The sequence below is a fragment of the Lycorma delicatula genome, chromosome 7 (assembly GCF_047948215.1).
Source record: "Lycorma delicatula isolate Av1 chromosome 7, ASM4794821v1, whole genome shotgun sequence".
NCBI lineage: Eukaryota > Metazoa > Arthropoda > Insecta > Hemiptera > Fulgoridae > Lycorma > Lycorma delicatula.
In genome coordinates, this window is record NC_134461.1 from 51,847,602 (window position 1) to 51,908,549 (window position 60,948).

Below are 60,948 nucleotides of genomic sequence, written 5' to 3' on the forward strand. Positions count from 1 at the left end.
ACCTCCGAAGATAAATTTTATTAATTATACACAAATAAGAAAGAACCAAAAAAAAAATAATAATAATTGAAACATTCCCATTTTATTCCCAGGATTATTTATGTTGTGCCAATAATCCACCCACATCATACTGTAAAGCAATGCAACTGATTGGTCAATAATGTTTACAAAAAGCAACGGTTTTTTTTAATAATTTCTCTAAATATACTAACTAGAAGAGTGGTTTATATCTATGGGCAGTATTTTCATTTTTAATTTTGCCTTTTTTTTTTGTACTTATACCTGTCAACCACTTAGCTCAAATTGCATCTTTTTGATGAGATTAATTTTTAAATTATTAAACTTTTTTATTTTTACTGACAATAAATTCTTTTCTTCATGTCATCATTCTATGGCTATTAGTTGTACAATAACATGCAATTATTCTCTTCTATCCAGTTAAATATCTTAGTTCCTTACAGATTATCTAAAATGTTTAAAGAAATTTATTTTTTTCATCTTCGTTGAATCTTCTAGCATTGTTTTAATCAATCAGTTTTCTCACATGGTATATATATATATATATATATATATATATGTTTACATACAGAATTTTTCCTGAAAGTAACTGAACTGAGATTGGCAAACTCAGTTTATTGAAAATATAGGCAAATACATTTAATAATCTTCAAAATAGGCTCCTTGTGCAGCCACACAACGCTTCCAGCAATGTTTCCATTGTTGGTAAGCATTCATGAACTCCTGTTGCGGGATGTTGTGGAGCATCCTCGCTGCGGCCTCTTGAATAACTTCAACGGTCGTGAATTGGTCCTTTCATGTCTCTTTTCAACCGGGGAACAAAAATAAGTTTCAGAAAGACAGATCGGGATTGTTGAGCGGCTGTGGTAGCGTTGGCACTTTCTTGTTAGTCAGAAACTCCCTCGTTGTCAACGCAGTGTTGATCGACAGTTATGGTGGAAGATCCAGCTGTCGGAGATCTTAGAATGAACGCGGAGCCAAATGCGGTAAGTTGGGATGTTTTACTAAGACACTTTACTACAAGATATTACCCTACTACAAGTTTTTCCATCCACCGCGCCAGTGCAATCCGGTTACTTTCAGGACAAACTCTGTGTGTGTGTGTATATACATATATATATATATATATCGTAGCCAGTTAGGTATCATGTTCTGAATTTTTCTGATTCAGTCTCCCTTATTTCAATTCGGATTCGGATTATACCCTTATTTCAATTCGTTCAACCCTTCTACTTTTTCTTTAAATATAATTGCTTAGCATTCATGTAGAGTTACAGTTCAAATATATCAATTAAAAATATGCCTCTTTGAGTATTACTCCATTTTGTTATATAATAATTTTGCTTTTTACTGTTTATTATTTTTTTATTAAATGCTTCCTTGGTCATTGCTATTCTTATTTTTTTGCATATTTGCAGTTTTTGTTAACATAGTACCTTCTTTTATGTGTTAACTTAATTGTTTAATTCTTCTTTTTTTTTGAGCAGGCATTCACTGGTCTATTGTCCAGTCACTCACGAACGGTGCTCTCAAATCTGGACAAGGCGCGAGGTTCGCGCTTCCGCGATTTCGGTTAGTTAGTTTGAGGGAATCATGTTAGGTTGTATGTGAAGATGTCCGTTTGAGGTCTATGTGAAGGCAAAATTTGATTTGTATATTACTGATGCAAATGTCTGCCGAGGCATTTACATCGGTGGCATCCCGACCGAGGCCTGGCTGATGACTGTGAAATGTAATCAGTTAGAGGGTCTAAAGATGACCTCCGGTAAAGCTCCTCAGGGCTTGTATCGGAAGGGATGGTGTGGCGATCGGTAACGTCACAAGGTGGGTGTCTTCCCCCTACGGGGTTGGGATGGTTTATTATCACCTTCCTTCATTAATTTTGTTTTTCTAACATTTATTTTCATACCATTTATATTTTTTCACAATATTTTTAATTTGAATACTATTTATTAAATATCCTGCACTTTATCTTTTAAAAATAGACATTTCATTTCAGAACCGTGTACAATATATCCTTTCTCTCGCACTGATTTCTTTATTTCCTTCTAGAGCATTTTTATCATATTTTCAATATCCATAATAAAGTTGGTGACATAGCATTCTGTTCTTACTTCTCTTTTTAAATCATATGATTCAGTTTTAAGGTCATTTATTTTCTGATCCATGTAGAGTTTTGTAATCAATCTCCTATGTTTCTTACCTTTATATATGTTATATTTATTTATGAATACCAGGTTACAAAGTAACAGCACAGTGACAAGGTGTATTCTGCAGAGATGCCAAGGCATCTGTGCGCAGTCTGGCGTTTAAATGTAAATGTATAGTCTTGATCAGACTCAGGCTGACCAATCCTGAGACGTATGGTTAATTGAAACTCAACCACCAAAGACCACCGGTAACCAAAGTCTAGCATTCAAATCCATATAAAAACAACTGCCTTTACAAGGACTCAAATCTTCGAACTCTCGACTTCAAAAATCAGCTGATTTTGGGATAACGAGTTTAACTACTAGACTAACCGGGCATGTTAGTCTATTTTTAGCTTCATAATAATTCAGTTAGTTTTATCTATTCTGTAATGTGAATCCATATGTTTTATTTAAATCTCTGTTGCTTTAATAGTAAATAATAAGGTTTTACATTTACGCTGAATGAAGTATTTAAAATAGTAATAGCTTTGATCGCTGACCATCAACTTAGTTACAACTATTACAGGCTATTTATAACGCAGTGCTATAATTAACTTATCTTCCATTTAATAATTACATAAATTACGGTTAATCTAAAACAGTAACTACTAAAGTAATTTTAACTCAATAAATCCCATTAAGAACAATGGGATTTACAAAATAAAGTTTCTGAAAATAAAAAAAATATATATATTTAAGAAAACTGTTTGAAAAACAATTTTTATTTAGAAGTAAGCTCTTATAAAATTGTTGGAACTTTAATTTTGGTTTTATTTTAGATAATTATATAATATTTACTTATTATATTTACTATCATGAGTAGTTAAAGCATTTTTTTTAATGTTATGCTTTACAATATAGTGTTGATTTTTTCTTAATTTTTATCAAAATTTGAAACTTTTTTCAATAGATTAATTTCATCTATCTATTCTTACATTTATATTATTATCTAACTATGTATCAAGGTGGCATAGATTACTAGCGCTTCATTCTTATGCAAGCTTAGAGGAAATTATTAAATTTTCTGAACATTATTTTCGGATATCATTCTGTTGTTAGAATATAATTAACAACATTACTAGCCTAATGTCCCGTTGATATAACAAGGTTAAAAGGTGCACTCATTAAATGAGCAATGAATGCAACTTCCTACAAGCTGAAAATGAAGAAAGCTACATTAGTTATCTGAAGATTTCCGGAATATCACACTGAAAATTATTTGAATTTAAATATTTATTAAAAAAAAATATATATAAATATAAAAATTATTTTTTTAATTATAATATTGTATGTATTTTGTTTCTTTTTATAATTCAATTTGCATTTACACTTATAATTTACGTTGGTGTGATCAGCTATACTATTTAACATGACTAACAATTAAGTGCAGATAATTTTATAATAAAATACATGTAATCTTTATTGTATTTCATTTCATTTTTTGTCGCTATTAACGTAGTTTCAGAGTATTAAAGTTAGTTTTTGCTTCTTTCTATTTGGAATTGCCGTTAGGCATTACTTCATGGAAGAAGGTCGGTCGATATTTTCTATTTTAAAAGGCCCCTTCACTAGTCTTTTCAACTTCTGTGTACATCAATTCTTCAAATTTTTCCTTATTTTTTTGAAATTCTCTTCTTTATGTTTCAAACCTCTACAATGGAACATTCGATTATGCGTAGTAGATGTATTTGTTATTAATTTGTCTATTACATTAATGCTTAATTAAACTTTTCTTTTACTTTCTTAATTTTTCAATTATTTCTACGTCGCATGAAAACTTGTAGATCATAAATTATCAACCTAATTCTGTTTAATAAAACAGATAAATGTGATTTTGAAAGTTGTATAACTAACTAACATCATAAAGAAATTATTTTTGTTTTGGAGAGTCGGAGGAATCCCATTTACGGTCGAAGTGTCGGACTCGTTAACAGGTACCACAAGATGTTATTAGAAGTGCGTATGTGTGCCTTAACCCTACCGACTAAACATCCTGTCTCACCAATTCCCCTCCCAAGGCCGGATCCGCAATTAAGCATTGCACTGCATTAGGAAGTGTCTTTAAGCTCGGGAAATCCAGATTCCCTGTGCATGATCACCATCGCCCATCCACGCAAGCGCGGACGCACGACAGCTCCGCAGGGGGCTGTCCATCACCCCCTAGCTCTCCGGTCCGTTTCTTCACCTGAGCGCAGGACTTTACTACAGTTTACTTGGTCTTCCTGATCAATAAAGACTGACCAAAGTTAAATCAACAAACATATAAAACGCGAAAAATTTAACCACTAAAATTTTAATAATAATAATTTAAGTGAAAGATTGTTTTCAACAAAAAAACAGTTTTTTCATTTTCGTCTTTTGCAAGTGTAGTCTTGTACAGTCTCAGGTCGACCATTTCTTAGATGTGTGGTTAATTGAAACCCAACCACCAAAGAACACCAGAATCCACGATCTAGTATTCAAATCCGTTTGAAAATCATTATAAATTCTAAAGGAAGTCATTGTAACGTATAACATTTTTAAACAGTGTTAATACTAAATTAAAAAAAAAAAGAAATCGTTTAATTTTTAAATTCATCACAACTCATTTAAAATTACATTTATTTACATTTAAAAATTAAAGGTCCAAAACAGTCTTTTGTGATAAATAGATTTAAAAACTTGTGAAAAAAGCTATACAAGACTAAGATTGGAATCTAATCCTTCAGATGAAAGGTAGAGATGCTGCCACTTCACACGGAAGTTGAAGTATCTATATATAAAATAATCTAAATATGTTAAAAATTACAACTCATTTTTCATAATTATTATAATACTAACAGCATTATATTCTATGACTATTTTTATAACTTAAATAATTAAGCATAGTTATATTTTATTTATTGTGTTTTTTAATCAAACTTTGGTGTTTTATCTGATTACTGAAATTATCTTAAAAATAAATTAACAAAAAACTTTTGTACCACATTTTAACTTTTACGTGTAAGTGAAACTGAAACAATCTCGAACTAAAGGAAAACTTCTTACAACTTAACTGGCAATAATTAGTCTTTCTTTTCCCATTGCACTTACTTAATTTGAGTTTCTGGATAATCGAAGTTTACTTTCGGAAATTAAATAAAAAAATGATTTAAATCAGGATAGCATCTGAAAAAATTAATAAAAAGAAAAAAGATAAAAACAGTCGTTGTTCATTAACATAACATAACATAACCCAAAAACCGGATGGAAATTTTCCGGATATTAAAGTCCGTATGTACGTGTATCATTGAATTAAATAAACGAAAAAATATTATATTTAAATAAAATGATAAATATTTTTAATTAAGTAGTGGGTGTATGTGTGTGCAAGCCGTGCATCAGAAACGAGACCAGCTTTTTTGTTAATATGGTTATTTATGAACATACAAGTGAAAATTATAAATCTCACGGGAATTCTATTTTAAGATCAGATTTTGATATTGCTTAAAAGATCTAAACAAAAATAAGGCTAAAACAGAAGTAGATGAAAACAAGGAGAATTATCTTTATTTAGAAAAAACAGAATTAAATATGTTATGTAGATTATTAGGCAGAATTTTTTTAACCTCTGATATACACTTAGATTCAAATAAAAATCTTGTATATTCTTAAGACAAAGTAATAGATAAATGTAAGAAGCAATTTATTTGTCTCACACATGGGAAATAGTTAAGATAATTTACGCAAGAAAGAAATTATATGAGGTGTAACAGTGTGTAATTAATCTATTTCAGAAAAAAACACGGATATAAAAAAGACCATTTTAAGCTTTTAAACTAATCTTACAAAGCAACCTGAGGGAAAAATAAAGACCTTACAGGAAATTTGTAGATTTGGAGAAAGCATTGAATAATATAAAATTAAATTAATCCTTTAAAACTTTTAGAATGTTTTTACTTAAAACTAAGAAGAGAAGACTTATTCGTAATTCTTACAAAAACCAAGTAGCGATTTTAATGTCCGATTCAGAGAAAAATAAAACAAGAATATAGATTGACCCAGTTTATTTTTAATTTATAAATAAAAGAGTTAAAGAAAAATTTTGAGAGCGAAGTAATTATCCAGAGATAAAAAATAAAGATGTTACTATGTGTTGACGTTTTTCTAAAATTACTGAAAATTCTTGTAAAGAGAATACAGCTAGTTGAGAGACTATTTTTAGAAAACAAGTACAATATAAACCTATAAAAACAAACAAAGGTTAGACTACATCAATCAGATAATTGTCGATATAAATTGTTGTAAAATAGGTTGATGTTAAAATATTACCACACAATAGAATGCAGTAGAGAATAGCATTAAACAAGTAATCTGGTTAACTTTCTGAGTTGAGAATTAACATCCAGCTTGAAAATAAATAAAGTAATAAATTACATTAATTTTTATGTAAAAATAAATATGAAGGAATATTTAAAAAAAAAGCATTTATAATATATTATAAGTTACATCATATTGTCCATAAGTTACAATATTTAAGTTTTAAAACTGTAAAGGATAATCGAAGTATGAAGTATACCATTAGAAAATTTTTATATCAGAAGTAAGCAAAGAGAGGTTTTATACAAATAAAATTCTACTAGTATCAAAATTACATAAAATTTAATATGCATTATAGTGCTTTGCAGTAATGGAAACATGAACAATAGGAAGATCGAAAAGGTTTAAAAGAATAAGCCCTTTGAAATGATGTGGAAAATGAGATAAACTGATAAATTTCAGAATAAATAAATCTTAAGTCGTAGAGTAATTTGAGTAGAAATTTTTGTCTGTAAGTAAAAAAGTTGATAACAAAAATGTTACACTTTCCTAGAATTGATTATAAATTCTTATATATTTTGAAAAATATACATGAAACAAGTTTAAAAAATTCAGACAAATGAATATGTACTTTTTTTAATGGATATTTACCTTTTTCTGATCCTCCACCCTCAAAGTACTATTTTGAGCCATTTGGACACTGTTATGTTTAAGAAGACATTAAAAAAACATTAAAATATATATAATAAATAAAAAGATAGCTTTTTTAAATTTTTGGGGATGGAGAAAATTTGAGGGCAAAGTTTTTTTATTGACTGGGTAAGATTTTTTTTATTGAATGGTAATGGTAAGAATGGCATTATGTTTTCAAAATTTTGTGAAAATTGACCCAAAGAATCGTCTAGAGGTTATTGACCCCAAACTTTTAACCTCAAATCACCTCATATACACAAGTTTCTGTGACAAATTTCAAATTGGTTAATCCATTCAAAAGTTATTAAGCTTCAAACAGCCAGCACACTTATATATGTACGTATCTTCCACATTTTTGTTTTATTTTGGGGGGTTCTTGAGTCATGTAACGTCGAGAAATGAAAAAAAAAAACATTCTCCATTTTTTTATTGATTACCATACGTTCTTTCTTGCAGTATAGCTGTTGAGCTATGATGCTTGGAAAGTAACAAAGATACATCAGGCATCCAGATTTAAATTAAAATGTGTGAGAGTTGGATGGTGGGTCATCATTTAACTGGCGTCTTGCTGAAAACCAAAAACAATTTTTAAATATATTTATAGTAAGTTGCCAAATTGACTTCGTTATAACAAAAAGTAAGTGTGGAAGTTGCCATCAGAGAATAAATTAATTACCTAAAAACATATTATGGAATATTAATTCTTTTTTTAACATCCTCCGGGACCACCGTTGGTTATTGCTTCAAAGGATGAGAGAATGAAAATTTTTGTAGTGTGTGAAAATATCATGCCTGACCGGGATTTGAACCCGGGACCTTCGGATGAAAGGTCGAGACGCTACCACTCGCACCACGGAGGCCGAAAATACCACGAAAAAGTGGTATTGCTATGATAACTATTTATATAATTTAAAAATAAAAGTAATGCGTATAAAATTTCAAACTAATTAAATGTCCTGCGAACAACAACATATCTGTTTCATTATCGTATTGATTCGGTTCTACTTTTAATATTACTACAGTTCATTTGGTAATCACAAGAAAGTTAGATGATAAAATGTGTTGAGTAAGAAACCGATTGAAAAAAAGTAATACAGAAGAAAGAGGAAAGTAGAATAACAACTTAAGTTAAATGACTTATGACCACCTCCCAAATTCGTATCAAATCATTAAATTAAAATAAATTAATAACAATAAAAAAATATTTTTATCAATTTTATTTTGATAGATTTATGTTGTGATCTTTATTTCTATTCGTATAATTAAACTTCTGAAATCAAATCGATTTTATCAAACTGCTTATTCAACCAAAACATTAATGGTTTCTAGAACAAGTTTATATAAACAGAGTAAGTTCATTGTATAGGCTATAGTTTCTAGACTGAATCTTAGCAAACAGATGAAGTAAAGTTTACCTCTCTCACACTCCTTTACACGAATATGGAAAATGTAGATAGAATAGAGAGAACTGGTGCGGTTTAGATTCAGCCAGACTTTAGGGAAACAGTTAACTGTTCATGGCTATAAACCACAGAAGTTGTATTCAACTGCCCGGTTAAATGCCTATCTCTTACCTGTTTGTAGCACACACTTTGATTAACATTTGATTTTGTCATTATTTCTTTCAATAATATAACCACACAAATTGATTATAGGCTATTAGTTAGATAATGAATAAACTTTTCATATATAGAAAAATGAATTAAAAGTTATTCATGTTTGTTTTTTTACTAAAGATTGAGTAAATGGAGTTAAATATCTCTTCTTCGTACGTTATCTCTCTCTTCTTGTTGCGATTTTTAACTTAATTTTTAAATTTATATATGAGAAATATTGAAAGGTAATTTACATTTTAGCACCTGGTCTAGCCAGCCACCACCTCTTTTAACGAAATCCTCTAGGTTGGGCCGGCACAAGTTTTTTAGTAGATGATCGTCACTCATTCCATCAAGATGCGGTTTCCAATTGAGATGTTATTTATTTATTTGAATAATGAATGAATAAACCTTTATTTCCCTTGTACAAAATATAACATTAAAGAATTACAATATATAATAGGAAACATAATACCTGCAAAGGATAACCTGTGCGAAGGTATGAACCCTTTTTAAAAAGGTAATATAAAAGTTAAAGCTATTAAGTTTTGATTAGCTCCTTTATAGGATTTTATATAAAAAAACCAAGAAGCTATTACGATTGGATTAGAAATTAACTAATCATGTATGATTTAGAAAGGATAGCAAAAACATGTTTAGAATAGTGTTTCGTACACATTATTTATCATTATCCTCTTATATATTTTTAAGCAGATTTTTCGTCACTCTGCTATAGATTAATTTAGCAGGGATAAGATTTATTGGTTTAGCAGAAATATACATGAAATGTCTTCTGCAGACTGATAGGTCATTTTGGGGCATTATAAAGGTGATACTAGATAGCCTCAGATCATATGATGAATAACTGGTATTAAAGAGGTATATATTTTTGTTAATATATAAAACAATGCTTTTGACGTTGAGTTGACTCATTGTTAACAAAGTAAATTATCGGAATAGATCAATTTTTAATTTAATTTTTTTTGTGGAATATATTGTATCCTATCCCTTCTTGTAATCCCTAAACCAGATTTAAAAACGATTTTCAGTGACACATAGTTTGCTCATATCCCTGATGCAAGAAACCGTCTCATCTGTATAAAATTTTTCGAGTAGCACTATTTTACAAAATATTAAACAAGATATCTCATCTCGCCGTTTTGAATTGTTCTACAGATCTTATTATTAATCGAATTCAAATTTTTGATTTTATATTTAATGCCTAATTCAAAATAAGCAATGCACACCCTAAAAAATTAAATAAATTTATTTAATTAACAGATTTATTGACCTAAACCAAATAGTATTTTGATGGAAGGCACTCGAAAATTTTCATTGAATCAATTTTGCCAAACAGTGTTTTAAAATTATAAGAAAGAATAACTTTACATATTTTAAATAAGCGTTGTTGCAGTTGTATAGTATATCTTTATCAGAAGTAATGACCTGATATACAAACAAAAAGTCAGAATAAAATTATTATTTTCTACATCATTATTAAAATTAAGCTGAGATTATCACTTTTTCCAATCTCTTATGTCCTAGTTAACATGTAAATGATATAAAATCAGTGAACTAACTTGCCTGATATCGATATTTAAATATTTTAAAGCATTTCTATGCGATTTCCTTTTCACACGTATTTAATTATTTTTATTACCACCAATGTTGTTTTTTTAGCATAGCCCGTTCCAAGTCGGTGATCCCACCTCACAAATGAAGAAAAAATGAGGAGTACTAACTTTCCGAAAAACAAACAAAAATGTGTGTCCATTTTGCTACAGTTGGTAGCACCCTGTATTAGTCTCAGCTCAGATTTACAGGTAATAACCATTCGACTGTTGGTGGGGGATGAAGAAATTTTCCAGCATCATAGAGTCTGGAAGAACATAGGATGGTAAACTCTGAATGGTAAACCCTCATCTGGAGGTAATAAAGTAGCTGCTGTACAATCAGACTTACTCTACTCAGAGATTGTTAAGAACATCTGTATTTATTATCAAACATGAAACTAGGCTCGGATAGAATGGGATTTCTGGATTAACAAAAGTCAGTTAAACATTGGAAATTTCAGAATATTTGAGAGTTTCAATGAATAATAATAGATTTTTCATGAAAGAAAAACAGTACATTAATTATTTGCTTTAGAATATGTTCCAATCTTTTTTATTGCAATGATGCACATAAAAAATGAACTACAAGTGATACTAGTTAGGTTTTCTTTCAATTTTACGCTGGTATTTCCTGTCAAACCTTATAGCAAACAGAAGTAATTTGCTAGAGAAGTATAATTTTGCATTTTGTTGGTGTTAGCAAGCTGATGATTAACAATACATACTTCAATTAAGAATACTGATTCCAGTGTTACCAATTTACTTCTTATTTTCTCGAGTATGACTAGTATGAGATGATTATTTTTTTATGTTATGCTTTCATTATTTTTCTTAAAAAGCGCTGTCATTTTTAAGCATAACTTGTATCTCGTATTAATTACTGGTTATAACTTTCAAGATTCTTGTACCAGTGTTAATATTATTAAAAATATTTTATAAAATAAGCAGACATTATTTTTATTTGATGTTGACTACTACTATTAAACTGCCTTTTCCGAAATCTTTTTATATAAGATTTCTCTTTTTTGTATAAGTAATATTTTTATATAAGATATTACTCCGAGTTTAGGGAATGTCATCAGCAAAAGAAAAAGCTATGAAAGTATGGTATAATAATACAGTCTCTCTCTGTGTGTGTGTGTGTGCGCACATATTAATATGTGTATATATATATAAATTGGCCGTTTCGGAGCAGTAGCCCCACAATTTAAAGAATTACATGTAGTTAATATAGTAATATTATTGTAGAAATAAAAAGATCTAGTATTTCGATATTGGTTCCATCAGTATCAGTAAAAGAAATCCATAGTTTTCCTTTTGTGTATTTTTCTATATTTTAAACAGTAATACTTAAGCCTCTTTAAAACAAAAACTGATACATTAATAAGATATGTTAAAAATGCTTAAACCAGAATTTTTTTTTAAATAATAAATATACAAATATTGTGTTACATTATTTCAAAACAATGGTCATCTTATTTATAATTACCTTAATATTTTGAAAAATAATGAGATTTCTTTAGCTATCGAAATTTTAAGTACTTTACTGAAAAGCAAATGGGATTTTCAGCAATCGGATTAAAACAAAAATGTAATGAGCAGATTTAAATTAAAAAATTATGTGGACACCACATGACTTCCTTGTACGCCTATTAAATTGCATACACACATTTTTTGCTGCACTTCATTTGAAAGTGAGATACGATCCTCTAATTCTTTAATAATGTGGACAGTTACACAATTGCATTGTGGTGGACACCACTTTTTTTGTGGTGTCCGTATCAGAATTTTATATTTATATATTATTAATCTTGTTTCATGCTGCTAAAGTTCTAAGGTTCAAATCCTAGTAAAGACTTTTAAATGGATTTGAATACTAGATTGTGGATATCAGTGTTCTATCATGGTAGAGTTTCAATTAACCACACATTTCAGGAACGGTTGACCTGAGTCTGAACAAAACTACACTTAATTTGCATTCATATATATCATCCTCTGAAATAGCTTACAGTGGTTCCAGAGGCTAACCAGAAAAAGAGAGGGTCAGGGCATTAATTTAGACCCCAGTTTACATCATCGATAAGTAACTTTCTCTTTTGATACTGCAGTTACTTTTATTTCTAACTTTTTTAAAAAGTTTAGGTAGATCTGGCATCAAATCTCATACCAGACACAGAAATTTTGTGAGGAAAATTACAATATAAATGCAATAAAGGAAACATCAGTATAATAAAGAGAAGAAACTTAGTAGCATTATATATCACGAAATGCCAGTATCTGGCCAATGCCTAATTTATCTCAGATATATATACTTTATATAAATATAAACTACCAAAACACAGTAATTGCATAAGTTAAATTTGCCATATTAATTTCCACTGTTTTTTGCAGTACCCTACATCTTCAGTCTGTATTAAATTCTATTTTTATTACATTAAAACTTATTCTTTTTAATGATTTCTCTTCTAAATTATGTTATCTATTGTGAAATTTTAAATGATATTATGAACATAAATGAACTTGTGAAAATATTTATAATTTAAAAATTTTTATGAATTTTGTTAGTTACAGCAATGAAACATCATAAGCTTATATATATTTCTTGTCTTACGGTATTTCAAGAAGACTGTTATTCATATTTTAAACCTTTCTAATAATATTTTGAGTATTTATCAGTAAACAATACATCACTTGATTTTTTCATTATTTTTAATAAAATTGAAATGCAATATATAATTTATCTAAATTATTCTTCTTGTAGACAACAATTATTTGTTTATAATGTGAAGAATAGCCATGAAAAGCAATTGATTTTGAGAGATTTCATCGTGTAAATTATTGTCATGACAATCAATTTTTACTTAGATACCCCCAAAGGTTTAATTATAATAAAAATGAATTTTATCTACGTTTACAGACAGAGAACGGGTTTTGATAGATGAAACAAAGCGACATCTTCATTTAACGTATTATTTTAATAGATAATATACTGTGTGAAAATTTAGAAGTGGTTTCACAAGACACTTACAAAGTAGATGGTACATAAATATTTCATGAATTTTAAATACCAAAGCAATCAAAGCAAGTGGAAGAAACCTATATGAAATTGTAAAAATAATAAGAAAACACATGATGCAGTTCACACTATAAAAAACTTAAGTATGGTGTAAAAAAGCAAAGAATATAGAATATTTATTAGTAAAAGGAAGATCAGGTGGTGTATCGATTTTTGTTACCATTCAACATTATTCTTAGCTGAAAATTTTAATTCGGCCGATTAGGTTCATATAACACACATTCCTGGATGTGATATAGATCTGTAATTCTATTCTATTCTTGGTAAAAGCGCCCTGATCTAAGAGAGGAATCCCTGCTGCCTTAAAAGGGGCTTAGAATTGAGCGAGTTGTCTTCTTTAGCAATCCTGTGGATTACTTCTTTCTAACCACCACTTTTTTCCTTTGTTTTCTTCCACCTTGATCTATTAAAATGGTGTTTTTCAATGATTTCTCACTGGACATCTAACGATGTGGGGGACGTTAAAAATTCAGTGTATCTATCTTGTCTGGAGGAGGGTATAGCTTTTCTTATGTACCTACCAAGTAAGCGATTCTATTTCTGTAAAAAATGTCTATATAAATAGTTCTACCTCAGGCTAAATATTAGAGTAAAAATGGACCACCTAATCATTCCTAATAAATATTTTTGTTAGAAAAAGGTCAATGCTATCATAAATGAGAAATGAATTTAATAACTAAAACAAAAACTAATTGAATCTGTCTTATTTTCTTTTGTTTGAGGTAACTCTACGGTTCATTTAACATTCTAAGGGAGAGCTGTCATGTAAGTGGCCCTCCTTACATTGTGGTACTCCCTTTTACTATAGGATAATTTTCTACTTAAGGTAGAAAATTATATTCTGATAAAATCTTGGTATGTCCCGTCCCAGTAGGGTCCACTGATAAAAAAAATTCCTACAGGAAAGTTCCTATGTTTACTTTTGTGTATGTTTTCGTTTCAGGTTCAACTTAAATTTTACATTAGAATTACTTAGAAAAAGCAGTGTAAATTAAGTTTTATGAAAATTGATGTAAAATTTTGTATATGATGTGTATGTTTTTTTTCAGGTTCAATGCAAATATTATTTTATTATTGGTTAGTTTTAAGTCACATCCACGATCCCAATCCCTAATAGGGTCCCAGTAGGTTTCCCCACTGATAAGATATGATTTTTTCAATGTATTTTGTTTTACATAGAAACCGTGTTCATGCCATGTGGTTAGGGCCAGTTCCTATGTCATAAAGGGCGGAGTTTTTTGGTCGGTGAGAGCCCAACACTACCATCTGTTGCGGGCAAAGATGGTGGCTGATAGAGCTTTTCCCTCCTACGCAAAAAAAAAAAAATTGATATTACATACATTACTAATCTTTTTGTCAAGTGATTTTGAGTTGTAGGTGCTGCACTGGGAGTACTTTTAAATTCATGCTGTGACAAAAAAAAATGGTTACTGATTACTTAAATGTAATGTTGAAAGTGGAAAATGATTATGGAAGCTAAAAAACATTTAGTTAAAATGACTATCACCATAGTTTTCAAATCTGGATTGAATAAAAAGTGAGTAATTTTAACAAATTTTTGGGTGCTGAATTCAAAACTTATAAAAATTTGTGTAATATGTCACATTTTTAGATATGTATGATTTATTTACCAATATGTGTATAATCAGTATATCAATATTTAACAAAAATTTATTATTTATAATTTATGCATATTCATTTACAATTGATTTATATCAACTAAATTTTTGTTTATTAAAATACAAATAAATTGAAATACATTAATACAGTTTTTAAAAGTATATTTTTTAAAAACTGATTTTTTTAAATATGTTGACAAATGTTTTTGCTTGTACAATGTTTTATCAGTTTCTCTAAATAAAAACCAACAATAGTCACCCATCATTCCAGGATCCCATCTTCCTTGGTACTGATGCTCCACAGTCAGGATATCCTGATGGAAACACTCTCCCTGTTCAACATTGACAGCCCAAGTTTTCAGGAAAAAAGTAGGTGGGAGTGTAGGAAATGAAAAAAAAAAAGCTTTAAGGACTTCCATGCAGCTAATTCATATTCACTAAGTTTATCCTCAAAAGTTGAATCCTTAAGCATTTCTTTTGATTTATAGAGTGATAAATGTACTCTCCTTGAACTTACTATCACTCATAGGAAAACTTATCGTTAAATGTTTAAATCCCTCATTCAACTGCTTCTAATATTGATGCCATAGTTTCGTGTTTCATTTATATAGACTGTTTGAGCTAAAAGAATGGATGGCTGTTTGTAACCATTCTTATAAAACTGCTTTCATGCTAACTTAGTAAAGTCAATAAAAAGATGCCATTCTTCAGGAACATGCTGAATTCCAAGCTCTTTTATCAGGACATCAACATCAGTACAAACGCACAATGAATTTTTGATAGTAAAGTAAGTTGAGTAAGTTTTATTTTGTGTTCCAAACATAGTAATGTTTGTTTTTTCCGCTAAAAGATTCCACTATTGCAGTCTAGACATTCAGCTTGCTACTTTAATAACTTTAAATCACAAACTTTATGATTAAGTTCATATTGTTGAGTTAAGTGAGTAATTTCTCATTGGTTAAAGGAAGAAATTTTTCAACATCCACTACATTTTCAGATTGTTTTTCTAGCCATGTTTGGATTAGAAGGTGGTGCTGCAGGTACATGTAACTCCTACCCATCTGGTATCACGTTTAGACCTGAGGATACATCTGCATATTTTATGAAGTTTATTTTTTTGAATGAAAATCCGAATATATTTGTCATATGAAAGTAGCAGTCTGTGAAATGTGATCCTTGAGGTCACACCAAACCATCGGTACAGTAAATAGGACGGCTCGTCGTTTCCCTTTCAAGAGTTCAGTTACCAAGCACAATATAGAAATAACATGAGGCGCCCAGATTTTATCTTGATCCCAAGTGCGCAATCAAAATAAAATTTACAAGCTGTTTTTATGGATTCATAAATCTTTCTTTGAGATTTATGTGTAAATTTATCTCTGATAACAATGCTTGTCTGGATGATTTGAACTTTTGCAGAGGCCAAGCAGCAATAAAGGTGAGAAAAAAAATCTCTTCAGTATTATAAAGAATTTATGAAAATATAGCAAACACTAATAACTGTGAACATAACACACAGTATAGACAATTAAAGCTTGACTGAATAAGATTTTAAGCTCTGTAGTAGGCAAACAACAGATGTCTGTATATCATACATATCTACTTCTCATAATACAGTGTATATATAGTTTATTTATTTTTTCTTTATTAAGCATGTATGCATATTGTTTATAAGTAAAAATACAGAAACTATTCTGAATTGTAACGAGTAGTTGATAAAAATTAATTTATTATAAAAAAACATTACAAATTTATGATTTATGTAAAATTTTTACATAGTAATACAATTTCAATAGCATATTTCAGATCAGCAACCAAATTACAGTGAGGAAAGTTGTGTAACATATTAGATACAAATTCTGTGTCGACAGTGTTATTTCAACATTTGACAATGTGTTTAAATTTAAACAAATATGTTTTATTTACATTTAATAAAACATTTGATTATGTAAAACAAATAACTTTAATTAACTATTTTACATCTGCAATATTAGATTAGAAGAATCAATTACATTTTGTCTACATTTTTAGTAAATAGAAGCAAAGTATATACTGCACTGTCACCAATCAGCTATCTATAATCTAATCACATGTTCATTCATTTCATTTGATTTAATGCTGGTAAAAGAATAGTGTATGAATCACATGATGTTACTGTTCCCAACTGTGAGGTACGTTTTGTGATTCATATTCTGTAACTTAGCAGAAATTGTATCTTAAGTTGTAGAATTACATAATCTGTCACAATCAAAATGCTGTGTGATGCATATAAAGCACAATAGAAGAGGTACAATTGCTTTCTTTCATTAAAAATAATGATTTTCATACAGCACCAGTCCCAATGGTGAACAGAGTGAAGGTGTTGCTTGTAGAAGTAAAATTTTTCCTGCATTTTGGTAAGCTTGGCCTACTCTGCGTAGAAGAGGGGTAATCACTTCAGCCTTCACTTTCCTTATTAAGCCTTAAGACACGGGTTTTTCATCATACTTTGCGCAATTTTCAACCGATTTGCTTGAAAGTATTATTTTTTAAATCAGCAAAGAATGTTTCATAAACAGAAAGCAAAAAAAAAATTGCTAATGAAAAACACGGTAGAGATGCGCAAAAAAAAATTCTGCAATTAAATTATCATAATTTTTGTAGTTTCAATTTTTTGTTGTTACAGGCATAAAAAATATCCAATTGTAATGTTTTTTGTCAGAATCTGTTAAATTTCTTTAATATACTGTAATTTTTTTTTAATTTTTTTCACAAGAGGGTAGCATAAGACTATGAAGGGAGGCAATCAGATACCAACATATTTTCGCGGAGAGCTAATCAAGCACGGATCATTGTGATGGGAGAAGGTTAATATTCGATACATTCAGGGATAATTTAACCAAAAATGTAAAGTGGGAAGTAAAAAAAGTAAACACTTACAACAGATATAGGTAAACAGAGTTATAGATTTGGATGTAGTTGTGAACAACTACATCCAAATTTTGATTATCTTTTAAAGATAATCTTTAAAAAAATTACAATTGTTGGTTGTGAAATAACATTCATCAGCTAACTCCTACTGAAAGAAGAAAGACATTTATGTAAGTGGATTATTAAGTCATGGAATTTGATAACCTCAGACAGCATTAGACAAGGATTCAAAAAATGTTACATTAGCAATAAATTAGGATAGAGATGATGATGTGTGGGAGGAAGAATAAAATAATAAAAACAAATTTTATTTTCAGATGACAGTAAAGATGTGTTGGGAGTGAATGTTTGTGAAGTAGTGAATTTTTTAATGCATTTTTTTCATGAAAATACTGAAAAAAAATTATATATTGCAATCATTTCTTTTAAAATATTTCTTACTAAAAATCATACAACTTTATTATTATTTTTTTAAATTATTATTATTATGCTATTTAGATATAAAACTGAAGTAATAAGTAAAAAACTGAAGTAATAAGTAAAACTGAAGTATTTTATAATAAATATAAAATAGTATAACAAAATACTAATATAAGAGTGTATGTGTAGTATATATAAATATGTATAATAAATTTCAAAATTAATTTCTCATTGGTAATAAAATTTTATTTGGCGGGGGAAAAATTTCTACCACCTTTTTTCCTGAAAATTAAATTAAAAGATGGGAAGTCGACCTACATTCAGGGACAATGTATATTCATGTACTATCATGAGACTTATTGCAGTTGCCAAGACTACAGCAAAATAAACCTAAAAATTTCCCAATTTTTTTTCAGATAACAACCAAGCTGAAGCTGTTCAAAATATTTTTTTTTTAAATTGTAAAAAATAATAGACATAAATACAAACTATTTAAAAGTGTAAAACAAAAGTTTAATCAATCCTATACGGTTTGTAAAATAAATTGATAATATTCTAATCATTTAGAAATTACTATTGTTTTTTATTAACATTTTCTTTGTTTTTTATTAACATTTTCTTCAATTCATTTCATATTACGTCAGTAAAGCTATTAAACTACAAACAGTTATGTTTACAAACCATGAAACCAAAAAAAACCTGGTTAACAAAAAAATTAAATTACTTGTGCACTTAAATGAAACAATCAACAGAGAGATGTTTATATTGTTTTAACAGTGAGAAATATAATTATGAATAAAAATAAATTACCAGCTTTTTAAGTTACACATAATAATAACAATATGTATTAAAATATTTCTATAATTTGTCTTCTTAGAAATATTCTACATTTGAGCAAACTCACAATAAAATATATTTGAGATCAACTCAAGAAAGAACACTATGGTGGGTAAAAATATAAATAAAATAAAATTCCTTATATCAAACCTGTGTTTAAGAACCATACAATAGTAATGCCATGGCTCTTCCTAACCCACAATAAAAAAAAAATATATACACAAAAAGATTGAGATCATAATCTAATCACTCAACACAAATAAACTACCTTTTTCCTTTTTATTAATATTTTTAAATTTCAATCAGCAAGAAAAGGATGATTCAATGCCTCAGTAGCAGTGATTCTAGTATCCTGATCAAGATCAAGCATTCGGTTTAGCAGATCATAAGCTGTATCAGGAAATAATCCTCCAACAGCAGAATTATAATCAGTTGGTTTACAGTTACAACCATCTATAGGTAAATCAAGCATTCCGCATGTTTCACACCTTTTTGTTTCTTCCGCCTTTTTTCCTAATTCTGCTGCTTCTTGCCGACGTCGACGTAATCTCTCACAAATATCTTTTAAGTTTTCACTGTCTTTATCATGATTACATAGTAAATTTTTACCTAAACATAAACAAAACAAAAAAAAATCATAAGAAAAACAAGAAGAATATTGAGAATTTTTAAATATTAACATAAATACATAAAATATTAACCTCAAATAGTTAATGTAATAAATTAATGAATGATCATGACTGAAAAATAAATCACTTCAAGTAGACTAACACAACACAATATACCTTTATAGTGCTACAGAATTGACAGTACCTTTTTTAACCATTATTAAATAGTATAACATCAATCTGTTATCAAATCTACACGTGTAGATATAATGTAGGTTGAACTAAACCTAGGAAAATGCTGACTATGACATTATTGTCAAACTTTCTCAGCTTATGTACAATTTGGGGGAAAAACATATAACCAATAAAATTTAGCACGTGTTTAAATAAGCATGTCCCAAAGTGTTCCACTTAAGTTATAAAATACACCAATTCAAAATTATAAAAGAAATTAATTTCAAATCTTTCAAAGGAGACCTTTTATAAAAATCTACCTAAACATTTTTGAAAATGGTCGCTAATAGCCTCAAAATCATGACTGTGATCTATTTTGATATTTACACTTCACAAGTCAAATAAATTTACAAGATAAATACTAATTTCCAATTTAGAATATTTCAACAGTTTTGTGTACATTTTATAATAACCCCATATACATGTAGCGGATGTTTATTAACATGCAACTTACACAAATACAAACCCATGTGTAAATTGCCAATTTGGTAAGATGATTTAGAAGCTAATAAATAAAATGTTATATTTTATAACGTCAATTAATCTGGTACACTTACAGCAAAAAATGCCTATCAATAAATGCAAAAATAAGACACACTACTGTCATAAAACCAGAAGCCACTTATGCAGCAGAAACACTCTTCCACCTGAACAAACTATCAAAGACAGACAGACTTCAGAAAATCAAAAGAACTGGAAGAACCTGCATCAATAAAAAGTACCACAAAGTAATACAAGCAGTGGTGGATTGTGCCCAACAAAGCGTAAAAAGAGTTAGAACTCATGTCTGATACTATGTGTAAGAGGCTAGGATTCTTTGGACGTATCATGACGATGTAGGATTGAAGACTTCTAAAACAGCTAATATAGTACAATCTCAATTCAAAAAACACCAAAACAGGATGCAGATGGATCAGAGAAAGAGAATCTGAAGGAAATTGGCCTTACACCAGAGGACACCACAGATGAAATAAAATTAAACAAGAAAATAAGAACAAAAACACTTGCTTCAAACTTACAAGAAAAAACTCACAACATGAACATTTTCAACACAAGAAAGAGAACAAGCAGAATGTTTGAAAAACTACTGGGAGCATCGCAAGGCACAAACAGTCTCAATGAAGAGACTTGGATAATTGAGTGACTAAAGTGATCCTATCCAATTATAAAAGATGATATTATTATAATAATAATAATCCCCTGAAGTAAATCCATCTCCATGTCCGGATCAGCAACATCTACGATCCATGTCTGGGGGGGAGGACAATGGCTGTGTACTTGTCTCGGACTTGTATGAAACTCCAAGCCGTCTAACGGAGCTATGGATTATGTGGGCATGGGAGTATAGATCACTGTCGTTTTTCATCTCGAGACTGAACTCCCCTGCGTGTTTGCTGTGCGCGGAGACCTGTGTCGCTGGAAATGGGGGATCCTGGTGCTTGAGTGAAACCTTACCATTGTTCTGGAAAACCACGGCTGGATGTAGCAATACAGCCCTTTGGCCCCTACTTTAGCTAAACAGGGGGCCAGTTTGCTAACCACTGCCGGTCAATCGGCTCATTTACGACTGAACCTTCTGCTTGCAGAAGAGACGGGTAAACAGGTGAGAGCCCGAGATACCTTGACAGGACTAGTTTCCTGTTTAGGGTGGATTGGGATCTATATCTCTCTGGTAGCCCTTGTGTCCAGGTGGGCATCCCAAATGTGTGGCTCCATGGTGGGTGGGAAGCCAGAGAGATGAATTATTCTGTAACACTCTTTATGAAATCTAAAACTTTAAACCCTCATTCGGTAACCCCGGACAACCTTGGGGGCATATGCCCTTGTTCTGAAGTCTCTCCTCCTTCGACGTCATCGTCAACAGGAATTCCTCGACCGAAATATCTTCTTATTAAAAGAAACAATGGATCGGAAAGCGGTTTTTCAGACATTAGTCCCTTTGTCATAACTAGGGAACTCGCTACGAAAGCTAGTGGGTCAGTTAAGGAAGCTAAAAAGACGCAGGCTGGATTATTCATTGAAGCGCTGAACAACATACAATCAGTGAAATTATTAGAAATGAAACAATTGGCAAACATTGAAGTTACTGTGGAAGCTCACGACACACTCAACTACTCCAAAGGAGTAATAGTTTATCATGACTTACTTAATTGTAGTGAATTGAAGAGGAGATTGTTAGTGAAATGGTATCGCAAGGCATCGTCGCATGTAGGCGATTGAACATGAGGAGGGATGGTGAAGTGCTACCCTCTTCTTCTCATGTCCTTACTTTTAATAAGCCATCGTTGCCTGAAAAAATCAGGGCCGGGATCCATCAGTTGGATGTGCGCGCCTATATCCCACTGCCAATGAAGTGTTTCAAATGCCAACGTTTTGGTCATATCTCCGACATATGCAGTCGTGAAGAGATTTGTGCATGTGGCCAAGCAATCCATGAAGGTGAACCCTGTAAGGAAATCCCTTTATGTGTGAACTGCAGAGGACAACATTCAGCAAGATCTAGGAATTGTCCTGCTTTCAAGAAAGAAATTGTGATACAAGAGACTAAAGTTCTGAAAAAATTAGTTATCTTGAGACGAAGAAAATAGTTAATGCGCAGATGCCGGGCAAAAAATGCTTTGTGCAAATGGCTGCGCCTAGCACGAATACGTCTTTGCCACAATTACTTGATAGCTTAATCAAGCAATTGACACCAGTTCTAACTACGGTTTTAGGCAAATATATAGAAAGGAAATTTGCTACAGTTGAACCAATGCCATCGACTGGTAGTCAGCAGTCAGTCGTAATTGCCAAATCACATACACCATTGACATCGCAAACACACGGGATTACTGGTGATATTGAACATAGCAGTAAAAAGCAGTCCAAAGCTAATAATACAGGGACATCGAGTTTATCAAAAGTCAAATGTCCTCTGGTACCTTTAGATTTCTTGCAAGGGGATAAGCCACAAAAGGACAGAGGCTGCAGAAGAGCAGTACCTCTGTTGTAGTCAACTTAGAGAAAATGGAAATAACACAAGGCATGACGGTGCCACTGACAATTCATGCATCTTCAACTGGATTGCTGAAACCAGTAAATCCCGGTCTTACACATAGCACAACTCTGCCAAACCATGAGACTATGTTAATCTCAGGTGAGGAGAGTGACTGCGGTTCTGTGGGGTTATTAACTGACTCAGGTAGTACTGCAACTACAAAAATGAAGAAAGGATGGCCAAAGGGTAAGCCAAGCTTATAAAGTTAACGGAGAATATAATACATTGGAATATTAACGGTTGTGTCTCACACCTACCTGAGCTTCAACTATTTATAAATGAGCACAACCCTGCATGCATGTGTCTTCAAGAAACACACTAAGCCAGAACATGATTTCCATCTACGTGGATATGATGTGATACGTGCAGATGTTGTATTTGATCGACGAGCAAGTGGTGGTGTTGCCACTCTTGTACATTCGCATCTGTCTTTTCAACAACTACAACTAAATACTACGTTACAAGCTGTCGCTGTATGTTTATCATCTCCAGTTGAAGTCTCCATCTGTAACATATATCTGCCAGACAGCAACTGGAACACTGACAATCTGCTAAACTTATATGGCCAACTCCCAGGGCTGATAATTCTGGTGGAGGATTTCAATGAGCATAACCCACTTTGGGGTTCACAACTATTGGAACGCAGAGGGCGTGACGTCGAAGAATTTATATTGAACACTGAGCTAATCCTGTTAAACAACGATACAGGAACATTTTTCAACATACAAAACGGTGAAACTTCGGCAATAGATTTGACATTTTGCAGTCCAGTATTGACACTTTCCTTGGATTGGAACGTTGACCAACACTTTCATCGAAGTGACCACTTCCCGATTCTAATTACAAAAAATATACAGCGGAAGGCACCAAAGTTTATTCAGCAGTGGTCTCTTAAATGTGCCAATTGGAATGGCTATACAGACAACATCATTATGCCAAGTTATACTGGAAATAACAATGAAGATATAACAGACGCGAGACAGGCAATTCTAAATTCAGCTTAAAAGAAAACATTCCTAAAACCAACAAAACTTCAATGAAACCCAGTGTACCATGGTGGAGAGTCAAAGTAAATATAGCATTTAGTAACAAAAGGAAAGCTTTCAATCTATTCAAAAGACATCCTACCCTGGAGAATGTAATATCTTTTAAACGACATCATGCCTAAACCAGATGCATCATATTATCTGCAAAAAAAGCATCCTGGGAGGTATATGTATCCTCCATCGATAGCAACACATCTGCTACGCAAGTATGGAAGAAGGTTAAAGCCATAGCTGGCCGGTCCAATAGCCGTTCATTAAACGCGCTCAAACAAGCCAGTGTCATCATACTCAATCAACAGGCTATAGTTGAATTGTTGGCCGATCAGTTTGAAACTGTGAGTAGCAATGAAAATCGTCACATCGATTTCATTCGCATCTCAAAAGAGCAAGCATCACTAAATTTTGTAACAGACAACGACCTTTTTTATAACATACCACTTTCAATCGTTGAATTCAATCATGTTCTACAAAACTCCAGTGATACTTCACCTGGATATGATGACGTTCCGTATGCATTCATCAAAGAGCTTAATGACGATAATAAAGCATGGATATTACACTTACTTAATAGAATATGGACCTCTGCCTCATATCCACAAATGTGGAAAGAAACAGCGATTGTGCCGCTTTTGAAACAAGGAAAAGATCCTTTAGACACTAAGAATTACAGGCCAATATTTCTAACATCGTGTATCGGCAAACTTTTAGACAAAATGATAAATGCTCGTTTAGTATGGTTATTAGAGAGGAAGCAGCTTCTTTCCCCGTATCAAATCAGATATAGAAAGCGTCATTCTATGACTGATAACATGATTCTTCTTGAGGACACTACACAGAATGCTTTCATTACAAAGAAGCACTTCGTGGGCGTATTTTTCAACCTTGAAAAGGCTTATGATATGACGTGGATGTATGGAATTTTAAAACAAATGTATGAATGGGGACTACATGAAATCTCCCCATGATTGTTGCCAGCTACTTATCTCAGCAAACTATAAAAGTATGCATTGGCAATACCTAATTGACAAATAGGTGTTTACAAAATGGAGTTCTGCAGGGATCATCCCTTAGCGGCACCCTGTTTACAATAGCTGTCAATAGTGTTCTATAAGTAATACCACCAGGAATTGGTAGGTGTATGTATGTCGACGATCTGGTGATTTTCTATGGCAGCACGGAAACTGCAATGGTCCAGTATAAGTTACAGGGAGCAATCAATGATATTGTTGATGCAGCTGAGAAGTCTGGCTTCAGGTTTTCAACTGAAAAGTCATGCACTGTACATTTCTGTCGCTATAGAGGAACACACCCTAGTGCACGACTCACAGTAAAGGATGTTGGAGTTCTGTATAAAGAAAAAGTCAAATTTTTGGGACTAATCTTTGATAAAGGTCTTACATGGCATCCTCATGTACGACGATTAGCAGCTAAATACAAGCGAACGTTAAATATAATCAAATATATGTAGAATATCAATTGGGGATCAGATCGAGAGGTTCTTCCATGTCTGTATACTTCATTGATACAATCAAAAATAGACTACAGCTGTGTTGTTTATTCCTCGGCTCAAAAGAGCTGTCTAAAAGCCTTGAGACGTCATAAACGATGCCAGAGTTCTATATGCAACTGGAGCGTTTCGTACCAGTCCCATCAATAGCCTTGTATGTGGATCAGGATTGACTCCACTACATTTTCAAAGAGACATGCTGTTAAAGCGTTATGCGGTCAACGTCACATCATCACCGCACCATGTTCATTAGACATCCTCTCCAAGAAGCTTACAACTGGCATCAGACCTATGCCAGGCTGGCCGGGATCAGAGCTCAAGAATTGATGGAGAAGTACAGCATTGTGCTTCCAATTGTTGTTGAATCAATGGTGTGTGAATCACCACCGTGGCTGCTTCCATCAACCTTTTTTCAAATGGATCTAGCGCGTTTTAAGCGATGCAGCAATTCTCAGAAAATAATTTCATCGTTTTCAAGAGCTTGTGAGCAAATGTGACCAAGAACTAGTTTTCTACAAGGAATTCTCTAAGTCAGCGAACGGCGTTGGCAGTATCTTCCATTGTGCTGGCATTAGTCGTCATTCATGGTCCTTGCCAGCAGTTGCATCTGTTTATACAGCTGAGTTGTATGCCATTTGGCAAGCTCTGAGGTATTGTAAGCACTATCATGTACCATCCTTTTTAATCTGCAGCAACTCGATGAATAGTATCCAAGCACTGCAAGATCCGTGCTCAACAGACCCCTTTGTGAAAACGATTCTTGCACTGCTCCAGGTGCTAAGCAAGAAGCAGCAACAGAGCACATTGATGTGGATCCCGGGACACTCTGGTATTGTTGGTAATGAGGCTGTGGATGAGGCAGCTCAAGTGGCTGTTGACGAGCCTGAGCCCGGGGAAATTCCCGTCAGACCTGACGATGTTACATGTCACGTGTCTGCCTGTGTCAGACGTGAATGACACAGTTTGGAGTGGGTTAACCATGAAACTTAGTGCTATCAAAGACTCTCCTAACAAGTGGATCACTCCACTTCCGATTAAATGGAGAGAGCAAGTTGTTATAACATGGATGCGAATAGGGCATACAAATCTAACGTCTAATTATAGGTTAACTGGCAGCAATCAACCAGTTTGTGAGGAATGTCAGCAACCGCTGACAGTCAAACACTTATTGGAGGATTGCATCGTACATCGTGATCTGTGTCTTCAATTTAGAATAGAGGGAGGAATGAAGAGAATTTTGAGGGATAGGAATGTGCTAATAGAGACTTACTGCTTTTTCTGTATACGGCCAGACTCTTCTACTGTATAAAGTATACATTCTATATCTAGAGGGGATAGTTAAATTTTCCTTTTCTTTGTTTTATTTTCTGTTTTTTTGCATCCCATTTGGGTGTGTGAACTTTTATCAACGTGTGTATACTTTTCTTTTTTGGCTACTTCATGCTTTTCATTAAATGAACAAAACTTTTTGTTCTGAGGATTGGCAAGAGCTAATGATCTTGGTAATCAATGCCAAAAAAAAAAAAATCAATAAGGATAATATAAGTATTTAAAAGGCCTTTAATATTATTTCATATGTTACAAGCAGACTAAAGTTTTCAGATGTTAATACTTTGAACATCAATCATTTTAATTAAAAAACTTATCCCAACATTGGCTGTTTTTTAGTGTATTCTAATACCTTTTTAAAAACGATTAATTGTAGTTAGAAATATATTTCTATTACAGAATTAAATTTTAAAACTTTTTTTTGTTAATTCATATAATACAAAATTCATAAGTTGAAGGGTATACATCATTTTTAAGTAAGAAATGAAAAATGTACTTTTTGACAAACTGAAAAAACTATTTTGGAATTGTGTGTAAAACATATTCAAAACTCTCATATACAACGGCTTCACATTCTTCATTCCTTTCTTTACATAAATCAACCAAAACTGCATCATCATCAATAGTCTTATCAAAATAATAGTAACAAACAATAAAACAACACTTCTGTCAACTGTTGAATATGATTTCATTTAGTTTCTAGAACTACCTGCTCCGTCATGTTGTACAATTAATGCTATATACTAAAAATGCTGAATATACTAACGTATACCAGCATTCAGAGCTGTAATAAAGACAGAATTCATTATACAACAAGAAAATATTAGACATTTCATAAAATCATTGTTGATCAAGCATAATGGCTCCAGCATGCTTGTTAAAAGTAAAGAAAAGAGTTGATAGGAATGAACAGAATATACTTATGTTGGTATTAGACAAAGTAGAGATAACAGACAATTACAGAAAAATAAAAAATAGAAAAGAAACTAGACTGGATGTCAAAGGAATGCTTTAGTAAGTGATGATGCAGTTTGAGAACAGCATATGGGAGATATATAAGAGATACATAAACATATCAATTGCTGGAAAAAAGTCAAACTTCAAAGATCACATAAGAAAATGAAAAGACAAAGGATAAATTGCCAAGATGAAGATGATAATTTGAATCCATCAAAAGATGGACCAGAGGTGGCAATATTAAATTTTATTAATCTTCATATCAAGACCAGAACATCAACAGACTTCATTGAGAAATACATTTTTATTACAGAATATTCTATTCTTTTAAACCTTACTAATAAAAACAGAAATAAAAATATAACGTAAGTACTTTAAAAAAATATTACCATATTTAAATGCAAGTTTTTTAATTGCTGTTGTTCCAAAAAGTGACATAATTTCAGCTAATGCAGTTAAATCATCTGGTGATCTAAAAAATGGATAACAACCACTCACTATACTCAGAAAAATTACTCCAGCAGCCCAAATATCAACAGCTGTAAATAACAAATAATCAGAGAATTAGCAACATACTTAAAAATATATAAAATACAGTAACAGTAGAACATGAAATTCAATGTAAGCACTGGCATGTACACTCACAAACACTTTCATCATGTAATAATCTCTTTTAGCAACAAGGATTTTTTTTTAATTTTGTTTATTTCATTGAGCAAAATATTCTACTTCGAATAGGAAATTAGTTATTCAGCTGAACAAGCACTTGAGGATAAGGACAGGACAGTATTTACTAAACACCGAATTCTTATGAAGAAGGAAGCAAAAAATTGACTATAGAATAACAACTCTGATACAGAAAATACACTTATAACAATATTATATATTATTATAACAATATATTATATATTTATTACACATTATTACAACAATATTGTATATTATTGCAACAGTTTTTCCTTAACAAACCGAAATGAATACAAATATGTTCAGTTAAATGTCAAAGCCGTGCTATTTATACTGAATGTTCCCTTGTAATCGCTGTGCTTAGTTAAATTCTGATAAATTATGGAAGAGAAATAATATACTGGACACAAAGATCACAATAAAATGATGACTACCTACTTTTTTAATGGATGCTGCATAAATCTGTCCACTAAATGATAAAATAAATAATATACTGAAACCATTCTCTCCATCTCGAGTTAAAATTTTACTCAACCTAACCAACCAAAATCATAAATAACAATTGACTTCTGCTGAACATTTAATACATGCTTTTTGTTTTATAATGACTAAGCAATTAAAACTAATCAGTAACATGGGAGGAAAACAGTTTTTTCTGCATACAAAATCTAATTCAACAAATTTTAAACTCATTTTACAAGTTTTTAAAGTCTTGTACCTTAAATCTCACCTATATTTTATTTTACTTCATTTCTAAACTTCCAACACTTAATTTATTATAAATAAATATCTTGAAACAAAAACCACTTTTAAGGCCACATAACTTTTAAGTGTTTTTCATTATTTATATAAGAAAGTCATCTGGAAAGTAGTAGTAGTAGTACAATAAAAAATAAAACAAAAAAAAGATTTTTGAACAAAACTTTTTATGTAACATAAAATAATCTTAAACTACTTCTCTACATAGCCATTATGTATATATTTAGATACATATTGTGCTTAAATTTGTTAAGTTTTTGTATTCCCACATCATGTTACTTCACTGAAGTTCATCATGATATAAGTAGTTAATGTTTTCAACTCTTTACAGACAAACTCATCATTAGATAAATCTTTTTAAAACAATGTACAAATAAAATAATGTGCCTTCAGGATTAGAGACATTCTAGAACTTTCGTTTAATTAGGTAAATATTCCTACATTATTTATTTCATTACCTAATTTAAGGAATTGGAAAACATTTTAAAAAGAAATATTTCTTTTAAGAATTTAGAATTCTTCTTTAAGTACTTTCTCTTATTAGCAGGTTACCAATCATAATCCACCAGGTTAGTCTAGTGGTGAACACGTCTTCCCAAATCAGCTGATTTAGAAGTTGGGAGTTCCAGCGTTCAAGTCCTAGTAAAGTCAGCTATTTTTACACGGATTTGAATACTAGATCGTGGATACCGGTGTTCTTTGGTGGAAGGGTTTCAATTAACCACACATCTCAGGAATGGTCGAACTGGACTGTACAAGACTACACTTCATTTACACTCATACAAATCATCCTCAATCATCCCCTGAAGTATTATCTGAACGGTAATTACTGGAGGCGAAACAGGAAAAAGAAAAAAAGGTTACCAATCTTAATGGCTATTTTTATTTTAGATATATCACTTGAAACAAATCAATGGAAATTCAACTGAATTTTTCTTTTACCTTTTTTAGTTATAACACATGACATCTACAATGCACCTGACAGCTAATTTTCTCTCCCATATATAGGAGTACCTTGCACAATATGTCTCAATTATTCCAGCTTTTATTTCTAAACTGGATGTATTATTTCAAAAGTCTTTCCAATGAAGTTTAGAACATTAACATTTAATACCTTATATGCAAGTGAAAATGTCAGTATTTTTAAGACTCGCATTTAAAAAACTTGAATTTTCTTCATCATTCTCCGATTTAACATCAATATCTTAAAAACCATTATTAGTAAAGAGAATCATTAACAGAATCACAAAAACAATATAGGTTTTTGAAAATCCTTTAAACAGAAGAAATCTGGTAAATTTTACTGATCTTCACAGACAAATTTATATAAGGGTACAATTGGGGTATGTGCTCTGGAACCCCGCAACTCAAATATAAATAAGGATTGAAAAACTACTTGCTATGACAATAAAAATACCCTCGAACAGACATATAATTCTGTTAAAGTTACAAAGATGTAATGACCCTTGGAAGTAAGTTCTACAAACCTTGAGATAGAAATTTAAAAAACTGATTTACAATTTAAACCTTTCGGCCCTATTGTGTTAGGTATTTAATTAGCCTCTTTAAATCCTCAAGTACAACTATGATAAAAGATTTACTTCACTAACATGAGCCCATCACTCCTTAATTTGTGCTAAAAGGGCCATCAGCTGCTAATCTGGCAATCAGGAATTATGTACAACATGAAAAAATATAATTTATTATTACAGTATAATAACTAACGAACAATGTGAACAATGGCTACAAAAAGATCATGATAAAGTATATCAGAAAGTAAATTAATACAATAAAAGATAGTTTTATATTATCTGACTTTTTCACATAAGTCATGTGAAGATTTATCTACAGAATTAAGATGTAGGAGAAAAATTGGATTTAATTCAGTAAAGAAAGGAATAGAATACCTTTTTAAAATAAGAAATAAACTCAAGACTGAAAGTAAAAAGCATATATGTAAAACAGAGGGCAAGGTGAAAAAAAAGGGAAATTGTAATTAATTATAGTCAGTAACAGTATCAAATACTTAACTCTTTTTCTAGTTATGCAAAGGGTAAATTTGAGATAATGAAAAAAGTATTACGATAAATTTAAAACACAGTGGCATTACCAATTTTAGATTCCCACACAATAGCATTATGTACACCCAACAGAAAGAAGAAGTATTATCACGCTATTTGGACATTTGTAAACTGATCCCACTCAATAAAATACATTTAAACTGAATTTTTGATTTCACTTTTCCATTACACTCTTACTCTAAAAAGTTAATTTTTTCCAATCTTAGGAACAAGACTGGTCCTACGGTAGGGTCTTAACATGTCAAATGTTTATTTGCTTAAGCATAAATAAACTTTTGTCATACTGAAAAAATTGTTTCTGTATTTTCCAGTTCAAATACACAGAAATATTTGGCTGTTCTATATATATATATTGTTATTATAATTTTACTTTAATAGCTACCTATTTTGAGTTTTAATAATAAAAATGTGCCTATCAAAATGGAATTATAACTTAAATTACGATACAATGAATTCACCAAGATAAAATAAAAATAAAAAAAATAGTAATAATAATAGAGTGATGGAAAATATTGTACAAATAAAACTATCAGATTTTTAGAATCAAAAGTTCAAAATTTTTTTAAATTACCATAAGTTATTGAAACAAACTGTACATTGTGATATTCTCAAACATAGGTTGTTAACAGTTCATTTTCAAAATCATTCCATTCTGTAAAAAAAGAATTTATAAGTTTTTAAGAAAAATCTTCATTTAGGAAAAACTATGTATGTAGATTGCACTTTAACAAACATTAATTTAAAAAAAGAGTTAAAAATAATATTAGTATTTTATACACTACCGGTTGTTTGTGATGGGTGCTTTAATAATACTTCTGGAGGGCGGAAGCCAGGTGTTCCGGCTCTAGGTGCAATTTGTCTTTTACGAACAATACAAACATTGCATACTTGAGGTTTGCCATCACAGTTACATTTCTTATCATTTTGACTTGAAGGACATAGAGGAAGAGTAAAAACTGGCCTTACCTAGGACAAAAAAAAATTCTTTTATAAAATTCTAACTGATATAAAACTGCATTGTTTTAATATGCTAAAAATGTTTTTCAAAAAAATAGAAACAAATTTCTTAATGTAAATTATTCATAATGTTAGCTTAAAACTTAAGAAAATCATCAATAGTATTTTCATTTTTTAAATACATATGTATGTTCTGTGTAAATGTCAAATACTGCTTTAAAAAATAAAGAAATTGAATTTTAATGAAAAGATACAAGAAAAAATGGAAAACCTACACAGAGAACTGAACTCAGAATCTTCTTTACAGAGATCTCCATTAACTGAACTAGGATGATGTAATATGTATATATGCGCACACAAAGTAAAATTATATTACAGTCTTGTGAAAATTAATGTGAACAAGAGGTAACTTTTAGTTAGTTATGTTGTATCACTAATTCCAGATGTAGTACAGCTGTTTCCTTCCATTTCAAGTATTGCCTGAAAATATCTTGTTTGTTTTGAGAGGTTATGTGTATTGCTTACTTTATTTTGGTTTCTTCTAGTGTAAGTGATCTTGTGATTTTGCTAATAAATTTAAAAAAGTAGCAATACGGATTTAACTCCCAAAAAAAGAAGCAAGATAACAATCAATGAACATACTTGTATGACTCAGATGTAACAGCAGAGTGTAAGGTTAGTCTAGCTGTAGTTAATAAGATAATTAAATAAAATCTTGAGACAGGGACAATTTCACCCCAAAGAAAAGGTTGCTGTAGAAGAAAACGTAAAACCACCTTAAAAGATGATTGTATTTTGCATAGACTTATGTAAAATTAATCCTCAGAAAAGTAGTTTTGAGTTACAAAAAGATTAGAATCAGCTGGTGTGAAGATTCACGATTCTACTGTACGCAGAAGACGTTTGGAAAGCAGTCTCAAGGCAAAAAGGCCTATAAGAAAATAACATCTTATGGACGCCATGAAAAAGAAGGGGCTTCTTTGGGGCAAAAATACAAAAACTGGAATGTTGAGACTTGGAGAAAAGTCCTTTTTCTCTGACAAAGAGTTATTTTCTAGTTCAGGGTGTAAGCATCTCGCATGTGCAAAGAAGCAATGATGAGTGGGTTTCACCAAAACACATCAAACAAGTTGTACAGCATCCTTTAAAGATGATGTTTTAGGGATGCTTCAATTACTTTGGTACCCATCTTTGGGATGATGAACAATGAAAATACTGTAAAGTATTATCCAATAATACATTTTTATTAGAAAACAGGGCTCCACCAGAACTTGAAAAACTTTCAGATTTACTTGGAGTCAAAACTTCTGTTTTTCAACAAGATTTGGCCTCCTGCCAATCATCCAAGAAAGTTAAGCTTTTCATGTATCAAAAAGGGATTCAGTGTTTGGACTGGCATAGAAATTCACCAGACCTGAACCCAAGTGAAAGTTTGTAGGCAATTAATTGTGAAGAAAAGACAGAAAAATGGACTGCACTACTAAAGAAAAAAAATATAGATTCAATGTTTAAAAGAATTGAAATGGTTAATAAAGAGTGAGGAGGGCATATTAAATATTAAAAAATACTATAAAAAACATAACATTCTTTATATATAATAAATTTGATTATTTTTGAAAAAAAATACTCTTGTTCAAAATAATTTCCATAAGACTGTACAATAACAACACACACTGTCCTATTCAAATTAACAGAAGACAAAAAGAGAATAAACTCTTAATTTAGCAACAATGTAAAAACTGGTTGAGAAAATTAACTTGGCTAGTCCAGATCAGAATGTTTAATTTATTTTAATATATCAGACAGCAGCATTCTACTCCAATAGACTGGACTATGGCACTTTCAAAAAAAAGGAAATCCAACCATTTTATAAAGTGAAATTATGGTATAACAGTATTTATAGGGGCACACATGCAAAGAAGATACTACATAAAATCTGGTCTACAATAATAATACTGCGGCCAAAGAAGCTTGGTAATGGTTAGAAATATAAAGTCAGTGTTTCATATTTAATAACATTTAGTAAGAAAAAAAAATTCAATCAGATTTCAACATACATTCTTTAGTTATCAAGTAAAATGTTATGAATAAAAACAAAAATGGAATAGCTAACAGATGACAACAAGCAGTAATTAAAAATATTAACATTTTTCTTAGTATAGAACAGTGGTAGTCAACCTAGTCCCTACTGCCCACTAGTGGTTGTTCCAGATTTCATGGTGGGCAGCAAGGGATTTGTCCGATACTGTAGCACTTTCCTTCTTTTTTTTTTTTTAATTTAATTAACTTTTTAAAAAATTTTCATAGCATTATTTAAAAACATTTTCATAACTTTTTCATAAAATTCCCTGTGACAATTAAAATTTCAGAAAATATACAATTTGTATCACTCATGCATAAGGTTAGTTCACATTATGTAAGTGAAACTAAATGGCGCTAGAGTGCAACCGCAAACAAAATAACCTTGTCCCAGAATAGCTCACGTATCTGGTCAGTACAAGTATTTGGTAAGTAATTATTATTATATACTTTAACCTGATGTAACTCAGCTTTATAAATTTTATAAAATTACTTCCCTACTTTATAAATCACCATTACTGTGGAACCGGTGGGCGGTTAGAAAATTTTACTACTAACAGACACTAAAGTGGGCAGTAGGTATAAAAAGATCAGGCATGGCATTTTCACATGCTATCAAAATTGTCATTCATCATCCTCTGAAGCAATACCTACCAGTGGTCCCAGAGGTTAAAAAAAAAGTATAAAAAGGTTTGACTACCCCTGGTATAGAACAATGAGAGATCTTAATTAATAAAATGTATAATAATGTATTCCTAATTATTTCTCTTCAGCAATTCACCAAACTGAAAAAAACAACTTACTTATAAAAAAAATCTGCACTAAGTATATCAATATTTTTTTTTTTAACATGACAGTATGCTAATGTTATTTTCAAAAAGCAAAAGTGATATAATAGAATTTTTTTAAAGAAACGTTTTCTTGAGTAATGTGCCAAATTGTTACAAACAACTATGAAGAAGCACACAGTGAACAATAAACATTTGTCTGAGTAATGTAATTAAGAATACATAGCACAATATTAAAAAAATTCAAAATCAATTGTACTACAAACAAAAACACATACACATGCATGTATGTATTATACTAATTCTAAACAACTGTTAAAGAAGCTGTAAAATAAAAAATCAGCAATGAGGTTTCTGTTCATAAAACAAAAAACACCATGAAAGTAATGAATGAGTAAAAGAAAATTTTAAATAACTATTACCTGTGAGTTTTGAACTCTCAAGAAACTTGATCCTGATGATTTTGTATTCATTTTACTAGGTAATAATGTCTGAAATACTTTTACAGTATTTTTATTGTTCGGTGTAATGGGTTTTTGTAACAACCTATTACTACTTGTAACATAATTTTCATTGGTTGATTTATTCTGATCAGTGAATAAATTACAACGAGGCAGTTTTTGAGGAGAAATATTATTCTGAACATTAGCAGAATTTGAGGATAATGGCTGGCGTCTTGATGAAAGTAATTCATTATCGATATGTTTTATATTATTCACATCAGATTCAATCTTATCAGAAATAATATTATTATTATTATTATTATTACTATTATTATTGTTATGTATGGAAGAAATAGATATCGGATGCATTAATTTACTAGCATCATTCGTTGAAGGTTTTTTAAACATTGGCACACTGTTAACAGTATTAGTCAATGGTTGTAATGCTTGTCTTTTCTTTGAAGGTTGACTTACTACATCACTTGTTGAACCATTTGCATTTTCCTGAAAAAAAAAATAACCAAACAGCAATAATTAATTTAAATCTAAAATAGTTATAACTGTTTAATACATAACAAATTTAAAAGAAAAACAATTACTTCAATAGCATAAATAATTCATTAAACTAGTTTAACAAAAGTAAATTTCAGTAGGTTTAAGAAATAATAGCAGAAAACTTATTCCATATGTTGCAATTCATTATAATTCTATGTTCAGAATTCAAAGAATAAACAAATTACTCGATCCAGATTCAAAATAAAAACACTAATTCCATTGGTTTTAACCAACAGTATTACTCTACTTTTACACAATTTAAATGTTTAGCTAAAATATCTCCTTCATTTTCCTTCCTTGGCTTATCTGTCTGCATATCTCTTCTTTGCCATGTCAATACTTGGTTTTTTACCTTATTATAAAAACATATCAGATAAACCACTTATTTACTAATTCTGTTATGCATTGATTGCGTATTTTATCTTGTGAATTTATTTTTACTTGCTGTTATATGCTTTTTCTGTTTAAAAATTGCAAATTTGCAAGTGTTTTAACAAACTGACTACATTTTTGTTTATTTAATTTCTACTTTATTTTAAAGGATTAACCATCTCTGCTAGCTAATTACACATACTGGGTTATTCTTTTATAGGCCTGAAGATAAATTTATAATTTACCATATCACATCAGTCTTAATGTTTATGAAAGAGCAGAGCTTGTCATTATCAAGACCTCAATTCCTTAATAATGTGACTTGTTCACAGGACAATTAAAATTAACAATTTAGCCTGAGACATGGATTAATAAGGAATATTTATATAACACATTTAATAATTGTTTGGAAGGATTCAAACAATCAGAAATTGTTTGATCAGGATTCACAGAAGGAGAAATGAAGCGACAAAGAAGGATAAAGTTAACAGATGAGGTGAAAATTGGAAACTACAAGGTGACAAAGAAAAATGCTTAGGACAGAAAAGAATGGTGACAGTAGTTGTGTACGGGACCTGCTGCCAGATAGAACATCAATGTTGACGATGATGACATTTAACAGAAGTAATATTTTTAATAAACTTTTCAGTGAAAATTATGTTGCAATAAAAAATAAATACGTACCAGGTAAAATGTTGTTTATTTATCACCAAAAAACTATTCATATATGCACAAAGACACAGACATATATCCTACGAAGATGCACCATATCTTCATAGATAATACAGTCACCTATGAAGATAGTCAAACTCCTGTAAACTTACATTACTAATTATGTAGCTTTTCAGAGTAAAAATTTCCTCAAAGGAAAATTTTCAAATATTTTCTTTATTTTTTAACTTCTCATTAAAACATTTAAAAGGAGAACACTGCCTCACTCATTCAACTTGTCAAAAAAAAATATATATATATATATATCACCAAAATGGTAATTAGATAAGTTTAACTTACCATATTAATTTCCAATAACTAGTTTTTGCGGTAACCTGCATCTTCAGTTGGTATTAAATTCTATATCCATTGTACTACAACACACTTTTAATTTTTTATCATTTTATTTGAAAGTATATTCTGTATTTTAAATAGTATAATGAGTATATATGTAAATTTTGCTGTCCAATACAATACTGTCATTCCAGTACTGGGCAGCAAAATTTACATATTACTCATTATATTATTCAAAATGTCAAAATATAAAACCTAATTTCAAATAAAATGAAAAAAATTAAAAAAACATTTTTTAATTTAATAGATATAACATTTAATACCAATTGAAGATGCAGGACACCACAAAAATGAATATTGCAAATTACTGTGTTTTTGAGAGATATAAACTCTCAAAAACATATATATATATATATATATATGGGGGTAATGTTTAGGATCAGACTTTTTAACTTTTCTCCAAAATAACAACTTTAACAAAAGTCAGATTGAGCCTCCACAAGATGTACCTGGACATATCTGGAACAAATAGGAGAAAATTGTCCGGTGAACTGAATCTAAAAAAGTCCACAACTTCTATCAAGTCATACTCCACTAAACTCAGATCACTACATAGTAAAAATTAAATTTATATTCACTCCCCAAAGGAAGCAACAACACCATATCCCTAAAACTAAAAGAAAAACAGACCTTACCCAACTAATCAAGATTAACAAATTAACAAAAGATAAAAAAAATAGCAATCACCGATAAACTCAAAGACCTAGTCAACAACCTTAAATCACAGAATTGGCCCCAATAAAACCTGTAAAAATCATCAGTGGTGGAAAAGTGAATGGGACAAAACAGTGAAGAGATATCAAGCATGGCTATCACACCAATCCCAAAATTCAAAAGCATCCTTCTAAAATCTAGCAAAACAAAGAAAAGAAACCATCCAAGCCCTAAAAAAATAAAAAGACAATATAATAAAGACACACTGAAATCAAAAAAAAACACAGTCGAAACTAACAAAAAATTTTCAAAAATCAAATCCAAAAACACCAACTCCCAACCCTAGTAATGAAGGATGACAACGATAATGTGGTCCATAACGATAAGAAAATGCAGAAATCCTAGTAAAATATTTCAACAAACTACTACATTTCAAAGAATCAACAGAACTACTAAACTTCAACATCAGCACACCAATAACAACACTGCCAGAAAACATCAACCCTTCTATAATAAAAGACATCTACCAAGCACTGAGCGAGATGAAGAATTGCAAAGCGGCAGAAGAAGATAAGATCATTATAGAAATGTGGAAACATGCAGGAAGACCAGCAAAAATCACCCTTCATCAACACCTTGACAACATTTGCTCGAAGAATAACTAGCAGAACACTGGACGACAGCCCTCATCTACCCACTAAACAAAATGGTGGACAAAACAACCCTAATAACTACAGATAGATCTCACTCCTAGACATAACATACTAAAATCTTTCAAGAATCATCCTCATCAGGATCGGTTTACAACTCCAAGCAAAAATTACAACATCAGGGAGCTTTCAAACCCTGGAGGAGCCGTCCAGACGAGATTATGAGTCTCAAGCTAATAATGGATTACAACAGAAAAGAATCACAGAGATGGTAATAACGTCTGTAGTCTTCAAGAAAGCATGTGACTGCACCTGCACAGAATCCCTACTAAAAATTCTAAGATATCTTCAATTACATCCCAAATTAATAAATATGATAAAACTGACCCTCACAAACACTAACTCAAAAGTGAAATTCAAAGGTGAACTCTTTGAACCATTTGAGATCAAAATAGGGCTGTGCCAAGGTGATAAGACTTTCAGCACTACTATTCAATTGTGCTCTGGAAATGCTAATGAGGAAATGACTCAAAAAATGCCCCCCAAAATAAAAATAGACCAAAAATCAAAACAAACTGCCTTGGTTTCACCAACAACTTGGCACTGTTAGCAAACAACATCAACAAAGCTAAAACACAGATATTGTATCTTAAAAACATTGCAAATAAAATTGGCCTCAAAATATCATTCAAAAAGACAAAAATTATGCCCCAAAAACCAACACAAAAGAAGGAAAAATAAACTGTAATAAAGTCAAAACAGTAACCCAATTTAAATACTTTAGGAAAACAAACAACCTAAATGATAAACCTCAACCCAAACAAACTAATTAAAGCACAAAAAATTGGCCTTTCACCAGAAGACACCACAGACAATATAAAATTAAATTAAAAAATCAAGGACAAAAATACTCACAAGAAAAAACTCACAACACAAACATTTTTAACTCCAGAAAGGGCATGGAGATTGGAACGTATGAATAAGTACGGAGAAGACCGCAAGGCCCAAACAGTCCCTTCGAAGAGACTTGAATAATGGAATGACTAAAGTGATCCTATTGTCATAAAAAATGGGGAGGGGGGGGGAATATATATATATATATATATATATATATATATATATATATATATATATATATATATATATATATAAATAAAACATTTCATTATGGGAATTATGGTTGTTGAAATAAAGTAGTTTGTAAAAATTAAAATAAAATTCTTCACTCTATTAACTACTGTAAGAATACTTCAATAACATTTCAATTTTAAATAACTGTTTATAGATAAAAGAATTAACATATAAATCAGACTAGTTAGTTATTTATGACAAAGTTGATAAATTAATGTTGATAAAATAGTAGCAACTTATTCCAATATCTGTGGAACAATGTATTCTAGGACTAGTCACATTGAAAAGTTTCAATATATATCACTGGTATGGTTACAGTGACTTTTCACTGCAACCATACCAGTGATATACAAAACAAAGCAATTAATGAAAATAAAAATAATCACTCAAAAAATAAACATATAAAATATTTTTTTTTAAAAATTCATTACACCTACATCAATAGCTGATCGTTTACGTTTCTTAGATTCATTAGAATTAGTGTCTGCATTTTTACCAACTTCTTCAGCTAAACCAAAGTCAACAAGGAGAAATCTAAAAAATAAAATTACTTTAAGCAAAATAAAAATTAAAAAAGAAATGTTAACAAATAATGCTAGAACAAATATCAATACATACTGCCCAATATTATAGCTTTATCAGATCTACTAACATATTTGTTACCTGATAAAATAACAATGAGAACATCATTTAACAGCATAAGCAACACCCATCAGAACAGTGTCTATAACAAAGTAAAATAGATGAGTTTGAGATGTTATAATTTTGTAAATAACCGTGTAAAGGAAACTAAACCATATTCATTTCTGCATTATCTTACTAAGACAAGAAACACATCACTTACATTCTTTAGATTAAATTTGTAATATGGCTCACCTTTAGCATATAGAAAATGTTTTTTAGAATACAGACAACTATTTTCACTTTCATCAAATTTAAATTTATTTTAAAGGTAGGATTTTTTTTTAAAATGTAGCTATTCTACAAATAATTTTTTTATGTTCAAAAATTGTCCGACCACATTTTTACCTCAAAAATTATACTGAACTGAATGGCAAAACTTGGTAGTCCAGTACTAGGATCTAGTGCACATGTTTTTTTGTAAACTCATACAGCATATCAGTTGTCTAGGAGCCACTGTGTGTATTAGTGTAACAGGTGCTTGTTACTTTTGATTTTTTGTGTAATAATGGAATGTGTTGGGCTTAAGCTACCAAGTTCTACCAAAGCTTAGTGATACATAAAGTCGAACAATTCATAAGATTAGGTAAACTTATGGGAATGAAGCTATGAACATCACAAATTAGATACAATAATTTTCAAAATAATTGGAATTTAGTTGAATGTGATCAACATAAAGTAGTTATCAACATGTACAATTTGGTAATGGAAAAAATCATTTCTTAACTGTTTGAGAAACTGCAATGATGTTTTGAAAAGCGATGGTTCAATACACATGATTTTAATGAACAATTCAGCCACAACACAAGCTGATTTTGCTAATACAGAAAGATTCAGTTTGACATTGCAGAGGAAAGTGCACCAATGGTAACAATGCAACTAAGTTTTTTAAAACTATGATAAATCTTGAATATACAACTTGATAAATAATAAACTTGACAACTTTATCAATAAACTTGATAAATCTTGGATATACAGACATAACTCTGAAACCAAAGCTCAGTTGTCAAAGGAAGTCACCATCATCCTGAGCCCAAAGAAAGTAAGAAAAGTGAGAAGCAAAGTAAAAGTGATCGTGAATATATTTTTTACTGCCATGGAGTTATGAATCACAAAATCACATCAGAAGGTCAAATTATAGTATTGACACCAACTCAGTCATATCTGGAGGTTATGTATCTACCTAATGCAGGTGGGTACAAGGGATCAGACCATAGTGAATCAAGCATCAGTTGCATCATTATAATATATATAACCATTTGTCACATCTGATTTAGGATTTCTTGGTCAGCCATAGAATTCCTTAAGTTCACAAAGTTACTCAGAAGGAGACATATCTCCTTGTAATTTCTGATTGTTCTCCAATCTGAAGATATTGTTGAAAGAGTCCAATTTGTGATTGTTCCAAACTGATGATGTTGCTAAAGGAGTCCCAGTCTAACAATGAGAGGACACAATGATAATCACAATATCACAGTCACAAATCATTACAAAAAAGAAACAAAACCTATTTTGTCACATGGGGGTTACTTTGAAGAAAACTAGGACTATCCACTATGTAAGTTATTTTCCATGCCTTCCTTTTGAACAGACTAAATATTTTTTTTTTATGTAATCATATTACAGAATGTAATATGATTTTTATGTTACTCAGAAATCACATAAAAAAGGGAAGTCAAAATTTAATTTTTCTTTACATTTAAGAAAATATAATCGATATGTTCCTTTTTACTTTCCCATCTAGGTAGCACTATAGCTGTAGAAGGGAAAGTACTGTAATCGGTCCAATTTAGGCATATGCGGTTTTCACCGAATCTTGATGGTTTGACAGCTAAAGAACCAAAAAAACTGGATGGAAATTTTTCGGATGTTAATATTTGTATGTATATGTGTGTGTTCGGTGTTGACCTTTAATACCTCCAGAACTATTACGCCAATTTTGGTCAGATTACTTCTATACATAGGGCATTGAAGCCATTAAATTTTCAACTTAAAAGTCAAGGGAGTGAGGCTGTAGAGCAAGGTCACCCTCAGTATTTCGAGATTTCACCTAATTAAGGTCATATTTTTTTTTTTAGTACATTTTGTTAACAATTAAAAAATAACAATACTGCAATGTTTTTTTTTTGCAAAATCGAACTCCCACCCTAAAAAATGCTCTAAACTAGTGGCTAAATGGGCAAACTGCATCCTGTCACCAAAAGGAGTGCCAGTGTCACAGTCCACCAGCTTGGAATTTCCCTTTTCTCCTATGGGAAATTCCCTTTTCCCCTCATCTGCTTGGACCAAGAAATTTGAAATTCCTCAGGGTTGCCAACCAAATTATTTTTTTACACTTTATTAATTATTTTATTTAATTAAGTTGATATTTCAAAGGTTGGTAGCATTGATGTACAGCTGTTGTAGTCGTCTACTATGTTGTGACATCACTGGTGAGCAGTAGAATTAATTAGACAAATGAATAATATTTAAAGTGTAAAAAAGTAACTCAATCTGGCTGGGTCTCAAATTCAATTGTTCGGTCGACTTAGTACCTGGTGCGTTAAGCCTTGCAGCTTCACCAGTCTGTTGACCATACAAGTGAAATTTGTTCTACGCAAGTTTGAAATTACATTAGTGCTGACCATCGCTGCTATTACCTGTGCAAATTAAATATACCTGTACAAATTAAATACACATGTACAGCTTATGTGTACAAATTAAATACACATAAGCACTTTGGTTAGAATCAGCGATTTAAATAAACGATAAAAAATAATATCATTTTATTTAAATAGTTAAATAAAATGATAAATATTATAAATTAAATTGTGTGTGTAAGCCGTGCATAAGAAACAAACCACAGTTGTAGGACTTTCCCAGAGCATGACTTTAGCCGCATGACAGCTACAACTGTCCTACAAGTCCTACAACGGTCGTCAGCTTTTTTTAAATGAGTTAATAAAATAATGTAGAAAAGAGGTTTTAATTTGATACGTAATAATTTTTTATGTTTGTATGTATTTTATGTTTGAGCTTTTAAAAGCTCAAACACAAATGTTTTCTTTCATTAGACAATCTACAGCTTAAGTGATAAACAAATGATTTCATTAATTCAGTTCTATGCTTTTACACAACACCAACATTACACTAATATTTATGAGTTGATTATTACTTATTCACTATCATTCATGTTCTTACTCTTATACAACGTACATGGTAACAGATTACTTTTCTTACTACATTTTAAATAACTAAAGCCAAACTAATTATGTTTAATATTATTCATTATATCTTAAAAGGTGAACAAAATTATAAAATAAACACAGAATAAAAATAACTGGTCAAATTCTTGAACACAATCTAAATTTTATTTTAAATGTATACACAACCATGCAAAGAACAATACCAATTATGTTATCTTCTCTCAGCCCATTAAATAATTAATGGGCTTCTTGATTGGAATTCTTACTTGATTTCTGATAAAATATTAAAAAATATATAGATTTTTAAATTAGACTCTATTTATGAAACACAATTCAAGATAACAACTAATTGTTATTGAACACTAGTTTTAAGACACAATTTAGATAATAACTAATAATGTTTATTTCATAATATAAGTTACATAATTATAAGTTATATAATTTATAATATAAATTATACAGGGTGTCCCATATAAAACGCAACACAACCTTATATTGGTAGGCATTGAAATAATAAAAAGGCACGTGTAAATGTAAATTTTATTATTACCATCCATTACCTTACATTTAGAGTAAATGTTGGAAGTGGCCGCCATCTTCTTGAATACAAGCTTCAATTCTTTTTACAGCGTTTCTTGCAACTTTTTTGAATGTTTGTGGCTGTATATTTAATACAGCTTGTTCAATATTGACTTTCAATTGTTCAAGTGTTCGTTGCTGTAGGCTTTTTCTCTGAGGTAACCCCATAGAAAAAAATCCGCCGTAGTCAAATCTGGATATCTTGGTGGCCACAAGCTTCGACCGATAACACAATTACCAAAGAATCCTCAACGAAATCAGAAGTTGAACCTGCGTAGTGCGATGTCGCACCGTCATGTTATAGCCAGCAGTAACTGTCTTCCTCTTCCAAGAGTGCAATGAACTGAAATAAAAATCCTGATATCATTCTGCATTAATGGTGTACTCGAAAAAAATAAAAACGATTACTTTCTTCCGCGATATCGCGCACCACATGCCCAACTTCTGCGGGTGAAATTGTTTTTCGTGATAAACGTGGGGATTTTCAGCACTCCATATTCTTCTGTTTTGTCTGTTTATGTAGCCATCCAAATGAAACCATGCTTCATCTGTGAAACATAACATTACGAATCCATAACATTAATTCCTTCACGCAGAAATAGACGGAACCATTGACAATATTGTAGCCGTTTTTCTTTGTCGGGCTCAAGAAGTTGATGAACCATTTGAATGCAATAAGGTCGTAATTGTAATTGTTTGGTCGCCGATGAACAGTTGATTTAGACAAATTAATTTCAGCAGACAAACGTCTGATCGATTTATTTGGCGAGGCGAGTAATCGGTCTTTGATTTCAGTGACTGTATCTGTAGTCAACACTGACGCAGATCTTTTGTGTTCCTTGTTATTAACAGAACCAGTCTCTCTAAATTTTGCAACTAACCTCAATACTGATGTTTTGTTAGGAGCTGGTTTATCTGGGTACTTATGGCGAAACAAATCTTACACCGCAACCACTGATTTCGTACTGAAGTATGACTCAACAATGAAAACACGTTCATCTAGCGAAAACACCATCTTGTCTAGCAATACACTGAACATTAGGATTGCATTGTTGTTACTATCGGTAGTGTTCTACTGTGTCGCCGCAATGTTCAGATGTTGGACGAGTAGGAGAGTAAGCTTGACTTTTGAAATTTCATGGATGAGTGATTGATGGGTTGCGTTTTATATGGGACACTCTGTATAAGTTATATAACTTTCTGCTACATTGTAAAAAAATAATTTTGTGTGTCACTTTGTAAGACATTTTTTGAAAAACAGTAAAATTCTATTACATTTTTCACCAATTGATGAAAAAAAAAACATTATTAGAAGTAAAATATAATAATATAATGCAAAAATTGGGTATTTATTTTATAAACAAAAGAATTTAAACTACCATTATTTTACACATTTCTTATCTTTTCAGTGACAGAATATCAAAATAATAGTGTCCGAATTGCACGCGTATGCCTAATCTTGTTACAAAAAATTATAATATTAATAAACTTTTAATTTTTTTGTATAGTTATTTTAATTTTGTGATATTTTTATTTTAATACCACATATGTCTTGACATAATAGAAGTAAATCGTTCAGTGTATCATCAGAATTAAATTTCATTAACTTTATGTAGAATATTTGCATTTAAGAATAAGATTAGGTAATTGGATTTGTTATTAAATGAGGCTACAGTAATTTGGATGAATGCTGTATTCCTCAACTTACTGAATTGCTATTGAAACATCTTGTGTGTAGCTTGTTAGAACGCACAAATCACGAGTAACTCGAATTAGTTTTGAAAATAGAACTGAATAATTTAAGTATCTTAACATAAATAACATAAAAATGTTATTTGGTTGTACAAAACATCTGCAAGTGATAATTTATTAATATCAGCGGCATGGCATCTTGCACTCTTTTTTTTTAAAGTTATGTTGTTATAAATCTCGCTAAGTATAATGTGACATCTTATAAGATCATTTTTATCTTGATATGATATCAAGCAATTTGAGTTTTTGTTAGTAGGGATTACAATGCCCATAAAAATTAATGAAAGCAAGACACTTAGTTGTCAAAATTTCTCATATTTCTTACCAATCTATTTTCTAATAAAAATAACTTAATAATAATACTAATATTTTTGTTTACTTTAACATAAAAAGGTTTCTTATGAAATTCATGATATTATGGTTGTCCACTGTTGACATTTTTTTTACCTATACAGAAGTTGTAATAAAAAATTTAAGTACAAAAAAAAAATTGCAATCCAAACTAAACATTATTTGCTATTATATTTCAATTAAGTGTAAACTGATCTATGAATATAATGTTACCTTTACCTGAAGTGTTTTTTATAACTAGAAAAACATACCATATATCAGTAATTGCTGAACCAAGCTACATTTCATTTTATTCATCATTCATTTTCATTTTAAGATGACTAATCTTAATATAAAAAACCAAGTAAATTTATCTATCTTCAAAATATGATGCATGACAAATTAACTTTACAAAAATGATCAAGATATAAAACTTGAATTCAAGAAGTCAAGATGTTAGACAAGAATCCAGCCTCTCACTGACACTGTACATTTATACTGAAGATATGATAAAGAATATACTAAAAGAAAAAAAGAAGGAATAGCAATAGGACAAAAAATAAGATGCATAAGGTGTTCTGATGTACAGTAATTCTAACTGATAGCACAAACGAAGATTGGTAATGATCTTAGATTGGCTTTAAAGACTGTTAATAGTCCTGGAGGAAATAAATGAATTGGGAGTGAAAGTAAATATTAGAAAGCTAAATTAATGGAGGTGAAAACAAAGGATTTAGTGGTAAGGACAAGTAAAGGAAGAAAAAAGTAAAAAATGACAGATACTTGGGGACTATAGTGACAAAGGACTGGAAGAGCACAATGGAAATAAAAGGAAAGATAACAATGCCAAAGGAACCCTTCAATAAGAAGAAAAAAGTACAAAAAGTCTAGCCTTAAGAGTTAAAGAAGAACTCAGCCATATGCTATGAATGGAGTGACTTTTATAGAAGCGAAGTAGGATCGATGAGGAAAATAGAGAGGAACTGAATTGAAGCTTTTGAGATGTGGATATGAAGAATGGAGAAAGTAAGATAGATTGATAAAGTGAAGAATGAGAAAGTAATGAAGAGGATTAAAGATGAACGAATACTTACGCAGAAGTACATAAAAGAAAAGGAAACTGGTTAGGGCATGTGTAAGAGGATATGGAATCTTGAAAACTGCATTAGAAGGACAGTAGAGAAAGAAAGGAAGCAATGAAGAAAGAGAATGAAGTTATCAGATGATGTTAACAGAGGTAAATACAGGAATCTACAAGGGGATGAAGAAGGCTTGAGATAGGGATGAATGGAGACAGATTTGGTGTGAAGGACCTTACCGCCATGCAGAACAACAGATGATGATGATGAGGCAAGGAAATGAATTTATAAGAATGACTTAATTATATGATTTTGAACATTGTTATTAGAGTAATAATTTAAGGCTAATTGGCATCAAATGACATTTGATGGATATTTTTTTAAGTTATTACACTAATTATAATCATACCTAAAGGTTGAGAAGGTACAGAAATTGTAAAATACTGTAACAAAAATCTTTTCATCCACACTCTTCTTGCAACAAAATTATCACCAACATTATAAAAAAAATTTGGTGCAAATAATAAGAAATTGCAATTTATCCATTACACAATGTTAGCAAAAGTATACTCACGAAGCACATTTTTCCTGGCACACTTTTTTTTAACCCTAGATCGCCAATGTACGTAATTCTTACGTGTGTCAAGATATAAAGGCGCCATTGTGAGTTCTGTGATTCCCACAACTCCCCACCCTCCAAGCAGTGCTTCCGCTGCCCAGTACAACATCAGCTACTGAAGTCGCCACATTGTTTCTACCTCGTCCGTATTCGTCAGATAGAATATTCAAAAACTAGGTACGTAAATTTTACGTATAGTTGGTATTAGTGTCCAGTTATTGTACGTATCTTTTACGTATAGTTGGTATTAATGCCCATTTATTATACGTATTTTTTACGTATAATTGGCAATAAGTCCTACTATTTTTGACGTAAATTTTACGTATTATTGGTAATATAGGTTAATTATTTTCTTTATTATCTTTTCAGCTCCAAAAATGTCGAAAATCTACACAGATCCCGATGAAATATTGAGGATGATAAATGAAATGTCCGACTTTGATGAAGATGAAGTGGAAGACAACGTAGAAGTGGAGGAATTAAAGGATCCTGATGACAGTGACGAAGACCCGGATTACATTCCAGATGAAGCCGAAATCGAAGAAGAATTCAACAACAATATTTGCCAGATCGAAGAAGAATCTACCCAAAAAAGAAAACAAATTAAAATAAATGTCACCGAGCCTCGGGTGAGAGAAATTACATCTGATTTCATAATAACGTTAGACAACCAAGAGCTTGTAGGTAAAGATGGCTACCGGTGGAAAACATCTCCTCCAGTTTGGCAAGGGAAAACTTGTAAAAGAAATATTATATACACAGCCCCAGGTCCAAACCCTATTGCTCGACAATGTCTCAGTCCGTTAGATTGTTTTTCTTTATTTATGACTGACGATATCTTAAGTAAAATAGTAGGACATACCAACGAAGAAATATCAATTGAAAGAGATCGATATAAGCAAAGTGGAAATTCCAGCCTAATGGATACGTCCTCGTTGGAAATAAATGCCCTTTTTGGATTGCTGATATTGTCAGCGGCATTAAAAAATAATCATCTCACAACTGAGATGTTATTTGACGAATCATATAGTGGTTCAAGGTTCAAAAGTACGATGTCGAGGACGCGTTTTAATTTTTTAGTAAACTGTGTTCGATTTGATAACAAAACAACAAGAAAAGAACGACAGGCACTAACTAAACTTGCTCCCATATCGGAAATTTGGGATATCTTCAGAATGAACTGTAAGAAATCGTACAATCCTGGTTCATACGTCACCATAGATGAACAACTGATTGGATTCAGAGGCCGTTGTCCATTTCGTATGTACATTCCATCTAAACCGAATAAATATGGGATCAAGTTAGTTATGATGTGTGATAATTCCACGAAGTACATGATAGACGCCATCCCTTATCTTGGGAAAGGCACCGTTCCAAATGGAAAGCCTGCAGCCGAATTTTTCGTAGAAGAACTTTTAACGTCAATAAAAGGAAGTAACAGAAATATAACGTTTGACAATTGGTTCGCAAGTATACCATTGGCTAAAAAGATGCTTGAGATGAAACTAACTGTCATTGCGACAATTAAAAAAAATAAAAGAGAACTGCCACGAGAATTTGTTGACGAAAAATATCAAGGCAGAAAATCAGGTTCCTGCTTGTTCCTATTTGATGACGACATGACTCTATTATCGTATAAACCAAAACCTAATAAATTAGTGACCATGATCTCAACTGCACACAAAGATGGTACAATCAACAAAGATTCCAATAAACCAGAAATCGTGATGAATTACAACAGCACTAAAGGGGGCGTTGATACCTTTGATCAGATGACCCAAAACATGTGTTGCAACCGCAAAACTAAAAGATGGCCTTTGTGTTTTTTTTATAACATGCTTAATATTTCCACACTAAATTCATTTGTTATTTATACGCATAATAATTACAAAATTAAATTAAGACCACTCAATAGATTGCGATATATGTTGAAATTAAGTGACGAGCTGATAGCGCCATGGCTAAAAATTCGTTATGCACTCCCGAATATCAATAGCGATTTGAGGTTGTCAATCGGCAAACTTCTCAACCAGCCAGTAGAAACTGCTCCTAACCCAAGTCAGAAAGGTAGCAGAACATACTGTTCATATTGCAGCTACACAAAGAAAAGAATGACTACAACATATTGTGCAAGACCCGGCTGCTCGAAGCCGATTTGTGGGGAACATCAAAAGAAAATGTGTTTCCAATGTACATTGTAACAATATTATTTTTTGTACAAAATGTTAGTTTTTTTAAAATATATTTTATATTTTTTCCGTTGAATTTAGAAATATAACGTGTATTATTTTGTTTAAACTGTATGTATTTAAATTATTATAGCGTATATTTAAAACTTATGATGAAAAATTTTTTTACATTTAATATATATAAATATGTATGTATTTTTATTCATAATACGATTTAAATATATTACAATATAAGTTACAGTGTCTCTGCTCTAACCAATTTTTCTTAACATGCCTGTTTTCACGTTTAAAAAGAAAAAAATCACATATACACGTAAATTTTACGTATTGTTGGTAATGATGTACTATCTATCTACATTGGCGTTCTAGGGTTAAATAATTTTAACTACTTTTTTAGTTATTTTCGATGAAGTATTTTTCTATATGCATTTTTAATTAAAACAATTTATAGCTCAGCAACAACTTTTTTCTGATATGAAACAGGCCATATATCATAGATAATTAACTAAAATAAATATTATTTTAGAAAAGCCTGAACTTGTTCTCAGTATACTCTTAAATAACTGGAAGAAAAACAATTGTTGCAGAATATATTTGAGCTGATCAATGCAAAATCACTGATCAGTAATGTAGTGCTCCTATTCTGGGTAAAATATTATTGATCTCTTGAGGATTTTTAAATAAATAGATACCCATTACAAGAAGGTGCCTACAAGCACTCCTTTGGATAGATTTATCAATATTTCCTATTCGTAAAACAAACACCTTAAAAAATGGAGCAATTGTTAAAGCTGTTCTGATCACATTAAGTACATAACTTTTACTTTTTATGAAATGGTAAGTTTTCAACATCCAACTTCTCAGCAACCAATAAACATAAATCAATCTACATAACTTTACCTTTTATTTATACGATCATATAAAAAGTTATTCGGTTTCACATCTCTATGGATTATATTGAAAGAATGAACTCTTTTTAAAGCCAAAAGTAAATTCTTCATGTACAGCTTGGTTTCACTAACATCCATAGATAACATGTAAGTCTAAAACAAGAAATAAAATAAATTAGTAAACAATTTTTTGCCCACTTTCAATATTTCTGAAAATAAAAAATAACTTATTTTCACAAAAGTTACACAATAATGTTAATCCAGTTTTCTAATTGAACTATATTTTATTAACTTGTTGACCAGTGTTGCTACAATTAATAATCAACAAAAAACTAAATTAACACACCAAATTAGCATTAAGATCATGCAAACTTAATTCACATATAATAAGTACTTTTTGAATCCATTGATTCAAAATCATCAATTACCTTAATACTATCTCAGGTAACACATAAGCTTTGTAACAAATTAAAACTGAAAGTTGTCATGATCAACTGATCAAATTGATGTTATCATAAGGAATTCGGAAAGTACTTATTTTGTGAAATGATATGTTTGCACTGATCTTAATATTAATTTGGCAATGGTTTTTGTTGGAATTATAAATTCAAAGGCTTTAAAATATAATTATAAGATGTTCAGTGAAAATCAACAAATTGATAACCTCATTATGCAGGTTAGTGAAGCAGAGACTTATCTTCTGAATTCATGAATCAACAAGATGCCTGATATTTTTATATATTATAAAACTTATCTTTTCATATATGTCTTCTTAAATATATCTTAGTAGGGTGACAGTAACTGGACAATTGGCTGTTTTCATCTTTAGTATCTAAGTATATATAGTTGTACTTATATTTCCCTCTATTTTGTTTTGAAATTCTCAAAAGTGAAATCATATCCAAAATATTGGATTATTTATTGAGGATAGTTTATTTATTTGAGGATTCAATATCAATATACCTAGTTATATCAATATATAACTAGGTAATGATTCATGCAAACTTAGCAATACTACCACCACCTACCTAACGCTTACCTAGAAAATGGTTCATATAATTATTTTATTTTTATTTATTATGTGATACAACTGATTTTTTTTTACACCATAAAATTATAACATAAATTTCATAAATGTGTTTAAATTAAATCAAATTTATTGACTCATTAAAGAACAACATTTTATTTTTGTTCTCACATCAGAAAAAGCCTTAATAAACATTATTACATAAAAAAAAACTTTCTAAAAAATAAAATATAATATCTTTTTATAACAAATTTAGTACAAAATAAAAATAATAAAAACAATGTGATGTATACTAATCTCACTCAATCATGAGGAAAATTCATCCATACTCATAAAAAAACCACACTTATAAATTTCCAAAGGAAATGATCAACTGTAAAAATTAGTTCTCAATGACAGAAAGCGGAAATTTTAGACTGTTTAAAGAAATAAGAGAGAAGGGACAAGAGGAAAATGCTAGCAAGGGCGGACAGAGACTGCTGCCTCGACACTCCGAGGCGAGTGTGTTTTGCTTAATGGCGAGGAATATGAAAACGTCTATATTCCAAATGATATTAGTAATTACTTCAAAAAAAAAAAAGTTCTTGTCTCAGTTAACCACTTCAATAAAGCGTGTTAAATACTTTCATTCTTACAATCACGTTTCCTCTTTCTGTTCATATTTTCATTTAGAGGGTCTGCAGCTTCCAATTCTTTGCGTATCATTTATAATGATATGAGAAAGTAAAGTCTGAGAAAGTCCCAATGTCTTTGCAGCTTCTCACTGACTACATTTAGGAAGTTTATCATTACGTTTATGTGACATAGCTTTGAAATTCACAAAGTTTCAGTACAGTATACAAAAAACAAACAGACAAAATCACAAATGATCACAATGAAACAATAGTAACATAACACTAAACATTAACAACAATTGAAGCACACACAAAAAGAATACTAAAAGATTTAAACAGACGAATCGAACCATATATATAAAATAAAATACACAATGTAGAAAGATGAATGGCCCAAGGTGTACTGCACTGTATGTATGCATTTTTAGTCCACCATCTTTTACCAATGGAAGTTTGGCGCAGTATTGTTTATATTTAGCTTGCAAGTCCATGGTACAATATGACCTATGTACTTGGAATAACCAACTTAAACATTAAATATGGGTACTATAGTAAACTGAAAGCATAAAAATAATGCAGTGCAATAAACATAAATAATTCATTTTATATTGTAACAAACTTATTTAAACATTTTAAATATTAAAATATTGATTCTATTAGATGAAGAAATTTACACAAATTTCCTATATTTGGGTTTTAGAAAAATGATTCAATAAACCAGCTGACTCAATTAACCAGTAATTCTAATAAGTTGCATCTATTGTACCTATGAAAATATGAGCGATCTAAATAAACCAAAGTAAACATTAATGTACAATTAAATAACTACAATACTAATTAGCATTTAAATAAAAGTGTTATATTTCCATTTCATTACATTAATATAATTCAGAGTAAAATGTTAAAATAAATAGGTAAATAAATGATAACTATGTGAAATATTAAGACAGCAAATGCTGGTAACCATATTTACTAATACTTAGGTAAAAATAAAATTTCAAAACTTACACTAAATTTTTCATGCGGCAAATATGGCATAATAAATACAATGTTATCATCTTTCCGTAAACACTTTACCAGACCAACAACATTATCTTTTCCACTGAAATATATTTAAAAGAACAAAACATGAGAAAACAAAATTTTGTTTAGGCATACAAAATTATTTTTCAATAGTTTATAAGTTAGATATCTTAATACTACAATAACATTACACAAAATATAAAAGAGATGAAATATAAAGCAATTACAATAAAAGCAAACCTTTTTGTAAAGGTTAGTTTTAATTTGAGGATCACATCATAGAGTACTATAAAAACATTATAAATTAAGAACCTATATGAAAATATTCAAAACAGGGTTAAAAGAACATTAATTCAAGATAAACAATTAAATCATGGTTCTGAATAACAGAAAGCAGTTTTGAAAGAAAATGATAGGATTTTTAACACTTCATTAACTGGCTTTTGTTAAGATTATTGCCAACCTAAGTTTGGTTTACTTGAAATGTCTACAGCTTTTTAGCAATCAACAGCATGACTGCAATATTTTAATGATTTAAATCAATATTCTACCTTATTTTATGTTCAATTTAATAACAGCTTATTATCAACATGTCAAATTGTAACTTGTTGCTTTAAGTCCACACAGAGAAACTCTACAAAATTAAAAGAGTTGTAGCTCTTAGAATGTGATCACTTTCTTTCTGTTAAAAGGATGTAGCCTTTCAACTAACAAAGTCATTAGATTGACATAAAAATTTATAGAAGCAAGTACATTCTCAAATCAGAGAGGAACTCTCAGCAGGTCATAAACTGGCGTCCTGGTATTGGAATATTAATTTGCTTAGTCAGAGAACAGCAAATGATGATGTAATGATTAGTTACCTGGTAGCATTCAGGCTATAGATCTTTTCCATGTTAGATATGAAAGTATAGTGCAACAAAAGATATTTAGAATTAATTAAAAAGTCTGTAGAAGTTGTAACAGTTCAGAGAAAAAATATCTTATGCTTTCTGATGAGAAATAATAGCAATCAATTTAATTCTACTAATAGATAAGTATACATTTTTTAGGGCACTAGTTGACATATAATACCTACAGAATGAGTTTGATACTCCAACCTAGGCAACTGGCTGAATTATGTTTTTTTTCATGTATTACATTGTAACACCTATAATCAAATTGCAGGTGCTTTGGATTTTACCGACAAGCAACTGGTTTAGGTATTAACCGTTAACTTCTATCTCTGAGCTTAAACAACCTGTTGTAAGAAGTCTAATTTCCATAAATGTGATTGATAACATATCATAACAGGTACCACTCTACTTTTCGGTGAAACATTACAAATAATTTAAAAAATAATTATTTTAGAATTAAAGTTATTTTTAAATTCTATTTTTGCAGATGCAAAATAAAATTTAAAAAATGTAACAAATTAGATCATGAAAGAACATATTCCAAGCACTTAGTCTAAATCTCAAGAGACTTCTCTTTTAACAACTTTTGATTTGCATTTTTTATCTCAAAATCTTGAGTAACATTCAAAAACTACATTCTTTTCAAATATGTGCAATTCAAAAAAAAACCTTATAAATTAAAAGGAAACTGGATACTAAAAATTTAAAGGATTTTATAGGATGCTGAAACATACAGAATACACGTTATAAAACAGTTATATTATATTAAATGAGAATTATAAAATCTTTTTACAAAAGATTATATAATTTTTTTAAATAAAAACCTACATTTTTGAAGTTATTGGTAAATGTGTAATGAAAGACACTACAAGTAACTCTTTCAATTTCATTATGTAGGTCTAATAAATTTGAGCCTGGCAAAATTTTAATAATCTTTAATATGCTATCTGATTTAATATAGAGCATATACACATTAGTAATTATGTGAACAGTAGGCCTTTTATTGACTACAATAATATCAATATTACATATTAATTTTACATAACTGATCTTTTTTACTGATCAATGTAAGGAGTTACTGAAAGATGGGTAACTACTATAAATTTGAAAAAATAAATGAAGGTAAAGGATTAAAAAATAAAAGATTATATACTTTACTTATAATCTTAGAAATCAACATGAAATTATAATTTTTTAATAAAATAAAACTGAATTGATTAATGAAAAAATCCTATAAAAAATTATATATTGCTTTTAATTGAAGAAAATTCTTTTTAAAAATACATATTAACTGTTTCATAACTGTTAAAAAAAACTTGTTTTATGGTTTGCTAAACTGTTGCTGTTTTTATTTGGTTACAAATTTGTTTTTTTTTTTGTTAGTTATGTTTTACAATACTGTTATGTTATATTATTTATTGTTATGTTTTGTTAGTGTTTTTGTGTTGCGTTTTATGATTCATTAAGTGTCAAACTCATTTTTACCTTTCGGGTAGGTAGAGTTTAGTTCCTTAGTTCTTAGAAAATCATTCAGGTTTGTTTGAGACTTGGCTAGACGTGTTTTGTTTGGAGTTTGTTAGTTAGTAGTATACCGATGAGAATGTCGCTTGTGACATTCGCATCTGGCTGAGGCTCGACTGAAAGATGTCATTGCTGAGGTACTGAAGATGACCTCTTAACATGTGAAAGGGATGGTGTGGCAACTGAAACCCTCACATGGAGGGTGTCTTTCCCTGGGGTCAGGTTGTTAAAAAAAACTCCTTACTTTGTTCAATCAATTTCACAACTATAAAACCTACATGTAACATAACTTAAAACTACATTTACTTATTAATCAAGCATTGTCCTACTTGTTAGAAATATCCAAAAAAACATATAATAATACGCCAAACATCTAGAACATACCCAATATGTGCCAAACAGCGAAGCTCTTGACTAATTCTTGCAGGATTACTTGTAGGAATCAAATGTTTAATGGCAACTTGTCTTTTTCCTTTCCCAGATGTTTTTAATGAAGCCAAATAAACAGTACTAAATGTTCCTTCTCCTACTTTATAATGAAACTGAAACATTTCATTTAAGTCTGGCATTTTTTCTAAAAGTGCATTGATTTTTTTCTGCGAACCTATAAAGAAATAATATAAATTAAAGTATTGAACAAATACTTTAATGCTGACTCTCAAAAAAAGAAAAAAGTATTTTCTATCCAGCTGAAATAGAAATTATATATGAACAGTCTAACCTCACCATCAAATAATTAAATTTTAGCTCACTTCCCTATTTTTAGATAATTAACTTTATAACAGTAACATCAAAGATACAAGTTTAAAGTTGCTGTATAATTAAATTATAGTACTCCTTACTAAAGACTAAAGGGCTCTAATGAAATTAAAGTTATTGTGTACTGATGTAATATCTTTATAACTATAAAGTGCTTTAAAAATTATGAAATCAATATTAAAAAATGCTTATAGGTAAAAGTAAATGGTTTGTGGCCTGATTTGGGAAAATGTGCTTTTAATAATAAAAGTGCACGTATGGTAAAAACATAGTTAGTATTGCAATCAAAGAATTTATAATAGTATTCTTTATTAAAAGGCAATGTGTTCTAGGTTTCCTTTACACCCAAATTAAAAAAAAAAGTAAAGTGCACACCAACTTCATACAGACTATGTAAAATATATCCATGAGCACTCATTAATTCTGACCACAATTTAATGGTGAACTTTATGTTGAAATTTAAGAAATTAAAAAAAAAATTCAATTTCGATACAGATGATCTAGAGAGAAAAAAGAGAAAGTTAAAATATGAAACATAGCTTAGTCTTTATTGAAATATAACTTTATGTATGCATTATAAATGTATAAACTAGATTCTTTTAGTTTATAAAACAAAGAATTTTAAGTATGTTGAAGTGATAAAAAAAAAGTTTAATGTTTTCAAGAGGTATTGTATTGGAACAAAACAATGGAAACTTTTCCTAAAGTTGACATAAAAATTATTAGAGCATAAGAAAATGGTCAGATGGACTTCAGCTTAATTGAGAAGAGTGTACAGCATGGATAACCAGATGAAGTGTTAAAGTGATAGTTCAAGGGTTGCCGCCACGGCAACCAGATCAGTATATCTAAAATTGAGAACTATCTCAGTTTCACCTTTCATCCGCAGGTCCTGGGTTCAATTCCCAGTCAAACCACAAAATGGTTATTTCATCTCATCCTCTAAAGCAACACCTAACGGTGGTGGTCCTGGAAATAAAAAAACCCTACATTATACTGGAGGGAATTAGTCTACAGTACAATCATAAGTGGTTAAACAATAATACAACCATAAGATTTATATGTATTAGTAAAGGAAAAGAAAGGTTTAATTCATAGATGATTTTGTAAAATAATTTGAATATAACAGAACTTTGAAAGGCTTAATACAAGAATAAAACAAATGATAATGTACCAACCAAGTCACTATTCTGTCTAGGAGAATAGGATTGAATTAACTGTACATTTTAGAATGTAATCTTTATTTCCTGCTCTTTAATGCATAAAATTTAAAAAAATCAATTTTCTTTTTCATATTATAGGTTGAAACTGCACTGTTTTAAGTCTACTTTAATATGAGCTATTTACAAGAATGGAATTTTAAGTATACTGATTAAGTTAATGTGTAAAGGTAATTTCTGCAGAATGCTGTAATATATATGCACATCCTTTTACTGAGTGGAAAGTAAAGTATACATGTATAATTATTTATACCTAAGTTTTTAACTACAAAGTGGTTTTGCGCTTGTAAAATACTAAAAATATATTACAAAGGACTAAAGTATTAATAACAAAGTTTTCTTAAAATTGTAACCTTAAGTTGAAAATGTAACTCTTGAATGTACAATTCATAAAAAGGTGTAGAAGTAATGAATGACCTAGGTCAATTAGCAACAGGTGCATATTAGAAGTCAATTATCTTTGTTGCAAACCAAATTTTACCATATTCTCCTTCCTCATGTTATATAGAAATTTCTAAGTAATCATTTCCCAAAAATCTATAATGGACTTGATGAATCTGTATATAACTTTTTAAAACAACTTTTGTTTTTGTCTTTTTTTACTGAAATAAAGACAAATATTTATGACCTAATAAATGAGATACAATAGATTGCAAAATAATATATTAAATATTTTAAGGGTATGAGAAATGTGTAAAACCTAATAAGGTGATAATATTCAGTACAAAACTTCCATAAAATGATTATCATAACTAGCATTCAAAAGCATAAGTTCACTATGCTTAAATTAACAAATTTTGCTATGCACAAATTTTGAAACCAACTAATCATAAGTTTTACATCACTCTCAATTAATCTTAGTTCAACTGGATTCTAGAAAATAATAAGAAAACAGCTCCATTTGCTATATAATTCTACAACAGATCAGTAATACGACAAAAACTCAACCACATTTAAGAAGAAAATTTCTGAACATTAACTAAAAGAACGATACTTACGCGACTGTGCAATAAAATCATTTTCAATGATTTCTTTCTTAATTTCTTGCCCAACATCAGCAGAACAACTTTCACTTACATACGTATTCATATTTATAACATAACAAAAGTCTCTTTCATAATTATTACAACTTTTGCTATCTATCATGAGACTGGTTTATTATTTTAAATTTCTCCATATTTTCACACTGGCAACTGCTAAAAAAAAAAATCAGTAAATCAATATTATTTAGGGTTATCAAAAACTATTGAGAAAATTATTAACTATGCTTAACTACTTAAAAATACTTCCAAATATTATTCTAATTTAACACATTCTTTGTTTTAATACAAACAATTTTATAAATATTTAAGTAGAAATTTGTCATCATTTTCCAAAAAACTACAATGCACTATAACTTTTTAAAACTATTAATTTTTGTTTTTTACAGAAATAATAGTAATTATTTATATAACCTAATAAATGAGTTATTTACATTAAACTGCAGCATAATATAAATATTTTATTTTTATTATTAAATATTTTAAGGTTATGACAAACGTATAAACTAATACGGCTATAATTTTAAAATTAAGAGAAGAAAATATCAATACTTAAGAACACAAACAGCAACATTAAGATTTACGAAAACAATGGGAAAAACTAATACGTAAACAATTCACGATTTCAGGACTGAGCTACTTAACGCTAATTAATAAATCGTTTTCTAAATATCTGCTATAATATAATTTAAACTACTGAGTTTATTTCACCAAAATATAAACACAGATGCCTACCTCAAATGTAATAAAGCATTTAAATTGCTTTAAATACAACTTGAATCACTACACAAACAAAACATCTAATACAGTCCTCTACAACCAGAGGGCTTCGCTTTCTATTCACTTATTGCCACTACAACTTCGCGCCATAAACCTCTCCCGAAAACCAAGACTGCAACATGACGGCAATAAAAGTTACATCAATTTGCAAATGATAATGGTAATTTCTTTTCTAAAAACAATACTTATGTAAAAGTGATTAACTTAACTGTCTTATGTTGAAGAGGCGAAATACAATAGTATACAGCTGTTAAAAATGTTAACGGTTTAAAAAATGAGAAAGAAATATTCATTTGTTATTGAAACTTGCTAAATTATTCAAATTTGCAATCTTATGAAAAGATACATTTTATTATCTTTTTCTCATAAACATCTTTTTTTCCAAGTTAAAAATTTGTTTGTTCTACATCTGCTCACCCAGAAAAGTAAATAATGTTAAGTAAATAACGTATATAATCGAATACATAGCCTATGATGTTAAAGCCGAAATCAAATAAAATTCTCAACAAACCAAAATATTATTTCACATCCCTTTCAATTTTAATTCAATATTATAAAGGTTGGTACATGCCAG

The 60,948-nt window shown here is 30.3% G+C and overlaps 1 protein-coding gene across 1 annotated transcript; it reads right to left on the bottom strand.

Moving 5' to 3' along the window:
- Window positions 1-19,070: 19,070 nt before the first annotated feature.
- LOC142327972 (cell division cycle 7-related protein kinase-like) lies at window positions 19,071-60,444 on the bottom strand. The gene is made up of 10 exons (XM_075371395.1): window positions 60,330-60,444; window positions 59,553-59,750; window positions 56,960-57,179; window positions 54,144-54,237; window positions 51,505-51,647; window positions 40,628-40,724; window positions 35,743-36,267; window positions 32,279-32,462; window positions 28,359-28,508; window positions 19,071-19,860 (listed from the first exon to the last, which is right to left on the bottom strand). The coding sequence occupies exons 2-10, from the start codon at window positions 59,698-59,700 to the stop codon at window positions 19,550-19,552; spliced, it is 1,872 nt and encodes a 623-aa protein (XP_075227510.1). The 5' UTR covers window positions 59,701-59,750; window positions 60,330-60,444; the 3' UTR covers window positions 19,071-19,549.
- Window positions 60,445-60,948: the final 504 nt, after the last annotated feature.

Bases quoted from the DNA above. Each gene is read 5' to 3' on its own strand.
- LOC142327972 (XM_075371395.1), bottom strand. From the start codon at position 59,700: ATGATAGATAGCAAAAGTTGTAATAATTATGAAAGAGACTTTTGTTAT. The intron at 54,238-56,959 runs GTATGTTCTAGA...AATATATTTCAG, and splicing joins CGCTGTTTGGCACATATTGG to TGGAAAAGATAATGTTGTTG. The intron at 28,509-32,278 runs GTAGTGTATAAA...TGTTATTTACAG, and splicing joins GCACCCATCACAAACAACCG to CTGTTGATATTTGGGCTGCT.